This window comes from Sceloporus undulatus, chromosome 3 (assembly GCF_019175285.1).
Source record: "Sceloporus undulatus isolate JIND9_A2432 ecotype Alabama chromosome 3, SceUnd_v1.1, whole genome shotgun sequence".
NCBI classification, from domain to species: Eukaryota; Metazoa; Chordata; class Lepidosauria; order Squamata; family Phrynosomatidae; genus Sceloporus; species Sceloporus undulatus.
In genome coordinates this window covers 138,211,926-138,284,014 of record NC_056524.1, presented here as the reverse complement: position 1 = coordinate 138,284,014, position 72,089 = coordinate 138,211,926, and the positions used below count along the sequence as shown (strand labels likewise).

At 38.9% G+C, this 72,089-nt stretch overlaps 1 long non-coding RNA gene across 2 annotated transcripts; it reads left to right on the top strand.

The window, feature by feature from the left end:
- The first annotated feature begins 36,706 nt into the window (after nt 1–36,706).
- On the top strand, nt 36,707–49,746 carry LOC121926436. Of its 2 annotated transcripts, XR_006103015.1 has the most exons (4): nt 36,707–36,810; nt 43,253–43,390; nt 48,144–48,388; nt 49,465–49,746. It is a non-coding gene; the product is annotated as an uncharacterized LOC121926436 (long non-coding RNA). The 2 variants fall into 2 exon arrangements; XR_006103014.1 differs by lacking the exons at nt 36,707–36,810; nt 43,253–43,390 and adding an exon at nt 44,354–45,376.
- The last annotated feature ends 22,343 nt before the right edge of the window (nt 49,747–72,089 follow it).

The window sequence follows — 72,089 nt, the reverse complement described above, 5'->3', positions numbered from 1 at the left end:
GTCTCAAATTGAGTCTCATGTTTTTTCAAGTTCATTTCAAGTCAAATCTCAAGTTGAGTCTTAGATCTGGGAGCCAATTGTAATAGAAAAAATAAGGTGGTGTGTGCATAGTGGGGTGGCGTTTCAATAACTAGAAAATCAATAAGTCACGCATATCCGTTACTTGATGCATGTCATATGTTACTGAACCAGGTCTATCAAGTTGGTCACTAAAAATATACAAGATATGAGTCAAGTTGAATCAGCACATCATTAATTGTGGAATCGAGTCCAAGTCAAGTCACTGAAGTGACTTGAATCCAAGTCAATCAAGTCAATTCATTGTAGAATGGAACTGTCTCTAGACTCTCAAAGGTTATGCTAGAAGAGCTCAAGAATTTCTAGAACTACTATGCTACTGTAGTCAAGAATCTCTCTAGGGCAATTTGAGTTAGCTCAATTAATTATTGGGCTGGGCAAAATAGCCCACTGAGATCTTCCTCAAATTTATACAGAGGTTGCTAAGACAGAGTGATGCAAAGACAGAATTCATGAAGGCAGACTGAGTCAGAACCAGTTTGAAAAGATGTGGGGGTCCCCTGCACTCCATACTAGCTCCTTCCTTCTTCTTCTAACAAAGAAAATTTAGGATCTTTCATAAGCCAAAACCAGTCCTACATCAAAGGAAATCAAATCTACATTGTAAAGGATTGCTTCGTATGGCAATGTTTGGGGTGAAAATGGCATTGTAAATCAGTCTTATTGGGCTTGTCTGGCAGAACATCCTACTTGTAATCACCTATCCTCCTGACTCTGGAGGTATCAAGGTTTCTCATTTTCAACTCCCAAACTCTGCTGTTTGATGTGCTTATGGGGTGGTGTGAATGTGACCACTTGCCTCAGAGATAATGGATGCCAACACTACAGAATCCATTTGGGGTCATAGACAGAATGTACACACACCAAAATTCAGATTTTGGTTCTGGTAGCACTAGTAAGGCTTCAAATATAGATTTACACACTGATTCATTTTCGTTCATATTTTTTGAATGCCTCTGCTACAGATTTTCATTTGTACCATTTAAACTTATATTAAATCATTCTCATTTTTTCCAATGGAAACAGACATGGTTCCCCACCTCATCTTTAGACTGAGCGACGGAAGTCATTTGCCATTTGTTAGCTAGTCTGGATTCTGTGTTAAGTCTCATCATCACCATTAGCCACCTAGGTATCCAAATTGTGATGGTGGTGAAACCAGACTGGCATAATTAACATCAACACTCCACTTAAGCTTACTTAAGTATTGGAATCGCAAGATATTTGTATGAGAAAACGAGCAAGCACTTTGATAATCTTTTAGGCTATTTTTCATATACATATACATGTCCCTTAGGGACAACAACAGAAATATCTAGGCACTTTATTTTCATCATATTTCATTGTATTGCATGTAAGGCATCATATATTCATTTGTTGTTGTATGCCTTCAAGTTGTTTCTGCCATATGGACACCTTAAGGCAAATCTCTCATGGGGTTTCCATGCTAAGATTTGTTCAGAGGTTCATATATTCATTATATTAAAACATATGTAAAGGCAGATGTTATATATTGATAAGGACTGAATTTCACTGTAATAGGCTTTTATATAATGATCACATCTCTTTAGCAGGCTTTTATTTAATGTAAAATTTATATAATAAAATGTATTATTATTAGCATTTTATAATATTGTTGTTTAGTTTTAAAAGAGGGGATAAGGGGATTACATAATGATCACATAGAAGAACATTATCATCTGAAACAATCTTGCTCAGCCACTTATCTGTTAAGAATACTATATACTCTGGTGAAGATCTATACATCTCTAAACATGCATCTGTTAACACACAGGTACGGAAGGGTTAATCTCCTTGAGCATTGTTAACTCTAACAGCATTACAGCTCCATAAACATCTTAACTGGCATCCATTATAATTATAATGGGACATCTATTTTAGCACAACCTAGATAACACTAAAGATTTTCTCTCTCTTCCAGTAAATTATATTGTTGCCAGCATGTCTGGACAGTTTATCAATTTTCATGAACAGCAGAATTTGGAGGCTATATTGTAGCCCTCTCTTCATAGAACGGAGAATGGAATAGGAATCTGATTGCTATCTCCTTATTGCTTCTTTCATTCTTTCCCTAGACTTCACCCAGCTATCAGCCATCTTATCAAAACAAAGGTGTCAAAACATTAGCTTGTTTATCATACCAAATCAAAACAGAGATCTTAAATATGATGTAACACTGTGTCTTGTCGGAGACATATAAAAAAACTGTGTAGAGCTGGATCTTGGCTTTCGGCTTCCATTAGATTACATCAGGCATTTCACCTGCTCAGGGGATTATTAGTGGTCAGGTCTTCTTGTATTTTAGGAGAATATCACACACAGAAAAACCGACAGCAGAGACTTGGGATCTAAAAGATAAAAACAGGTCTTATATACCCATGCCCAGGCTATAGGCAGCCCATATCCACCCGGGGAGCCCATTTACAACCCAGACTCCCATTATAAATGGGCTTCCTGGATGGATATGGACCACCTACAGCTTGGGCACAGGTAAATGTGATAAGACCTGTTTTTGTCTTTTAGATCTCACGTCTCTCCCACTGTTTTTTTCTCTGTGTGATAAGCTCCATAGTGTTGATAGATATGCAGGTGTTCTCAGCTCTTCATTCACATTTGAGTAGATGTTCTGTCCAGCATTAGCCTGTGTCTTTTCCCCAAGTATTACACACATACCCTCATTCTAATACACATAGCTTTCTGCATTAGATCTTATACCCTTTATATTATATTTTATAGTTATAGTCTGCTCTCTATAGGAATATTCCCAGGCATAGATATTGGCAAGCAAAATAAGCCTGGTCTGCAACCACAACTACCCATAATGAATTTCTAGGAGCTGTTTTTACATCCTTTCATTAATGTGGTGCTTTTTCCTAGGGGGGAAATGCCTAAAATTAGTGTAGAGATATGAAATATTATGCTTCAATGTGGAATTAGAGAACCCCTAATTCCTGAACATATCGCACCTTCCTTGTGATGGAGAGAAATGTTTAAATGCAACAGAAATCAATTCATAGAAGCTGGGGTGGGAAACATTATTTGATGTGATACCAAGAAAACAAAGGAGGAGGAGGGCTTGCAGGGCATGGTGAACAGAAAATGGGGTCAAATGCTTTCATCATGATATTTACTTGTTGTTTAATTCTTCTCTACGTTTTGTAAAATAAGATTTTAATTTAATCATGATTTAAATTTTGGTGAGCCACCTTGGACCCCATCCCAGAAATGAGGCAAAATAATAATAATAATAATAATAATAATAATAATAATAGCATTAAATGTTTATTTTTACACTCATTTGTGACAGGGATATAATTCATGAAGCCAGTTTGCAACTGTCTCATAGCTATAATCAGAACCTTTTGCTTCCCGAGGAATAGTGATAAGATCTTGAACAGGCTAGGATAATTGGATTTAGGAGTTGTATTCCTATTGCAGAGAACATAGTTGAAACAGCCATATAGCAAAGTTCAATAACATCAAAAATCCATGAAACAGTGATACCTTTATTGGGACAAAAATGCACAATTATTTCAGTAGACTTGCTCCCATCAGTGAATTAATTACAATTGGAGTAATTAATGTCCTTTTCTTTGAAATAGAATTAATAGTATCATAATCAACCGCATTAAATATATCCTCACTTCTTGTGCACTTTGACAGAGGATGACAAAGGTTTTCTTCAATTTCATTGCCTTTCAGATACTTTGTAATAACAAGCAAAACGGTTAAATAAGCAACATCTGTGCCTTTGTCAACCTGAATATGAAAGAATTTACTAATTTAAATTTGACCTATTACTGTTGGTTCAACATTATCAGACATACCCTGAATTCTTCAAGATACTGTATTGTTTGAAAGAGAGAGAATGTTCATTTTTCTCACATGTTCTTATCCAAGCATACACAGAATAGCATCTTTTACATATGGAGAAATTAGGTTCTCAGGCATAGTATGATTTTAACCACATCTAGCAATATGAGAATTAATACAATAGGAAGCTTCAAGCAGATGTTTGTTATCTTTGTTAGCTAATGACAAGAACAATGTCATATTCTGGTGTTTTGCTAGGTAGTGAAAAATCCTGCATTCCTTGTTTATACAGCTGCCATATTTTGTTTCTAAATGACCAAAGAGAAAAGATATTTTCATGCTGCCATTGGATACTCCCCAATACTGGGGCTTAGGACAGTCTATATCTCCTATTTCCATATGTCAGGTATTCATCACAGTATTTTTTTTCCTTTTTATCTCTTTGAAGAACTGAAGACTGTGCCTTCTCAGTGTTTTGCACTACAGTGGACCCTTGTTATACGCTGGGGTTTGGTTCCAAGATCCCCCGTGGATAACAAAATCTGTGTATGCTGAAGTCCCATTAAATATGACATAGAAAAATGGTGTCCCTTATAAAAATGGAAAATTGAGGATTGATATTTGAAATGTATACTTTTTTTGAACATTTTCGAACTGTGGATGCTTGAATCCGTGTATAAAAAAATCAGTGTATAAGAAGGGCTGACTGTACAAAAGGATTAGATGTATTAGATTAGAAATTCTTGGTGATTGGTCAATATCCACATTATATTTCAACTTTTTTTTAACTGTGAATTTCAACCATTGATCCATATCTGATAATACATGAATTGAAAAATTAATTTAAAAATTTGAAACAATGACAAAAAGAAGAGACACAGAGAAGACCTGGAAGAACTCATTGAGAAGAGCCCACCACTTGTGTTTCCACAAGTGAGGAGGGATGAGGGTGAGGGAGAAGATCATCTACAGCTAAGTCTCAGTGGGTTTTACTCTCCAAGATGCTAAGCTTTTCTCCTCCATTAGAACTTGCCATGGGATTGAAGCTTCAGGTAAGGAGGAGCTAGGGTGGGATCCTCCAGAAAGCATGCACACATTCTTCCTGCTGGGAATGTACCATTTACCATTGGATTTTGTCTTACACTGTTGATGTATGTGCCATTTCATGCCATTATTACATTTCCCCCCATGTACCCATAAATATCTAGTTCATGTACTTTTAGATGTGCACATACACCAAGTTGGGAATTATTGCCAAAGCTAAATTCATGAAGGAGAAAATCATCAGTAGCATTGCCCCCAGTCTGATTACTATGTTCAGGGGTAACACACTTCAGTGATTAGATGCTAAAGACAAGATACAAAATGGCTACATCTGTCTTGTTAGAAGCATCTGTTTTTCTCAAGCTAAGATCCCATGGATGTTTGGACTGATCAAGCATCAAAATTCTCATCATTAGGGAGGTTCCATCTTCTAACTACAGTGATAAAAACAAGGGGGAAATGAGACTAGATCTCCCAGAATCCCTCCAGAATTCCAGGAGTTATAATTTTTTAAAGAGAAAAGGAATGGTGCCAAGCTCTAGGAAAATCAACAAGAGAATTACTCTTATAGAAGACAGTATTCCCACCCACCCTGTATGTCTTGTTATCTGAGTATCTCAGCCATGAATAGGAAGAAAATGAGTATCAGCAAACATTTTTTAAAATGCTTGTAAAACTCATTTGTATTATATTTGCATTGTTACTTCTCCAAATTTGCATGAATTTCTTGACATATGTAAACTTTGCTGGCTGTATCAAATTTATGCACCTCTCTGCATTATGCTTTGTATTTTGCAGCATTTAAATGAAGAATCAAATTGCTCTCTCAGTCCAGTGACTTAAAAAATGCATAATATTGCCTCAAATCCCTGCAAACATACAGCACATTTTTGACTATATTATCTGCTTCAGCAACTGTTGTCATTCCATTCAGTTTTTCACTCAGTCTTGTCAGTTGCTTGGGAAATGAGGATTAAGCTATCCAAACTACAAAGCTGAGAGGAAAAATAATTAAAAGAGCCCTATACTAAACTTACCATGTAGACTTTAATTTGTGTAATGTTGAATATTAGCCTTTGTCTTGATCTCTATCTTCTAACATTTCCCAGTGAGGATTCAAAAGGCTCATGGTCTTTGCAGCTGAGTGGAGGGTCAAACTAGATGTGACACTAAATGTGTTACTTGCTTTTGCACCTTTTTTTTAAAGTTAAGTATGGGGAGACCTTCTTTTTAGTGGTACCATTGTGAAGGAAAAGGTGGTAATATTCTCTCCACTCGCATCTGCTTTAAGAATTCAAAACAAATGACAGGACAGAATATACAGGCATTTGGCATGAAACCTAATTTGATCTTGATTTCTGATCTCAGCTTTGAAAACGGAGCATTCTCCAGCTATATTTCTTCCAAATAGAGGATGAGTGGAGAGTTAACCAGTCTGGGATGTCTTTAATTCATGGACGTCTTATTGACTATCCCAGATATTGGAACATTAACTGAAACCAGCTCAACATGTTCTGTTAATTGTTAGAGAACTGAAATATCTACTCTGTTTACACTAATGCCAGATGGAGAAATGTTTAAACATGTTGAGTTTCCCGTATATTAATTGATACTGTTGATATTAAAAATCACAAAACCAGCTGACAGTTGTCAGCATTGCCACAAATGGCCCCTTTTGTTAACTCGGTCCTTGAGTACAAACCCAACAACCTGATTGTTGTCGGGGGATGTTGAAATTTGTTACCCACTACATCTGGGAAGTGTTCACCATGTACAATCTATAGCTTCTTCTACACCCACCCATGCATTGTGTATGCTATTCACACATCCTTCAAACACATGAAATATTTTTAAAAGAATGGCACAAAGCTTGTTTATTATTTTGGTCAACACCAGGATCATATATATTCATTTCAATCAGGTTTCAGATCTGTCTGTTCGATAGAGATATATATATTCAATCTATACTAACTTCTTAACAGACCCTCTTTCATCCTCTCAAGGAAACTTCCTCCCTGTTGATTTGATCTTGTATTTGTTACACAAAGCAACTTTCTTTTCTTCCTAGACTTATTATTGTACACCCTGTTATTATATTTTCCTACTATCTTTTCCTTAACAGTACTTATAATCCAATTAACCCCACCCCAAATTAAATTTTTATAGTTACCCTCCATTATATATAAATTCTGTAACTTTATATCTCCACTCTGCATCAAACCTATGACTGCTTTTTCTCTCCATTCCTCTCTGAAAAATTCAATAACATCCCCCAATATTTATCAGATTTATCTAGTGTGTAGTCTCTCAAGTACTGGGTTAGTTTGTCTGCTTCCATCATGTTGTAACGCTTTATTATCAAATCCTCTTTTTGAGGTATATCTTTCTTCTTCCAGACTTGAGCAAAAGTGATCCTAGCCAATGTTATTAAATAAAATAATATTTTGCCAAATTTATTCTCTAATTCAATTTCCAGCATTCCTCAAAAGTAATATTCAGGTTTTAAATCCATTTTATACCTAATATTCCATTGATAATTTCATAAATCATTCTCCAATAGTTTCTAGCTAGTTTGCAGGTCCACCAGCAATTGTAGTAAGTAACCGGTGATTCCGTGCACTTCCAACATATGTTGTCTAGATTTTTGCATATTTTTGCTAATTATCAGGGGACAGGTGCCATCTATCGTATATTTAGTTGTCTTTGAGGTTTTGAGAACCTGTGTGTTTCATTACTTTATTCCATACTCTGCCCCACTGTGTCATTTGTATAGCATGTCATATATTAATTTCCCATTTAAACATGGTATCTTTAACTACTTCTTCTTCTCCCAAATTTCAATAAAGTTTTATATAGTAAGCTTATTGTTCATTTCTTATCCCCACACATAATCTCTTCTATCACTGTTGTTCTGTCTGATATTCTCTTTGTTTTAATATCCAACATTACCCTTTCATAAATTTGTCTATATTGGAACCAATTCATCTGGTATCCTTTTTCTTGTAAAGTTTCTAATTTTTTTTTATTCTTCCCTCTTATTTCTTCACTATGTTTTTATAGGTACACAATTTTTCCTCTTTATACATTTCTTTTCTATAAAATCTTTCATCTTTTGACAGAAATGGCTTTGATCACCTTGGGTAGATGACCTATGCTGGGAACTAAACAGAGGGAGTCTGTCCTTGTGAGTTCTGCTGGACCTCTTAGCAGCTTTCAATACTATAGACTATGGTGTCCTTCTAGGCTACCTAGTTTGGATGAGACATGGATACACTGTTTTACAGTAGCTTAGTTCTTTCCTGGAGGGGCAAGCACGGAGTACTGTTTTATGGCTTGGCCATTGGCTTATGATGTCCTTCAGATTTCAGTTCTGTCCCTCATCTATTAAACATATATATGAAATTTCTGGGGTAGATTTTCTAAAATTTTGGTGTTCAATGACATTAGTATGTGAATTACTCCATTACTCATTTCTACCACAATCCAAATAAGCTCTTTTGCTGCCTAAACTAATGCCTGTCATCAATAATGAACTGATTGAGGGCAAACAAATTGTGTCTTCATCCAGACAAGATGCACATTTGTGGTCAATCAAAAGGAATAGGGATTCAGCCTGTGCTGGATGGTGTTACACTCCACATGAAGATGCAGATACACATCCTGGGTATGTTCCTTGTTGTGGCACAAGAGCTCTTTGAATGAGAAGACTAAATTTCACACAAAACTACAATTCCCAGAATTCCATAGCATTTAGCCATGTCAGCTAAAGTGGTATCGAATCAGATTATTTCTACACTGTGGATGCAGCCCTGGCCCCAGTGGCATAGATAGGCAAACAGACTACAATTGTCCATCAGGAAACTTGCAGTTGTAAAACTGGTCCCTACCGTATATTACTCTAAATTTCTTTCAACACAGAATAGAAGAAGGACCATTTGTCTCTTTAAAGAAGAAAATAGGGGGATTTTAAATATGAATGACTTCAACAACAGTAAAAATTTCTGCCTTCATTTTTTTTCATCTATGGACATCTAAACAAAGAATGGCATAATGATATCACAGCTATTTCTCTGTATATCATGTACCATTTGGCTGCAATCTTATTTATTATAAGGATTAGCATTAAAGACATGTAATCAGCTTATCACCTCTCACTACCATGTTAATCATGTTAGTGTCTTATTTTCTATTAAAAAGAGATAAACAGTGTTTCTTAAGCTTTATTCCGCACATTTATTCCATTGGAGTGTTTACCTAAAAGGGTACATTTTCATTACTTTGTCAGTTTAGGAAACTAATCATCAAGCTTACACTGTAATCAAAACATTGCCTTAAACCTTGGTTGCTGCTCATTGAAGCTTTGCATACCTCAACATGGTTGCAGAGTTGCCAAATGGTGCTGAACATTTGGATAGCTTTACTGTGGCTCCATAAAAAGCAGAACCTTTGCCCTGGGATTCAGGAGATACTGAGAAAAACAAAAGTATGTACTTTAAATCACAGCTGGCCAGAGAGATCCTTCTAACTTTGCAGCCATATTTTCTGAGCTGTGAAAATGGAGGGGGTTTATTTTATTCACATTCTTGGGTGATCTGGGAAAAATCATTCATTGATTTATTTTCAGCAGGAAATAGTCTTGGGACTTCAGAATGGTATGTTACACACACACACTTCCAGTGTTTACAGTTGGCCCTCCGTACCCATGGATTCTTATCCATGGATTCAACCATCCACGGCTTGAAAATATTTTTTTAAATATATAAATTCCAAAAAGCAAAAGTTGATTTTGTGATTTTATATAAGGGACATCATTTTACTACACGATTGTATATAGGGGTGTTGAGAATCCACAGATTTTGGTATCAATGACAGGCTCCTGGAACCAAACCACAGAAGATACCAAGGGTCCATTATACTATCCCCTCTTTATCTTTATCCTTTTCACTGCTTCAGACTGCATGCTGTCTTCCTCTTTCTCTCAGTCTTTCTCTTAATCCCTCGCCCTCTGTCCCATCTCTCCCTCTGTTAGGCAGGATCCAATTAGTGGAATATTTAATTAGATCAAATTGCTGACAGGGAGGGTCCTAACAAAACCCTCACAAGACCGTGTCCCAGAGTGCATACCAAAGGGTGACCAAAGGATCCCTTGAGAGATGACGCAGGCTATTTCCAATTAAATGTCTAAAGTTTATTAAAGTAGAAACACATATACAGCAAAAGGGTCTCTCTCTCTCTCTCTCTCTCTCTCTCTCTCTCTCTCACACACACACACACACACACACACATTCAATGCTTGCGGAAAGCAAAGGAGTGAATTTAGGAGACAGGTTAAGAGAGGCACCACTAAGGGGAATACGTTACCTTAGAAGGCTAAGGTGTCCAATGCGGGTTTGGATGAAAGAAGAAGCATGGCTGCTGAAATGTGGGGGGAAAGACGGCTAAGGGAGCTAAAGTCAGAGTCGAGGCTGGTGTGGACCAGACTTCAATCTGGTAATAGCACACCTAGTGGTCAATTCTTAAGGTTTTTATAGGCTGAATTTAGCCTCTAGCGATGGGCTTAATGGCTTGGCTGAAGCCGAGACAAAGGATTTGTTTACCTGGGCTTTTGTTAAGCTGAGCAGAGGATGTGTTAGGACAATACAACTAGATCTGGACACAATCGGGTGGGCAAACAGATTGATGGGTGATCTGATTACCAGCTCATCAGGTGTGAGGCCAAAGTATTGTCTTCCTTTTGGAAGCAGTGGCTATTCTTGTCTAGCAACTCGCAAACTTCCTGTGGAGAATTTCCAAGTCTATTATTCCTAGGGCTCCTCCCTTCTCCTTGGCAAGCTGACTATGTGTCCTCCTTGCTTTGGGGGGAATGGTGGCTCCTCTAGGAGGTCAGTTTGTGGTCAGAGTGAAGTTTACTCATTCCAAAAAAATTTTAAAATCCATATACGATAACACCTCCCTCTAAGGAAAACCAAAACAGTAGTCTCTTTGAAAACTGGCAAGAGAAAAAAAGTTTTCCTTAGCATTAGCAAAATGCTCTCTCATTGCATTCTGCAAAATTTTGAGCCTCAGCTCCTGTTACAGTATAGCAGTTTCGTTTATTCCAAGCATTCTCGCAGGTAGAAAGTCTCCCACATCTGCATACTAGGATGTGACAAAATTTCTTTTTTTTTTTTAGAATAATCTTTATTAAAGTTTAAAATAATTACACCCACAGATTATTGCTTTTTCATAATCTTTCATATACATTCCTTTGAATCGCCCCCCTCCCCCCCGATCAGTTTCAGTAAATATCTTCTTAACGGCTAATCAAAATTATTTCTCTCTAAAAACATAATGTATCTGTAGGATGTGACAAAATTTCATTAATGTCTAATTTATGGTTCAGAGATGCTGCCATAAGGCAACACAGTGGGATAGTTTATGGAAGATTCTACACCTCCCACGAGACGGCCCAGCTTCACTGGGACAGCTGAACACTAAACACATTTTGTGTCTTGCACAATCTTCTTATGTGCCTCTTGTATCCTTTTTGTCTTGGAAACTAACCACACAGTTAATCAAGGCATGCTGATTACTCACAAAGATACAAATTACTCATCTAGTCTTTTTCCACTATGAATTTTAGAGTTTTAAAATTTTGTGTATTTTCAGAAAATTACCAAAAAAAAAAAAAAATCCATGTTTGAAAGGGGGGAAAATTAACAAAAATGTAACAGTTACAGGATTTCACAAATGTAAATACAATTTGACAGGGGCTTGGGAGCTCTACCTGTTGGTAGGTAATTCTGTCATAGAGCCCCTTTAAATCAGGCCATGGGAGGAGATGTATTAGTGAGAGTCAGAAGTATGACTTGAGGGGATTCCATGAATAGCTGGGTTGCACATTCTGTCACCTTTGTGCTTTTAATCTAAACCAACACAACTACTAATTCACAAATAACAAAATTACAGCCTGTTCAGGTCAATGGAATTGCTTTTAGAAATTAAGCAAGTACATTCTTGGGCAGCACAAGTGTAAAAAAACCAACACACATCAAACGTTTGATTCGTTAGATGGCATTGGTAGGTGTGAGATATCTACTGCCTCTACAAATGGAGAAGTTTCCATTTGAGTAACAAATGTGGAGGTATACATTGGCTTGCAATCTTAACTACCAGGGACAAAGGACAGTGCAAATGAGGGGATGCACAACACAAATGGGAAGAAGGGTACAAGAGCTTGCCTCAAAGCCAGATGCCAACTCTAACCACACATCTATTTGAGAAATGTCATCACAGGGTCTAATAACATAACCCATAATATGAAGTACTTTCACATGCTCATATTCTAATGTGAAATATGCCATTCTCTATAAATGATAACGTTCAGCACTCTACATTGGATAAACAGAACAGTCCATGTATCAGAGGATAAATGGGCATATATTAGGAATGGGAACACACAAAAGCCTGTTGCAGAACACTTCCATCTTCCTGGAAATTCCATTTCTGACCTCATGACAAAAAAGCTACAAAGGAAGATTGGAAAAAGAAACAGCTGAATTACAATCTTTTCATAATAATAATAATAATAATAATAATAATAATAATAATAATAATAGGATTGATTTATATACCACCCAATCACTGGGAATCGAGCGGTTTACAACAGAGGAGATAACAGATGGTTGCCTCAGATGTTGCTGTCAAATAACCACAGTACAACATGTTGGAAGTAAGGCCACAACTTTACTTGCAAACAATTGGCACAAAGCATAAGGTCAGGATCTGTGCAATCAAACCACCTGATGTAGTCTGATTATTCAAACTGGGCACCCACCTCGTGCTTGGGATGACCTAGGGGCTAAGGAACACAATGTGACCACAAACCTTGTCTTGCGTTCACCAATTCACAAAGCCCCTAGTCACCGGGAGGCGCTCCTGTGTTCTGGCCCCCGCAATGGCCAAACGCCTGCCCTATTCACCCCAGGTACCTATTGACTCCCAAACCAGAGCTCCATAACCCTGGTACCACAACGTGCAGATCCTGGCCTATGCTGCCACCAACTTGTGACTAAAAACCACCTAACAACAGCGGTGGGCGGGTGGGAGAAGCACCAAGACTTGCTCCCTTCCACAGCTTGAAGCTCGAAGCCAAGCAACCGACTGAGGGAAGGGGCCAGCAACATGGCCTTATATAGGCCTAGGCCCCTCCCTCCCTGCGTGTTGTGCGGGGCCCCGCCTCCAAGGCCCAGCCCACCAATGGGCAACCTTGGAGGATCGGAAGCCCCACACCAACGAGACCGGCTCCCAGAGAGTCGCAGAGCAGAAGGGCCACCCCTTCCCCCCCCCCCGCGCACCAATAGGGAGCCGGGCAAACCCCAGAGCACTCTGGGGCTTGTAGTCCAGCCGCGTCTAGCGGCAAAACGGTCTTCCCGGCGAGGCGGGCGACCGTTGCTTCCCTGCCCTCAGGCTTACAATCTAAAAGACATGACACAAAAGGAGAAGGGAATGGTGAGGGGGGGAGGGGATCAGGTCCAGCATTCTTCTCTCCCTCTGAAGCCTGGACCAAGGCAGATGGACTGGAGGGAGTGCTCTCCTTCTTCAGGCTGGCCCTGATGGAGCTGATCCAGCCTATTCCCTCCCTCACAGGCTGAAAGATGAGTTATGGAGGCAGGGCTCTCTATCTTCAGGCTGGCCCTAGTGGAGCTGAGCCAGCCTATTCTTTCCTTCATAGGCCGAAAGATGACAGTAAACTTCAATCCATCAACAGTGGGTTGAACAAAGACAATAGATTCCTGGCAAACTATATATATAATAACATTGGACACTGTTAGTCACTTTAACATATCTCCTCAGCCTGCCCACATCACATTCTAAAACTCACTCCCACCACTTCATATGGATATCCACAACCCTTGGTCTTAGGCAAAATCTTCTCTCCTGCCTTTGACTCTCAACTACTATCAAGCTGAACTTTTCGCCTCATCACCATACCCACATGTTTTGTTTTCCACAGGTATTCATACAATTTAATTGTAAAAGTCCTTCCTGAGCATCATTTGACACCATGCATCTGAGGAAGTAGACCAAGTCTATGAAAGTTTATGCAACAAATTCTACATAGTTAGTCTCAAAGGTGCTACAAGATTCCTTTGCAGAGTAAATGAAGTATTTCAAACATTAAAAAATCATTTCTCCCTTTCTGAACTTGGTAGCATACTTTAGGACACTCATAATCATCTGAATTTTTGGAGAACCTTTTTGAGGGAGTAGAACTTCTGTGAGTCACTGGGGAGGGGCTAGCAGTTTAGCCATTACAACTCCTGCCACAGGCTTGCAGGCTCATTCCTTGCCAGGAGAAGAGGGAGAGAGGTGTCTCAGCAGCCATTTTGACTGGGTGAGTTTTTCCTCCAAAACCTTTGTGAGTATGTTTTCCTGTGGGGGTGAACCTTCTGTGAGTCACTACGGATGAGTAGCATGAAATTTCACACTACAGGGAGGCTTAGAGCAGAGAGCAGAAGGTGCTTTATTTCAGGGCTTCTCCTTTACCTTTAACTGTTTTATTTCTTTAACCTGCTTGTGAAGGGGTTGTGCTCACAAGAAGTGAATCAGAGACTTGCCTCAGGAAGGAGCTAGCAGCCAGGACCTCGCTATATAGTGATACATCATGACCCTCTATATAGCAATACACCTTGACTGATCAGAGTTTGAGGAACAAGCCAGGCAAACAAGGGTCTTTTACCTGGGTATTTAATAGGCAGTTTTTGAGGGGGAAGCACACAGTCCTATTTCAGTGCCTCCTTAAGACAATGAGGGAGCTGCTGCAGTCACCTTCAGAATTTGTGGGATGTTTGTCTTCTTGACTACAGATGTGGGGAATGTCACCTGCACCAAGTGCAAGTTGGTAGCCCCACTGAAAGAGAAGGTGCAGTAGCTGGAGGCCCGAGTATCTACACTTCTGTATATTAGGGAGCAAGAAGATTTTCTGGACAGAACATAATGCACTGTCCTGGTTGGGGAGCAAATAGCGGACATTTATGGGGAGGAGGACAAGTCACATACACAGGAGCCAGACAGTTGGAGGAACTTCACACACAGAACTAGGGACACCAGGGATTGTTCTGGGAGTGTGCAACTACAGAACCAATTTGAAGCCCTCTCCCTTATTAGGGATGATGAAGGAGAGCAGCAAGGAGAGTCCTCAGCAAAAGTGCAGGAGATCCCTGTAGAATCAGCATAGAGAATGGTTGCTGCTAAGGAGGTGAGTAGTGGTAATGGGGACTCCTTGCTGAGGGGTACAGAATTAGTGATGTGTGGGCCTGACAAGATGTCTCGGGAGGCATGTTATCTCCCTGGGGGAAAGATCCGTGATATGACAGAGAGGCTGACAAGACTTGTCAAGCCTCCTGCATACAACAGCATGTAGGATACTCCCTTTACTAATGGAGAAATGCTTATTCATAAGTGTACTGTGAGAATTCAATTAATATCCCCACAATAAGCTGTCATTTACAAGTAGCAGAACACAACATAAACACAAATAAATAATGATGGCACTTCTATCGAGTGCAGAGGAATTAATTATCCTCTGTCCTTTTATGGCACATTTGATTAACATGGGTCCTTGTGCTTGCCTTTTATCTATGAAATTCTCATCTTTATTTTGCTTATAAAGTTATGCTTTTATTTTTCAGAGTTCACACCAACTGTTTTATAAATGTCTTTTTTTAAAAAAAATCATGTCTTGCAATGTTGGATAGCGATCAGTTGAGTGAAGTTGTTTTATTGCTCTGATGTGAGCTTTTGTCAAGAGATAATTAAGTAGATTGGAAATCCTCTTCAGTAATTCAGATCACAGCTTTCATCTCAACCATTATATAATTTACTTTTGTCAATTTCAATATGTTGCTATTACATCTGCACAACTCTGAACCACATGGGCTGCCATACTTTGAAAGTAACACATGGATAATCTTTTCATTAATCAAAACTTTGTGTACCCTTCTGTAAAAGTTGACTGAATGGGGTAAAATATTAATAAGGTTCAGTACACTGTGTTGTGTGCTGTTTCCATTGCAAAAGCTTCCTTCATTTTAAACAGATAAGGTACTTCAGTGAACAAGTTCCATATTTGAAGAAAGACACATCCTAGGGAAAAATTTCTTTGGTTTTGTTTCTAATACCAAATATATCGAGACAGAAACAGTAGTTTATTCAGGGATACAGTCAATGACTTTATCTCATAGCTGGCTTTTTTTTAATATTGTACAAAGATGAATCTTCATAATCTCCAAGATTTCATGGATGAACATAGGAACAACATTGTCATATTTTTAAGATCCCTTTTCTCTTACTAAGGATCACTGCTTAAACCTCCCTGACATATAGCCTAAGTCTCATTCTTGCTTCAGTGTACCATGACAGTGTACTATGAATTAATTTGCACTGCCATAGTTTGTGCTTCATGGATTTGAAAGGAAAAAACGACTTGGTGTTTTCTGGTTAAAGATATGCTAGGTGAAAGAGGAAAACACTGGTGTTTTAATATTGTCAAAAGTTCAAAATGTTTTTCAGCAACTATGAACAGTCAGACTGTGCTCAGCACAGGATCTTGACTGTGTACTTCCTACAGTATACTGAATATGTGGAAGCTAATGCAGTGCAAATCTTTCTCATAGTGATATGAGGATCTTGGGACTTTATCACCCAAGAATAGAAAAGTGGAATTTCAACAGGATAAAAGCTTATTTTTTCCATACTAATCACATGACATCACATTCATCTTGCTGTTGCCTTGCGTTCCATTCCTCACTGTAGTGCACCTTTTCATTGACAGGCAAAACCCTGAGGCAGGCACACAATCTCCTTGCTATTCCATTATAATTAGTAGAAATTTCAAACATTTGTACCTGTACCTCACACTGAAAAAGTAAACTGTTCTGTAGCTTCTACCAATTACGGTACGTTGAGGAAAGTAGGCGAGAACTGGAAAAATTAACAGTAAAAAGGGGAGCAGAGAGGACTGTAGGCAGCCAACCAGACCACTAACAGTATACAGTAATAAAGCAAACTAGCACACAGTTTTTTGTCTGTCTGTGTGTCTGTTGGTCAGTCTGCTTGTTTGTTTTGAAATCTGTCATGAGATTCCTCCACTTAGCCATAACAGCTGGAACAGCTCAAGATCTGGCCACCCTAACTTGCATGTGACCATAAAGACTGTCTTCTGATCATATGTTATAATAAAGCTTTAATAGGTGGAACATAATTCTTGCCTCACCTAATTCAGCAGGCTAATGTGTATTTATAGATGAGCTGAAATATCTTCCAGAATGGAGGAGGAGGAGGAGTAGAGAAGAAAAAGTGGCAACACAGCGACAGCCACCCTGTCTCAGCCTCAGAGAATGGCCATGGCAAACCCAGCTGAAGAAATTTGCTAAGAAAAGCAGGAAAAGGAAGAAGAGGAAGGAGGAAAGAGGAGGAGGAGGAGGAGGAGAAGGGAGGAAGGAGTGGCAGCACAGTAGCAGTGATGATGGGATGAGGAGGGAGAAGGACACAATGGTGCAGATCCAGATTGGTAGTTCCCACAGCCTGGATCCTTGCGGCACAGCAAAAAAGACTTGCTAGATGACTGGTACCAAATGCACTGGGTCAAGTGGGTTTTTTGGTGACCCCCCCCCCAACTGCACTGAGTACAGTTAGTGGGGGGGGGGGAATATGAACACCTATGAAATAGCCTAGGTTCCACACTGGGTTATTTCATAGTGTGAATGGGGCCATAGAATCTTAGAGTTGGAAGGGTCTACACTGATAAGTTAGGGAAAGCCACACAGCAGAAATCCTACAGGTTATATTCTGTACAGGTTATATTCAGAACTTCTAAAGTACCTCTGGCAACAGATTAAGAAACTTGGAATTTTATCACACAGGCCCTGGAATGGGCCTGTCACCTTCTAAAAGAGGATGTGATGAGAACGGGAGGTGGCACAGAACGCTGTTTACCACACAAGAAGAACGCTGCCACTGCCGTCGGACGTTCCCATCACATTCCGGAGGTGTTCCCCAGGAGGAGATTTTCAGGAACGCTTCTCAAGTGTTCCTGAAAATCGCCCCCTCTGGGACTCATCCAGAATGTGATGGGAATGACCGGCGGTGGCGCAGTTCTCCCTGTGCTGTAAACAGCGTTCTATGCCGCCTAGTATTCTCATTCCGCCCCCTTTTAGAACGCAACAGGCCCGTTCCAGGGCCTGTGCGATAAATGTCTTGGCAAGGAAGGCGGATGAGAGGAGGGGGCAGATGAATCATCTACCGATTTACAACAGTCACTGCAAAGCAACCTAGAAGAACTGGGATCATCAGATCAGGCCAGACCTCTCACCCTGGGGAGGACTGAATTCTGCAACAAATCTGGTAGAGCTAGAAAATGAGCATGGAAATGTACCTACCTTTATTAATGCCCATGGATCCTATGACACTGAGTGACTTGGCCCATTGGGAACTACCCCATGAGGGTGATGCAATGCAGTGTGCATGGAAATTTATCTTTCACTCCCACCTAATGTGAGATTTCTGACATACAGTACATGGCCTTTTCCTTGACTCCCTATTGCACAAATACAATGAGGGTCATCTTTCTAGTTCCAAACAGTCCTAGCTAACCCTGTACAAATGTAAGATAGCAATTTATCTAATATTGCACAAAATGTTTCATGCTGATCTGTAACAAAAAAAAAAAAAGGATTGTCTTATGTGAGAAATCTACCTCTGTGGATATCATTCAGATTGCCATATGTAAGCATTATTCCACTTGATAGTTAACCTGGGTAGGCAGAGGGAATGTGATTTACCAAAGGTCATTCAATAACCTGAGCAAGACTTGGAAGCTGTGTATATCTCTGATCCAAATTTAATGTAGCATCCACTACACTGTATTGGTTCTTACTTTAGTGAGAAAGTATATACTAAGTGATGTGACATGGGACAAACCAATAGAAACCAGTAGTTAGCAAGAAATAAATCAGTCAAAGCTTGCAGATCACCATATCACACACTATGCCTATCTTTTTTTTAAAGTCCTAAGTAAGCGGCAGTCAGTTTAATGCTAGAAATAGCTTATGATAAGAGCAAGCATGGAGAGGGTCACTTTATTTTTCCTCACTCTATGCTTTCTCTCCAGTTATCTCTGCCTCGCTGCGGCTGCCTTTCATTAGTATTCACAGCAACTTCTGTTGTGAATGGAGATAATAAAACAATACATCTGTGGTCTTCCTCACAGCAGAGACAAGTGAGTGATCCCACAGTGTGCCTGGTTCAGTGGCACAAAGTCACTTACTCGTCATTGTTCATTTTATCCTGTCCCTTGGGGTAACTGCACTAAACAAAAAGATGCTTTTGGAGGATGCAATAACAGCTATAGACATGTCAATAACAAACATGCCTGATGATTCTAGAAGTCCTGCTTCCAATTAATAGTAAAAATACTTTGGAGCCCATCTGTTTGTTTTATATGTATCAGAATAATTGCTTTTCAGATTCCACAATTTCATAATAACTATCCTATTCCATGCTTTTTATCTTGTACGTTTCTTCCACAAATAAAAGCACTGGACAAAGGAAACAGAAATTCATTGTCCCACTTTAAAATATTAAAGATGTAGTCCACAAATTCAAATGAAACAGTTAAGCTTTTATTACTGTCATCTGTCCAGTGGTTTGTTTATATATTAAAGAAATCAAAATGCCTGGATATTTATATCAGCTAAAGTCCAGCCTATAGTGACCCACCTCTCCACAAAAAACTGGGTACATCTCTGGTCTCAACAACCCCATCCCAGACTATAGCTAGTTATATCAAGTATAGGAAATCTCATGTGAGAAATATCATGGGCTGAACTTGGTTGCATTGCAGTCCGAGGCCCACTATGTCACTAACAGTGGCCTCAGAATATACATAGCAGGCATGGTTCAAGAGATTCCTAGAATCCTGCAGAAAGATATCTGCCTTCTGTATCCTGAAATCAAAGCTTGAAATTAACATGTTGATTAACTTCTTCAGTTATTCATTCACCTGATTTTTCCAGTGAATTTGTGATGCCATGGACTTGTATTGGGAAATGTTTAATTTATTGGCAGTATAATAGAGTAGAAGGTAAAGAGCTGCTGGGAGGGAAGAGAGAGTGGAATGCTGGAGCGAATGCTGATTGTTGTAATGTTTTAGGATATTTGCACAAAGCTGGTGAATGACCGCTGGCAAAAGTGTGTTAGACAGTTGGTATTTGTATTGGGTAGACAGTTGGTATAGGAAGGATTTAGTAAGATTGTTCTCAGTAAAAGGATGAAGATTTTAGTTATGAGTCAGTCAGGTTTAGGAATAAATGAGTTTTTAATGGTCTGATAGTGTGTGGTATTTTAAATGTATTTATTTTAAATAATTCAGTTCGACACCACTTTAACTGCCATGACCTAATGCTATGGAATTCTGGGAATTGTAGTTTTGTGAGACATTAAGCCTTCTCTGTCAAAGAGCTCTGGTGCCACAACAAACTACAATACCAGGATTCTGTAGTACTGATCCATTACAGTTAAAGTGGCATCAAATTGGGTTATTTCTGCTTTGTGGATGCAGCCGTAATAAGCAATTTTTCTGATTTATGTTTAACTTCTGTAAATAAATGTTTTAGTTCTTATATACTTTTTATCTCCAGGCTATTTTGGCTAACTAACTGATAGTTTGGATACAGGCAAGGGATTTGTACCGGCAGCATTGGATATAGAAGTATGGTACCACTGGGGGTAGAAATTCCATATATCATCATAGGACACTTAGACAGTCCCCACAGTTGGTTCCATGCAAGAGGAATCAGAGGAAGTCCATATGCTGGTTGCAAAGGTATCCTGTTGTTTGCAGCCAGCACTGTGGAAGTCTTCACATTTGGTGGGATAAGGGTTGGAAGACTCCACAGTATTCACCTAATTATTTAGATTCTCCAATTGACACTCAAGTTAAAAATAGTAGTTAGTGAATTAGGTCATGAGAATTTATCAGAATTCATTAGGTTGTAGGGCCTCTTCTGTCAGATTCAGGAAAACTGGAAGGTCTGCTGCTTCAGGGGAAGAAATATTAGAAATGGAGGAAATGCATCACTTGGCTGTGGTATTAAGCAAATCTTTGAGCTTTCCTTGGGAAGACAGCAGGGACTGGAAAAGGAAAAAAATAAAAATTTCTGGAGAAGAAGAGTTGGAGCCAAGGCACCTTTAGATTTGAAAGGAAGGTGGCTTCCACCCAAACCATGAACCTATGTAGGAAGAAGGGATGTACTATGACTCTTGCCAATAACTTTCCCTCCTCTTTTAATTATATTTGAGCAATTTTTTTTCTCAGGCTGTTCATCCATTTCCTTTTCTGTTCATTTTCTCTCCGGAGATTATTACACTGAGGATAAGGATGGGAACAAAGTGGATTTCTCCCATCCTTATCCTGTCCTATTTGCATGATCCCACCAAAGATTGCCACACACGGCATGCTTATCCTGACCTTCTTTCATCAATGAAGTGCAATGTCCTGTCATTTGGCATTAATGGAATGCCCCCCAAAACCTATTTGTAGATTTTCACAGGGGTGTCACTAAGTAGGTGAAGGGGATTCAGATCACACCAGGTGATTCCCTAATGTGGCCTGACACCACTGCTCCCCAAATATCTGCCTTTTGGCAGAAATCAGCTGTGGTGTTTGCCTGTGTCCCTTTAAAATGTGAGTGATGTGAGGCTCAATGGGAGAAGTAAGTGACCCCCCCTTTAAATAAATTTCATTTTTTAAAAAAAATTAAAATGGTAAGAAATATTCTTTTAAATTTTCTTTAAAATATCCCATCTTAATAAATATCCTCTTTATCCATATGAAACAATGTACATGTAAATACACTTAGGCTGTGCGTTGTACTTAAAGGCATAATTTTAATTTTGATAATTGTTTATGTCACAACTATTGACATTACATTCAGTGATATATGGTAATTATGATTTATGAGTAACATTAGTACAATAAAGTTACTAAGAATTTTGTACAGTGTTGTATGGGAGGAGGTCATGGGGGGATGACACCATGAGTTACTGCACTGGGTGACACTAACCTTAGTGGCAACAGTGGGCATCCACTCATTGCTGCATCTTTTGTGTATCAGTGCCATCTAACCAAAATAAATCATTTTTTATTAACCTTTAACAAACAAAGGATTTGAAAAGTGAATGAAATGTCCAAGCTAATGCTGGAGGAAAGAAAAGAAAAGTTCAAATAAGTGACAAACTTAGTTGAAAAGTTTGTAAGATGATATCCCATGCTCTGGAATAGCCATTCCCAACAGTTCTTAGAAGTGTTGGATTTAAAATATTCACAGGCAAATCATATTATAGGCTTTATTGTCCGTGTGGGGAAAACTGTAGGTGAGAGGCAGGTCACATTCAAAGGACAATAACAAAATGTGCTCAACTATATTCAACAGTGAGAAACTCCATACCATTCTCTTCAAATCCCATGATCTGGGCTGCACACTAACTGCTTGAGCAATGGAGTTAATTATCAATAACCAATCACATCAAACAATTTCGAGTGTTAGTACTTATGATGGTAAATTAACTTTGCAATTTCTAATATTTATACATTATTGTATTAATTTTCAAACTTAACATTTCAAGCTGAGACTGAGATTGGAGACTATTGAAAGTTACACCATCTCCAACCAGCAAAGTGAACTCCACTTTGATCAGAGGGAAGACCAATTTGCTGGTCCAGTTGTACTTGAAGCTGTATTGAATTTGGGCCACTTTCTTCAAGCACACACATTTTAGTCCAATGTCTACTTTGAATATTTCCTTCATTGCTAATCCATTCTCCTCAAAGATACACATCTCAGTGGACTGAAGAGCTGGTTTCTTATCTACAATTTCATCAGGTTCCTTTTATGGGGGGGGAGTGATTAACAATGCTCCATTTATGGTGCTTTATATATGAACATCTTCCATTACTATTTTATTTTCATTCAATATTTTAAAGATTAATTTCTCACTTATCTCTCCAAAAAAAATGTTTGTCAAATAAATGTCCTCTTATTTCTCTAATTATTAACTGCTTGCTTATCTGCTTTCACTTCCCATTAGGTGTCCAGGATTCTGTGCTTCTTGTCTAAGGACTGAATAATATCTATCTTATCAGTGCCATATTAAGAATACATAATACTTATCACTTAATTAATTATCCACATCTATCATACGGTTCAAATATGTCTCCAGAACCCTTCCCGTATTCAGGAATAGTTCACTATTAATGCAAATAAATATTAATTCTATCTACAATTAATCATTGACCAACTGTCTCTTCATCTGTCTAATGAACTACATATCACCCACTCGTTCCTTTACAATAATTTCCTTTAAAGCATTCTGTCATACATATCACTTATTAGTTGTCCATTCATTTCTCTAGCAAAGTGTATTGGTTCTATTTGTTTTCTGGGAATTGCCTACTTACTGCTTAAGAAAAAGAACATGTGATGTCACAGCACTTGGAATAAAACAAAAAGTGCCAAACAAAATTCTCTTCATTTATGTTTTGTCTATTGGATTAAAATATAAACAATAAAATAATTTTCATCTTTTGTTGTATTAAAAAAAGATTGCAACAACATTGTTACTGGACTTTTTTATCCGGGTATCCCCAAGGACCACTAAATAAAATAGATTAAATAGAATAAAACCAGCAAAGAGTCTTGTGACATAGCTATCCCTCTGAAGATTAGTTCACTGTGTAATCATCATTACACTGACATTAAAATGTTCCTAAAACTCAAAAATAAACTGGTACAATTGCTAAAGAGCAAAAAGTATTTGGATTCTGAAGTATTTGTGTGTATATGCATTTGAGGAGAGGAAGAAGAAAGTAGATCTAACTAGGGTACCATTTCTAAGATCCAAATATATAACCACCCAATATTCTAAGATTCTGTTGAAGTAACTTGGCCACAAGAAGAAATATAATCACATACTCTGAGACAAGATCAGTTAATTTTTCAGAGCGATACATACAAGAACTGAGCAAGAAATGACAGAGACAGATCTAGAACAGATAGGTCTAGGTTCAGCCTTACCTGCTGTGACAAGCCTGATCCCATGGACTGTTCCACACATCTCTAAATGGGAGATGGATTCCTGCTCTTATCTCCAAGCACTAGACTGGCATTGACTGGTTAGATATTTTAAAGAATCTATACATTGCTGTCTGTCTCAATCCAACTTGTAATGCCTTTCCTCACACATCCAAATTGGGAAGGCAAACAGTAAACAAAGAGACTTAGACAAAGCTTGGAGGACCCTGTCATTCAACTGGAGCACAATGTATTTGTGCTCTCTTGCCCTCCTAGTCAAGTTGGGGAGCTTGAATATTTTTCTCCCAGCTCAGAGATATAAAACTTTGCAAGAAGCTGAAATATGTGTTGGAGAGGAAAAGAGCTTTGAAGTGTGTGTGTGTGTGTGTGTGTGTGTGTGTGTGTGTGTGTGTGGAGGTGGGTGTGCACATGCACATGTGTGAGCACTCTCTGGAGTCCTGTACTTCTACCATCATTTCTACTGGAATCAATACTAAGACCTAAAAGCTTTCCCTAGTTATTTTATAACAGTCCGCAACCCCCTAAAGGATAGATTGCAAACCATTTAACTGCTCAGGAAAATGACCCACCAGAAGCATCTCCAATGTTGTTTGGACTGAATTTCAGTTTATTGGTACTCATCAAGTCCACTACCACGTGGAGGCATTGTTTCAGAGAATTTATTTTCTCACATTGATTAGACTGAGAAGAGGGCACCCAGTGTAATAAAAACTTTGCAGAAATAAAAAATTATAAAAGGGGTCATCCATTCCCAAAACAACTGTCAAATGAAAACTGAGCATGTTCAGTGAGTGACAGGTTTCATTTGATACCTATAGTGGGGAGGAGAGAAGAGTGGATTGGACTATTTGGATTTCTTGTAAGTCACAATAGACTAAGAAGGATTGGAACTTCTTTGCTGGAACCATTTTGAACATGAGAAGTAGCACCTTATAAAGATATTGTTAACTGACTGTTGTTTCTTAAAATCTCCTGGAACAGAGAGAAAGATCTGACTCTAAGAAACCCAAAACTTCACTGACTATATCCTAGACACCCTGGATTACGAAAGGCGTTACTATACTGTTGTTAATGCAGTTTTGATTTTAAAGTTGCCCATGTGTCACAGTTGCCCATGTGTCAAAGAGAGGTGTGGCTTTGGTTTGCATTAAGATCCATCCAACCAACTGTCTACAGCAGAGACAACAATGCAAAATGTAGGCCTGTGACTCAAATACCACCACCCTTTTTTCCTCCTGTGTGATTTTTTAAAAAGATCTTTGGATTAATGAAGAAACCAGTGGAGTTTCAAAAACTTGGATTATATGTTTTGTGCATTTTGGCTAGCCAATAAATGTATCTCTCCTTTGTGGATTTTGGATTTTGTTTCATTTTGCTGTATGAGTTACCCATGAATATGTATCCTAGATTGAGGATTATTTTGCTGTCTGGTGAGAGGATGCAGGCCCCAACAGCTCATCCTTTCTTCTGCCCATATTTGAAAATATTCTTTTCAAAACTGACTACTAGCAGGGGCTGCTCATACTGGGGTCTTCTGGGATTATCTTTTCAAAAAATAGTACACAACAACATGATCAGTACTACACCTTGTAAGCAGTAAGAATTCACTGAGATATTTTTTATTCAGCTTTCATTTCTGTAATTTCTACAAGTTAATATGATTTGTTTCTACTTTGCTGCATTCCTTATTTAATAAACTACTGCAACCAAATCAAGTAGACAGTTTACATCAGAAACTGTGACAATGGGGAAAATAGCTGGGGGAGGGAATTGGTGGGAAAAAAGAAGTGTAACAATGGAGATGAGCTAATGTAGTCAGGCAAATCTAAGGGGCAGTACAGACTGCTGCGAAACGGCAGTCTGCATTCATCCATTTTAACTCCAGAGGGATGGTGGAGCCCCCAAACCATGTGCCGTACCTCCGGAGTAAAAAGAACCCAGTGTTCTTTTTGTGATGCCGAAGTGATGGCGCGAGTACACCAGTGGCACTAGTGATGTAAGTGACATGCAGCGACATGCAGATGCTGCATATCACTTACATCAAAATGGTGGTGTCCATATGGACGGGATGCCGCCATTACTCTGCCGCTGCACCATGCTAGGGTTAGGAACCATGCGGTTGGTGCACAGTCCCTAACCCTAGTATTGGCACCAGCACGGAGCATTCGTCCCATCTGTTCCGTGCCATAGTTTCAGTTTACTTGGGAAAGTAGAGTTTGGCCCAAACTGATCATGTTGGCTGGGGGATTTTGGAAGTTAAGTAACTTTTCTAACCTCTTATATTAGTAGAATACATAACCTCTGCTCGAGACCTGCAAACCAGTATGTACTGTGTACATTTCTTTATTTTTTCTTCAATAAGGTGAGGATCAAAAGTTATAAATACATAAATATGTATGCATTTCCTTCCTTTTTTTGGGGGGGATTATTTAATCTGTATATTGATGTGAAATTACATGTCCTATGCAGAGGAAAGTTAATATTTTAACTTGCTGGTATGGAATACTGTAACACAGGTTTCAAGACTGGAATCATGCAGTGCTGAATAATCTGCTGTGAGACCATCCTTAAAAAGCAACAAGTACCTTCACCCTTGGGGCAGATGGAAGATTGGGAGGAAAAGAGTGTTAGGAATCAAAAGATAACGCCAAAGCTTCATGCTTGGTCAAAAGTTGTTGATGATGGCAATACATACAGAGAAGAGAATCTATTATAGTGTCTTCTGATTTGCCTTACTGGAGATAAGTATGCCGGTAACCTGGCATGAGAATCTGAAAAGATCAAAGATAGTAAAGCTTTTGAATCTGGGTTTGAAAGTGAGAATGATAACCAAATGGGGAATAAATATATATCATATAAACTCACTATAAAGTTCCACTTGGAAAAAATAAAATAAAAACCCAATGTCAAGTCCACAATAGCACTTCATATTTCTTTTCACTTCCCCTTAAATAACTGCAGTTACCTATCTCTGAATTACTCTGAATGGAACAGGTCATTCCCCATATTAGCAGGAGGATGTCAGGTGCATGACAGTGGAATAATGAAAAATGCAGAAATAGCACATTGCTCATGAATCTTACGCTGAAAATAAAAGGGGAAAATACAGCACTGGGAAAAGCTGTAGTAGCTGCCAGATAACAAGATACAATCTCTGAAATAATTTGTTGTATAGATATTGCCGGAACACTGTTGAAACTTTCTGCATTCCCTTATTTATAAATAAAGTGTGTGTTTTTCCCCAATGCCCAATCCTACTAGGTTAGGCTTCTCTAATAGTACAGTGAATAGGGCAAATATATGACTAAACTACATGTGACATTAAACTTCATCCATGCAGAGGAGTCATTTTGGTTCCTGAGTCACATGTGTCTGTGGAATACTAGCTAACTAGATCTACAAAACAGGCATTTAATTGCACTATACTGAAGAGTTGTAACAGTGTCTCTTAATTTCGGCCACCTGCCATGTACAGGGGTTTTTTATTTATAGGAATAATATATTTATGCACCCATAAACATGTACATAGATAGGTTTTGTGTTTTATACATTGGAATTCTCATTGGGTTCATTTAATATACATGTTTGTTGTTCAATTTAACTTGTTTCTTTCAGGAAAAAAAATGCAACAGTTTACATAGATGATGGTTAGGTATATGCCATTGCATTTATCATTGTTAAAGTATACCTTAATTAAAAGTGGAGCAAAGCATACAATGTGGGGGCACACACTTTCTTCCTATAGCATTGTCCCCACAAGAATGCACTTCTTCAAAGCTGCTGTTTGGTCCAGAATACAAGTTCCATTTGGCCAACACTTTCATTAATGGGTTTTTCTTCATCTGGCAGCACAGTATACATGCATTATGGATGTGGGGGAAAAGTGCTGCTTTTAAGATTTTACATGAATTGTCTGAATATGACACAATTCTACTGCAAGCATTCAGCAGCCCAGAAGCATAAGAAAACTCATACTGGTGTGAGACCTAAATTCACTCTTTCCCATTTGCAGTCTGGTAAAAGCAGGCTTTATTTCTAAAAACTGTTAGACACAAAGGCGGGTTACAGGACCGCCTCTTTGAGGCGGGCTGTACCCGCACTTTCCCGCCAGTGGGTGCCTACTGGCCAGAACGGCAAGCCGCTGAGGCCCCGATCCGTCCGCTTTTCAGCTGCGGGGAAGCGCAAAAGCCGCTTCCCCGCAGCCTGAAAAGGGTGTCCTTGGGGCTCAAGCCCCAAGGGACACCCTGCGGCGGCGGGGAGGGGGAGAAAGGGCCGTTGGCCCCTTCTCCCTTGCTTCGCTGGGCGCAGCCGTTTGAGGCTGCCGCCCACAAAGCAAAGCGGCGCCGCGGACCAGGAAGGAGCTCCGAAAAGGAGCTCCTTCCTGGTGCCGCAGAAAGGGCGCCCTAGGCGCCCTGCCCGGATTGAGGACGTCACGTCCACCCGCCCCGTCTAGAGGTGGCACGGCCGTGACGTCCTCATGGGGGGCCGTATGGACGGGCCGCCGCCGTTGTAGTGCATGACGAGCTGCACTAGGGTTAGGGCAGGTGCGAAGCAAACCGCCCTTTTGTAACCCTAGTGCGTGCTCGTCACGCACTAAAGTGCCGGTGTGTAACCGGCCACAGTGTCAACTAAGTGATTAGTGGGTGAGAAGTGCTAGAGAATGCCTCTTGGTATTTTTGGTCTATATACTCAAAATACATTGAGATCATCTCTTCCTTCTTCAAGATTATAGCAGCATCTTCATTTATTTTGTCTGGAAAGGAGGCATCCATGGGACTCCAACCTCAATACTGGCTACTAGTTCACCCCCACACATTAGAGCCAGCTTTTAGGGGTTCTTGTATTCAATATACATTAACCACTTAGGTCTACCTCCTTTCCTGTTCCAAGATGGAATTCATGTGATAGCAAATGTAACCACCCTCTCTAATTTTATTCCTGTCCCTACCACAAGCTCATATTAAGCTGGTCCTGATGCTCTCTGCTTAATATATAGACACCATATAAAATGCCTGCTTCTGCCTCCACTGTTACATTCATAGCAAATAGAGCAGGGCAAGCTGATCCAAATTCAAGAATAAAACCAAACCTACATTCAGTGCTACTACTTTAACTGGCCATACAAGAAAGCTGCATTTGTCACGTATGGGACACTGAAAATGCCTAAGCCTACATGTTGATATGTATAATTCTCTGAGGCCAAAAGCAACAAAAGTGTTCTGTCTTTTAGTGGCTTGTGGAAAGGAGAATTTTTAAATGTTTTCCCATGTACCACTTAAAAACAAATCAAGTCAGGATTTATGTCCCTAACTTCTGTTCTCGCAAAAAAGAAACACAGTTTATCTGGAATATAACCTTGTTTTTCATCCTCAGATTCTGGTTAGAATATTAGAATTCACAATGAACAGCAGTTCTAATATGCAAAATTATCTGAGGCTTTTGCTTTATTTCCGTGACAGCATGTTTTGTAAGTCATAATATATGTTTATAGAACCCTGATATATTATTCTTTATAGAATGGCAAAATCTAACAGTAGAACTTGTTGTAAACCAGTTGACTTTCAGATTTTCAAGGAATAGTGTTATTTTTAAAAAACCCAAACACAGTGCATTAATACAGAATCTGTGGTCCTCACCAAGTATTTTTAGGTAGTAAGCTTCAGTTATTTAAATATATTTACATATGATTAAATATGATTTAGGCTATGATGCTTAGAATCTCATCTAGTTTCCACAATCTACTTTTAGAAGCAAAATTAGAGCATTCCATTTTTCTGCTCCAAGGTATATGTTTTCAGAGTAGCTCTCATTTAGTTCTCTTTCCTCTACTGATACATTACAGATGACCAGAAATGTTCAACATAGAGGGTGGACAGAGCAGAAAGAGAAGTGTGAAATCTTTTTCTGAATCCTACCAGCATTTTGTGCCATCTTTGGTTCTTAGCAAGTTGTTACCTGTTTTGTACCTATTCTTCGTGTATGCATTTTTTCCATTGATAAAAGTATATTCATGTGCAATTTTTCACTGCATACATTTTTCTTTTTATAAAACAAAACAAAACTGCAACATGGTTTGCTGAGATGATTCCATCATCTGAAGGGAACATTTTCTCCTCTGACTTTCTTTTAAAACATAAATCTTAGAGTTCTAGTGCTATAGTGTAAGACTGCCATTTCTCTGATGACTAGAGCACTATAACTCTATATTTTAAAAAAGGAGAAGGAGAAGACTTTTTTTCCCCTTATATATCTCAGAGACCCAGAACAGACAGGCAGGAAAAAGTGACTGGATCCTGCTTTTTCCCAAAGCAGGTCAAAATCCTGCTTCCTGCATGGCCTGATCCCATGGCAGACAGAATACACTCAATCCAACCATATGGAATGACATCAAGCAGCATTGCTGGGTAATTTTATTTTTACTGCCCACCATACATATGCATCATGCCACAAACATAACACATGTGAACTCCGAGTACCTCCCACATCTGCCCAGATGCCTTCCCTTTGCATGGCCACCCCTTTGATCAGCCACATGTCCCATGTGCAATGTTCCGCCCCTACAGGGCATCTATGCATTGGTGTGTGAGTGATACATTGGCAAAGCGCAATCATGGAGCCCTCCCCCCACATTCCCCCTTCACCCCTTTTGCCTTATGCACCCCTGTTGGACTCTGATTTGTGTATATGGTAATTACATCCATTGGAGTTGTCACACTTTCATTTCTTTAGTTTGCCACAGTCCTGCACCCACGTCAGGGCATTATTTACAGGCATAAAGATGCACATTTTCCGCCTCCCCCCTTAATTTGACTGATACACTGAAACATAGGAAGAGGAAGATCCTAGTAGCAAATTGTATAGAGCAAAGTACTTTTAGCATAACTGTGATCTGAAGAGCAATGAGCTATTAATATATATATTTTTATTCTTCTAATCATCATCTTGCAAAATGGCACAGTCCTCACACACATAAGTAAAGGAGTCAGATAACTCTCTAGTGTGTCATCTTTGTGAAAAGACCAATTATTCCATGGCTTAATTAGGCAAAAGGGAAAAAGCAACTAGTGAATATTGTGTTCTAATATTCAAATAAGTCACAGCTTAATTTAAAAGAACTGGTTGTGAATGAAACCCATAAGAACATACTATAAAGTCAATGATAGTTGTTACTTAAAAAAAAGTTGCAAGGGTGGGGAGGGGTGGAGAGAGACATTAGCTCGGTAGTGTTGATTGCTTACTGATTACACTTCTGAGATTACTCTGGGAAATATTGTTATGGTTCTCTGCAGCAGACAATGTTCATTAGCAAAAATATAAATACAATTACAAATAGAAGACTGGTGAAGATATGCAAGGAGGGACCATTTTGAATTTAATTTTAACATATATGTTTTAAATGACTTTCCTTGAATTCCAAGGAGATCAGGCCAATGTGCTTGAGCTTCCAGTGCCGTGCTTTGCCTTTTTTTTCTTAAAAAAAAAGTTAGCAGCTGCAATTAAATAATTCAGAAATAATTAATTCAGAAGATAACCCGTTAAATTATAACCCTTCCCACTGGTTAACCATGTGCCAAAATGTATTGTTTAATTTATCATTCCTAGTATTTTTAGAAGGCCTCAAGGCAGGGAATGGAGCAATAATAAATAGGGAATCGTGGATAATTAGAGAAGGAAATGTGGAACAAAATTACTAAGGGCTTTAGGTGAAGTTCATTATTACTATTTAATAGTGCCCAGGAGCATCTGATCAAATTATGGATCATGTTGGGAAGTAGGTTGGGAGTAATCCCTTATGGAGGGCAAGTTTCTCTCACTACTAGCATGACTCTAAAACTTGCAGAGAGATTTATAGAATTTTAACAAGAAGGAACTATCTATCTGTCTGTACATACACATATACTGATCAAACATCTTGTTTTACACACACAATCCCAAATCCTTCTGTTAATCTGTCAGTCTGGGTAGACCCATTGAACTAATGGGATATACATAAATGTGGGGTTACCATCCAAAAATTGATTTAATAAAACTGTTTTAGTTGGGGATAAAAGATAGAATCCAAACCATAGTGTCAATATAGACTGGAGGAGAATGGGGCGAAACAGACTGGGCCATAGTCCTTTGAGTGATGGATTGGGGTAATGGCAACTGCATGCCATGGATATCTGATCCAGCATTTTTCAGAGCCAAAAAAGCACTCTACATGTGACATGGCTCCCACATATCACCTGATAATATTGTGTGTGTGTGTGTGTGTGTGTGTGTGTGTACATTTTCTTAGGTGCCATGAGTCCCAATACAAGGAGAAAGTCAAGGAATGAATGAATGAATGAATGAATGAATGAATACTATAGCAATCTAAATTCTTGTACTAGAATTTTGTCTTTTCTCTGACAATTTTCTATTAGAGACAATTTTGTTATAGTTCTGTCTGGAAGTGCATCAGATCATGTGAAAGCAAACTTAGGCCAAAAATAGACAGCTCTAAAAGGGTGGTGTCACGCTACCCCTTTGTACGCCTGATTGGGGCCACGGCAACCATACACCATGGTCCCGATCTTGCATTTTCTTGGTGCAAAAAAGAGCAACGAAAAGCCACTCCTTTTTGTGCCAAGGAAGGGGCACCCGTTTTGCCTCCTCACCAGCTCTTCTTTGCTCCTGAGGCATATGATGACTGGTTGCTGCACTGCAGGAGCATTTCCATGCTGCCTGCCATCTGGTCTGGAGGACGGTGTGAGGCTGGATTGGGGGCAGAGTCAGGGCATGCAGTGTGTGGTTGCCATGCCCCCACACTACCCCCAAGCTGGCTCTTATTGTGAGTCTGTTTTCCCCATAATTGATATACCCAGACAGAGGTGTAGAGACATAAGAGAATGTACAGAGATATAAATGATATAAAGCAATAAAACCTGTCTGCAGCTACCTTTGACAAATGGGTTGTTTAGAGCATTGTTCAGATTTCTTCCAGTTTTTTGCTTTTGTTAATATCCACTTAAGCTCAAATATGTTAGCAATACACACTTACAAATATAAAGATAGTTTTTGTTGTTTCTTAGCATTGCAACACCTTCTGAAGGTTTTTGAAAGCTGTTGCGTATCCTGGGCTCTGTGCCTGCCAGACATGTTTCATCTGTCTTTATTGTTATGTGGGGCTGAGAAAGTGCTACCAAGGGCCATTTTGGGAATTCCTTCAGAGTGGGGGAGGAATTCATTTGCCTCATGTTTTATTTCAGGGTGGCCTAATTGGCACTTCATGGAGGGGTACATGAAGTAAAATGCAGATAAATGCTGATTTTTTGCACTTGTCTAAATTTCATAATACATCTCTCTGATTAAAAACCAATTTATACAGGAATGCAGACATTAGGAGAAGTAAGACATGAAAAGGCATATTTTAAATGTGTAGTTCAGGTGCGTTCTTAGATAAAGCTTACCCTAAATACTTGTGCATACAAAATGTCAGAACAACCTTGGTACAAACGTGTACTTGAAAAAAAAGTAAAGGTTTAGGAAGAAAATTATGGCTTTGTCAATCACCAGATATTATATGGAGCAGGTATCATCAGTTTATTGCACAGTGTTTTGCTATTTGCAAATGAAACAGAAAAGACCAGAAAAAAAAAGTTACTGATTTTCACTGATGGTTGGAATAAAGAATACAAATAGATTTGGAGCACTGCTACCAGACTTTGCTGCGTTTGCATTTGGCCTGGGTTTTGTTCTGCTCTTTTAATGCAATGATGTGGTTTCAAGCTAATGAATAGGTGGGCAAAAAGCCCTAGAAGACTCTCATGATCCTCAAATCCAGTCAAACAGGGAAAAACAGATTCTTAAGAGTTAGAACAGTAAAGGAAAGGTCCAATCTAACTCAAGAAGTTGCATGCCTTTTCTGCGAGGGCAACATGTAAGGTCTAATCCAGAAAGTTTTGTCCAGTTATGGAAAGTATAGATTATCTTCATGGAAGAGTAGGAAAACAGAACTTCATTTACTGTCACGGTAACCTAATTGTGTAATAAGTCTGGCATATTTCTATTTAACACTTATGGGGACTGAATTGGTAATGTAAAAATGGCCTAAGGCCACCTTGCCAATGACCTAATAGAGGAGCAGAAATCGCTTGGTTCTCCAGATGTTTTTGGAGTACCAGTCTTCATGTTTCATGTGGCAAAGTTTGTATAATTGAAACACAACTCTCACTTCAAAGTACAATTTAGTCAATATGTCTATCAGAGCTTTTACTGGGACTCTCTTCACCTACCTCTTACACAGTGTGAATGCATCCTCTTACCCTGTTCTTGTTCCTCCTTCAAACTGTAAATGCTTCCTGCTACTGGTTTTACTTCTAAGGCCTATACATATGTTCACATCTTTCTTTTCAGTGGGTTTTGAAAGCATGCTTATTTGATGGTTGGGGCTAGAGGTTACTAACGCATCACCCAGTGTTGTGATCTCAATTTTACTGCTAGTCTGTTAATTGATATCCATAAAAATATGAGTTCATAGCCACAGTGTAATTAAGCCAATGTCCACACAGGAGAAAGGAGAATTTGTAATTTTATTTGCTGCAGCAAATAAGTGTCAATGGTCTCATTACCCAAAAGCTGACACAAAGAAAAGAAACATACATTCATGCATGTATACTTTTAAATATGATGATCAAACACACTCCTATCTTTGTGTAGGGTATAGTGTCACTAATTAGCAGGTCACATTTTTAGCATATCCATACTAAGCAGGTCAATTACTACTACCCCAGAATGATGCTGCATTGCCTAGCAACTAAAAAATTGAGGCAGAAATGTGTGTTTTAGGACTTGTGACATCAATAAGGCAGCCAGAGTTCAGGAACTCTGTATGAACTTGGGAATCCACCAAGCTGTGCCAGGTACAAGCCATAGCTAAGCATAGCTATGTGCCACTTTATCAGCTACATTTGCATTAGGCCTCACAGTTTTGTCTGTTGCTGCATTTCATTCTCTGCTTTTCTGTCAAGTTGACATTTCCAGGGTTGTTTGCTATATCTTGATGAACTATAGCACAGGGCAAGCAGAGACAGCCATACATATTCTATTCTATTCTATTCTATTCTATTCTCATGATATTTCCATACTGGTTCCTCTTACTAATTTCTCATACTGGTTTACCATTTTCTCCCAGTATGCCTTATCAATCTTTTAGGGCTCATAAGAGTTTGGGTATGCCGGAAATATAACTAGTCTTCCAGTTTTGTTGATCTCAGTTTGGTGGTTTCTTCTATACTATTAACATCATTATTCTGTGCACTTGACTCTGTTCTGTCTCTCTTCCCACTGTAGGATCCCTGGCACTTTCTTCCCCATGTGCGACTGACTGGCAACTAACCAGTTCTTAAAATGTCTTGGTCCTTGTCCTGAATTTGTCTCCTACTGCATTTTGAAATGAAAGGAACTGTCTCCTAGTACATTCTGAAGCCCTTTGGCCTTCTTTTAGATGTGGACTTACTGGTTGTATCTAGACCTTAACTCCTCTATAGAGTGGCCTCAGGTCTCTGGCTTCTTTGTCATGTTGTGTGACTTGTTTCAAATATTGGCATTTAAAATGTTTCCAGCATTGTCACTTCATTCCTTTGTTAGATTGTAAAAATGTCTCTCAGACATAGCATTGTCCTAGTTCTGCATACCATTAATCTTTGCACTGGGCTGCTGTTTATTCCTTGTGATGGTGCACTGTGATGATCCAGTGGGGCCAGCTATGCATCACTATCAGTTTTAGTTGAATTCAACAATTTTTTTCCATCCTCACTGCCAACTCAGTTTTTCTGTTGTTGTGTGCATACCCAGTCTTGTGCTGAAATTCTCACATCATACAGAATCGTAGCATGAACACAGAGTACATACATATAATTTTGAGCACATTTGGTAAATAATATTTATTTTAGAAGAATGTATTATATAATAGGATCATATTGTGTGTATATACACACACACATAATATTCAACTTATTGATTTTTTAAAAAATAAAATCAATAAGTAAAATACTGTGTGTGTGTGTGTGTGTGTGTGTGTGTACACACAATATGATCCTATTATATAATACATTCTTCTAAAATAAATATTATTTACCAAATGTGCTCAAAATTATATGTATGAACTCTGTGTTCATGCTCAACTCTTCTTCCCAGTGCACATTATAGATTAGTTCCCTCATGTGGACACCTGAGCCAACTGGCATACATTAGATTTATTAACAGATGAATAAATCATGCAAAGAAATCTTAAGAGACAAGCTGGAATCAGCTTGAAAGCACAAACAACAACACCAGTAGCAAAAACATACATAGTTCACCTCTCTGTTAGTAATGTGGGGCAACATCTGGTAATGCTTGTGCCTTATGTAGTAGCCTGTCCTCTAAGAGAATTTGCTTTAATTGGTTGTATTTTGTATTGCTTGAAGATTGCTTTTGAAGATGGGGAGCAGGCAGCCCTGTATCTTAGCAATAGAGGAACGTCTCTTGATAGTACTACATTTTTGCATCATAGGCCTGTATTCTCAGCAGCACATCTTGCAATCCCTTAGAATTCAGCAACATCTTTAATGGATTATGAACTGATTGTACACCTTCTCTTTGTCTATAAAGGAACTGATGGAATAGTCCTAGCCTAAAGACTTCTGCTAGCATCTCTTTTTGTACATGTGCATACCTCCTTTCCTCATTGTGAAATACCACACTACAGTGTCAGGTGAGCTGGGCTCAATCATTATGTGTGGCTGGGAGGTGGTCACTCTGATGTCTGCTCTCTGCCTTTGTTTTAAACTACAAACTTAATATTACAATTATGGAATTTCTACTCTGAACCTAACCCCGAATGTTATGGATTCTACTATGGAATTGTAAGTGATGAGACTCCAAATGTTTTTAAGTAGATTGGAAAGACTTGCAGGAAGGCTTTAAAGCTTTGCAGACCCCAGACAAGATTAAGGGACTAAAAATTCTAGCTGGTGTTCCAGGTGGTAATTCAAATGTAAAGAGAAACCTAAGTAGAAATAAAGTTATGGTTATGACTCAGAGCAACTATAAACTCTTTGGACTTACCCCATTAGCAATGAATCTTTCATCAAGGAAATCAAGGGCACAAACAAAAATTATACAGTTTTACATTAAAAAGGAATGAGAGGAGGTAGTTGTAAACCAGAAGCTAATGCTGATCTTAAAGGGACCCTCCCTGACCACAGTGACTACACTGAAGTTATCAATGCAGATATCAATAAAGATAGTATAGCTCCTAAACTATCTTCCACACAAAGTTTAAGAAGATGTGGGCAGGCTTACTACCATGAGCTGAAATTGTGGGTTGAGAAACCACCCATCCATCATCACCAAGTTGCTGTGGAAATAAACCCTCTTTGCAGAACTATGAAAAAACAGGTGCATTTGAAGAACCTGCAACCATGGGTAAGGATACTACATCTGCATGGCTCACAATGAGCTTGGAGAATGGGAATTAGCGTCTCCACACAAACCACCCTTTACTCCCTCCAATACCATATCATACAGAATTGTTGTTAATGATTTTTGTACTGATATTACTCATAAATTGCAATTTCCATATGTCGTGGAATACAATGGTAATAGCTGTGACATAAACATCTAGCAAAATTAAAATTATACCTTTAAATTACAACATTATACACACATCCTGAATGTATTCACATGTACATAGTTTCATATGGTTAAAGTAAAAATTTGGTAACATGTGATGTGTTTTTAAATAAAATTAAAAAGAATACATTTTAATTTTAAAAAATTATTTTAAAAAAACTTTGGGGCTTCTCCTTTCACTTCCCACTGAACCTCACCACACTCACACTATGGCCTGTTACAGCCAGCCAAAATAAAGCTGCTTCAAGTCACAGTGGAGGTATGGTGTTTCAATGATGCATGCATCCTAAGTTGCACCAAAGCCACACTCCAGCCCTAAGGACTGGAACGTGGCTTTGGTGTGGCTACTGGACTCTTAGGACAAATGCATCATTGAAACACCATACCTCCACTGTGACTCGAAGCAGCTTTATTTTGGCTGGCTGTAACAGGCCTCAGTCTTCAGCATTTTAAAGGGACTTGGGTGAATGCTAAATTTGGGGTCGTAAAGTAGTTGGATGGCTTGTACAGCATCACATGTGACAAATCAAGAATTTCCACCTCATTTTTTAAACAAAATCTTATTTTTCCATGCATTCATAGGCAAACCATTCTCTCTTAGCCTTTGTCCCAATATGCATCATGCATTACAGGAACTGAGGATTACAATAAGATAATAAAGGAGAAGAACTCTAAGCTCTCAAAAGTAAGGAATGTGATTATACTGTGATATTGCTGTGATTTTTACCATTTATTTGGTAAACGTGATTGCTCTGTTTTCAATGTTTTCAGAAGCAAAACAATATTATTATCTTCTCCTGGTATTTTGAAGAAAATGTAGTGATTTGCTTCTATCACAGCCTTCTATCTGTTCCACATAATCTCATGGGAGGTTCCCTGTGTAGCACTGTGTTCTTGAGTAGAGCTGGTTGGTTGCAGTCTGTAATAATAATAATAATAATAATAATAATAATAATAATAATAATAATATCTGGATTAGAAAGCTTTTTCATAAAATTTAGGAGGAAAGCTGTATCTTGCTTTAAAGGAGCTAACAACTCATTTTTGTGAAACCACATAATGTAATTTGTACAATGCTTTTCAGCCTTTCAGAAGCAGCCTCTGAAAGAAAGAAAAAATAACCTGAATTCCTCAAACCCAGGGGCTTTGAGTGACCTCACACCACCCTTCTCTTTTCTTTTGTAACACTTCCACGTGATATATTTTGAGGGTTCTTTGAATCTGAAACACAATTGGGTAGCATTTCTCTTAGGGGAGTCTTTTTCTATAGTCAGTTTAATTTTCTGCTCACACAAAGGCCAGTCTCTGTGCAATGCCCAAATGAAATAGTCTTGGGAATCAACCTTCATGCATGCAAAGGGAAGGTGAATGTTATTGCAAGGATGCATATATTTTCCAGTACAGATTGCTTGTGATCTGGCTAATATTGTACAGCAGGTTGCTCCTGACCTGCAGAGAAGTGGGGTAAATTGTCAGTATACTGTATCATAATGAGGTGTGCACAGTGCCCATTATTGAGTTCTTAATTTCCCTTGAACAGAACAGAAAATGGATCCCAAAGCAGGGATTTGGGAAATTAGCATATGATAATGTTCATTATCTATTTTGTTTCTGGTTTTTTTTAATACTTTAAGCAGAGCATTTATTTTGAACACATGATTAATACATTAAATTACTAAAGCAACCCACAGGGTCTAAACTCCCCATGAAATGCAAACAATAATATATTTGCTGAACATTTCCAGAAGGCTCATTCTGGTCATTCTCAACAAGAGGATCACATGTAAGAAGTGCCTTTAATTTTATTTTTGCTTAAAGTAAAATCCATTGTAAATTTTAATTTGAGGAATGCCAATGGGACGTTAGGAGAAGTATAAGAGGAGAAATAACTTGATCAGCATTAAGAAAGCCAAAGTCATTTTACTTTGACTAGGAATTGCTAGAAAAAACTAATTACTGGGAAATGGGTAAAACTGAATTGAAATTAAGTTTTATCACTGTGTAAAATTTCCAAAGAATTTCATGTAAAGCTAAAAAAATTTCAGTGACTGTCCAAATGGAGAAAGTTTGTTTTCTGCTGCTCCAGAACACGGAACAATGGATGCAAGCTCCAGGAACAGAGATTCCACCTCAATGTTAGGAGGAACCTCCTGACAATATGAGCTGTTTGACAGTGAAACACACTCCCTGGGAGTGTGGTGGGGTCTCCTTTCTTGGAAGTCTTTAAGCAGAGCCTGATGGTCATCTTTTGGGGATGCTTTGACTGTGATTTCCTGCATGCCAGAGGGTTAGATTGGATGGCCCTTGTCTCTTCGAAGTCAATGACTCTATGATTCTATGAAATCTCCCAGAAAGGTTTTCTACTTTCACACTAAATATACAGAATGGAGTAATATATTACATGATCTTCAGAGTGGTTAACCCCAAATCCCATCAACTCAGTCTGGGCCTGGCAATGTACAGTTTTACGGGTTTCACAATGTATAGTTTTTCTGTGATTTTCATCAGCAAAAGTCTCCAAAACATGACATGAAAAGCACAGAAATGTCACTGAAAATGTAGCTGTGAAAGACTATTTAACAGTATCTGCTAGAGTCCAATAACTTTACCATAACTAATTATAAATAACAATATAATTAAGTGTGTGTGTGTGTATCTTCTTTCTGTACGTAACAGAATGTTACCACTGTACTTATTAGGGCAGGTGTTCGGCTTACTTTAATACAAAGCAGCTGAGTGGGTGTTATGGGGGGATCACTCTATCTTATTTGAAATAAGGATCCCGCACAGCTCACAGCAGTGCAAGACCTTGTCTCCATTTGCAAGGCTTTAAAAATAACTTCTTCCATTTAATAGTTCCTTCCTTCCTGGCAGATCACTTGAGAAGTGACTCAAGATGGTACTGCAGGAGGAGAAACCCCTATTGCAGGACTGTTTAAAATAACTTCCTTCTTTCCTCTATATAATCCTTTCCTTCTCAGCAGAGCACTACAGAGTGAAAGCAGCACACAGGTAGCTGAACACTTTCTCCTTTTGCTGGAGCAACCTCTCCTATTGGCTCTCTAGTGCCTTGCTGAGAAGGAAGAGATTAGGAAAGGAATTTATCTTTTGAAAAAATAAGTTCTGAAGCAAAAGAAAGGCCCCCAAGCTATTGTGAGCATCAAGAAATACTTGTTTTAAGAGCAACCACTCTCTGCATTCTGAGTTAAGTGGCCACAAACTCTCAGCCACACCATGCAGGAAAAAATAATTACTATATAATAATTATTTCAATGGCCGATGAGCCACTGCTCCCGAGAAGTAATATGTCAGCAATGATAATGTAGCAGGGTACTCCACTCTTCAAAGAATAATATAACAAATTGCTTTTTAAAATGTTTAAACATTTTTAAATAAATAATATTCATACATATGTAGTAATATGTAACATATTTATTGTTTTTACACATCAACACTAATGGACCTCTGTAAAGATCTGAAAGACCTGTATCATTGTGCAGAGACCACAGCCAGATTAAAAATTTGGCAATAGCCGATGGGAGCTAAACCAGGAAAAGATGGGGGCTGTTCCCAGGAGTGAATATCATTAAGGGACAGAGCAATGTTGGGAGTTAGGGACTCGATCGGCACCAAAGAGGTGGCCAGCAGCCACCCCTTCCACACCAGATCAGGGCTGCTGCAACTGTGCACCATGGTCCCAATCCAGCCTTTCCAGGGCATGAAAAGGAGCTGCAAAAAGGGTGCCATAGCCATGGTGGCACAGCTATACAGCACTCCTTCGGTACTGCATTGTATGGATGCAGCGGTGGAAGAATGGACGCAGTGGCGGAAGTTGGAAGGAGTTTTAGATACCTAAGACAGGGACAAGGAAAGTTCTTAAATTGTTGTTGGAATATCCTGCAGGAGATATAGTGCTTGGTGACTAATGACTTCACAGATAACCAGAAGGGTTAAAAGATACAGAAAACAGGTAAAGGTTCTGTAAGAACTTAAACTGTAAAGAAGCAATTACAATGATAATCAAAAGAAACTGTTAAACCATGTAACCACTAAAGTATTTATATTCTGTATCCATCTTGAATGCCATCCACTAAGAAAGATACTGTATTCAATCTGATTTGTAACTAAAGTGTTTTTGTTTCTTCAACCCCCAAGAAAACATGTCTGCAACATGAGAACTAATGGCAAGTTACACACATAGTAGTAGTAGTAGTAGGAGGAGGAGGAGGAGGAGGAGGTTGTGGCAGTGGCAGCAACAGACACAACAAAAAAGAATTATCAGTAGAGGACATTGTGACCGGCAGTCCCCAGAAAATTCAATGAATTGATATTATAATAAAATAAGGGTGGTTCCCAACATGATTTTTGTATGCTGAAATAAGACTTGATTTTGATTCACAACTAAAGGACTGCAACAGAAAAATGAATGGGAATAATTAAATTATTATTAATTAATCAGTTAATATCAGTCCTATAGACAAGATCTATATCACTAAACAAGAGCTCAAGGATATGCGTAGTCATAGCAGTCTGATGTCACTTTATCTGGTATGTCTTTGTCTTATGAAATCCTGAGATGTGTACTTTGGTGTGGACCTTAAAATTATCTACTGCAGTGGTTCTCAAATATTGCTTCTTCAAGTATTTTGGACCAGTTCCCAGAAATTCTAAACAGCATGCCCAGTGATTAGTTATGGCTGATATGCCAACTGCGCCCTTTCCTGGAAGTCAGGGATCTTGAAACCATAGTACACACACTGGTAACCTCACATCTGGATTTCTGTACTGCACTCTACATGGGGCTACCCTTATGCTTGGTCCAGAAACTTCAACTAGTACAGAAGATAGCAGCCACACTGGTCTCGGGTACATCTAGAAGAAACCATATTACACCAGTTTTAAGATCTCTTCACTGACTGCCCATCAGTTTCTGATCCCAGTACAAGGTGTTGGTAATTACCTTTAAAGCCCTAAATGGCTTAGGTCCAAAATATATCTGGGACCGCTTCCTTCCATATAATCCACCCCACACATTTAGGTCCTCTGGGAGAAATCTACTACAACCAATAAAAACCAGATTATCAACAACTGCCCAGAGGACATTTTCAGCTTTCTCTCCTAGACTCTGGAATGGCCTGCCGGATGAGTTCCATCATATAACCTCCTTAAAGAACTTTTAAAAAGTTCTTAAGATGGATCTCTTCTGGCAGGCCTTTCCTGAATAGACACCCAGCCACCAAATAGAGAAAGTAATGGACCGATCCCGTTGCTGTTTACCTGTGCATTGTTGTTTGTTTTATTTATAGTTTTAACTGTTATTGATCTTTTTAAACATGTTTTAATTGTAAAGTGTTTAATTCTGTTTTAAGGGAGGGAGGGTTGGGGGATATGATTTGTATAATTTTTAATGTTGTAAGCGTCCCCGATTGCCTGAGTGTAGATGGGGTGGGATATAAATAAATATTATTATTATTATTGTTATCATTATTACCATCATCATCATGGATCATTTCCATTCATAGGAAATTGCTGCTCCACAAACAATTGAAGGACCGTAGAGGCTAGGGGATGATTCCCTGATGTTTCAGAAGTGTGTCAGGCTTTCACACACACGTGCTTCCCTGATGTTTTAACAGTGTTTTACCAGTGCTTACTCAACGGTAAGTACTGGTGTGAAAATCTTTGGAGATGGAACCTAAAATGCATTGAGGACTAATGCTTGAGAACTACTTCCCTGTTGTATTCCCAAAATTACAGTCTGAGAGCTCTATGGCAGCAAATTCTATGAACCTCACAAAACTACAGATCTCAAGATTCCATAGAATGGAGCAATGGCAAAGTAGTGTCTGACTGGTTTAACTGCGCAGTCTGGATATACCTATGAATGTCAAGCCATGCTGACTGGGAGAAAAGTTCTTGCATTCAAGTTAAGTTATTTTGTAAATGAAATCCTATACCATTCCATTGGTACAGAAACAAATGGAAATGTGAATATTGGGGTGGGGGGGGGGATTACTTCGGGTTCCTGATTTTTACAGTGCACTCTTCCTGAGCTGAAGAGCATTCACAAGCTTGAAGTGTAAAATGAGGTTCCTAACTTTGCACAGGACTGGGGTCATATAGCTCCCATTTTGAAAGAACTACACTGATTGCAATACTTGATTCAAGGTGTTACTTTTGAACTTTTAAGACACTTGATCCAAGGAGCTGCTTTTGAAGTTTTGAACTTTGAAGGGCCAAAAAAACTAAGGTATAGATTTCTTAGGGGTCATATGACATGGTATTAATCTACATGTTTATTAAGATCAGCAGAAAAGGTACTCTTAGAGGCATTTCCACTTACAGATTCCAGGGGCCCTTTCACTGTACAGTGGTGCCTCGGGTTACGAAATTAATTCGTTCCGCCGCCGCTTTCGTAACCCGAAAAGCATTCACAAGCCGAAATGCCATAGGCGCTAATGGGGAAAAGCCGCGATTTCGTGCGAAAAAGCGCCGAAAAGCACCAAAAATTTTTTCGTAACCCGAAATAACCTTCGTAACCCGGAACAGTTTTTTTTAATGGATTTTTTTCGTAACCCGGAAATTTCGTAAGGCGGCGCATTCGTATCCCGGGGTACCACTGTACACAATAATTCTACTTAGACTATGGAATCTTAGGAGTTGCAGTTTAGAGAGGAGGATCTAGAATTCTAGGCCAAAGTGCTCTAGCTTTTACAGTGGCTAATATTTTTTGTTTGTTTTACTTTTTTAATGAGTCTTGTTTATTTTTTATTTTTTAGTTTATGGAAGACTTTGGTGGTTTTCCAAATGTAGCAAAGAAATGCTTTAAGTAAATAAAAATTAGACAATAAATGGTAAGTACGTCACAGTATTAAAATGTAGATCTAAGGCAAAATACAGATGGGCACTTTGTAGCATGGCGGTTCTAGGGTTAGGGACCACACACCAACTGCACGTTCCCTAACCCTAGTATGTCACGGTAACAGCTTCATTGCGGCAGTCCTTCCACCCAGTCACCACCATGATGATGTCGCAGCTGCATCGCTTACATCATAAGTGATCCAATGGCACACTTGTGACGTAAGCCAGGCACCGCAAAAAGAACTGGGTTCTTTTTACTGCACAGGGACGCTGCACGGTTTGGCGGCTTCCACAGGTAAAATGGGTGAGTCCAGCCCAGCCTTTCAGGGAGGTTTGTACTGCCCCTAAGTTAGGACTCAAGCTAACACACGCTTGGTGTCAGGAAAGACTTGGTGACAGGGACTGGGAAGAAGTAGTGTGGAAATTCATATCTCTGACAGAGGAGTCAGAAAGCAACAGTTATTTTCAGGATGAATTAATTATCTTCCCTCTGGCCAAATTGCTGTCATCATCATCCAAAAATGGCAAATGGTGCCCCCATGAACATTTGGAGTGTGCAGTTTTTCCTCTAAATGTAATTCACCTGGACATCTCTCCATACTCATTTTGTTCTTTTTCTCAGGAAAAAGCCCTATCTGTCTGTCTGTCTGTCTGCCTGTCTGTCCATCCATCTATCCATCTGGAACTGCCTTGGTAGATGTAAAAATGAGAGATCATTCAGTGCTGCATGCCTGCCCAAATGGCCAGTGTACCTTATGCTCACTGATGAAGAATCCAGCCAAATGGTACTTCTTTGTGACTATATTCCAGCTAATAGTTCTTTTCTCTCTCTCACAGGGCCCAATGGGAACCATTGAATAACAAGCCAGATGTTGGGCTAAAGCCAATTATTTTAGTTCCAACAAGAGTAAGGTCATTGAAATGAATGGGACTACTCATCAGTATCCCCCCCCCCCCCCCCGAATTTACTCTATTTGGGATGAAAAATAGATTTCATCTCCATCTGCCAAGCTCCACTTCTTCTTCTCATTTTTTCTTGATTGAAGTCCAGAGTAGGAACTGGTCCCTCCCCATTTGCATACTCACACACATATACAGATGAGACTTTTACTATATTGCACAACAAATAGTTCTTTTCACAGTGAAGAAATGTTTTGTTTCATTTGCTTTTTAAGTGATTCAATTAATTAGCACCTGGATGCTCTGACAATATAGATGAGTCCTCATGCTTAATAATGTCAGCAGCCCAATTAGTTTTGTGAGGCCATGGCCGAAGTGATAATGAGGAATTAATCTCACGTAATATATAAATCATAGTATGATGTCTAGTTATTAGTTGCTATAAATGATTTTACCAGAAGAGGTAGCTGGCATTGAAATCAAAGCACCAAAGAGCCATTTCAGTATAGCTTCATTATAGCTAAACTTTACAGCAAAATAACATTACAGTGAAGCATGTTGCATTGCCAGGAAATGAGAGAGAGAGAGAGGATAATTTTTCTCACATATTTATTTTAGGGAAAATAATAGAAAGTAAGCATGAATTTATATTAAAAAAGTAAATTTTATAATAGTTTGTAAAACACATTTGGTTAAGAGATAAAATAAGCAAATAAATGACACTACAGAGACTGTTATTTGCAAAATAAATAAATAAATAAATATATAAATGTCATTTTCATTTTATAAAAATGATGGTAATATGTAACAGAGAAAGCCGACAGCTAACTGCTAGCAAATACAGAGTAGTAAATTTCTCTTCAACTTTCCTTTCTCAAAAAGGAAAGATGGCAAGTCAATATGTGCTTTAGCTATTAACATTTGGGGGGGGGGGGAGGCGGGGAATTAAATCCATAATCTGAACTGAGATTTTCCAAACTGGATTTCTAGTTGTGTATCTTGAAATGATCACTTATATTTCTTGTTATAAGAAAAAAGTCAATAAAATCTTTTTCATGTCTTAAAAAAAAAAGTTAGGGAGGGAACCTTCACCAGGAGCATGCTAGTGAAACTCAGATCCAGAAATAGCTCTGGAAACAAAGCCAAACATGCCACACAAAGTAGATTATCCAGCAGTAAATGCAGCAATCATTGTGAAATGATGGGCCAGAAAATGCTGGTAAGGAAGTGATTGAAGAGTGGAACTTCTTTCCCAAGAGATTTGCACGATCCTAACATTGGCAAAATAGCCACCAGTGTAAAAGAGGTTGATATTGGCAGTAAGTGAATGTAGCAGGCCTTTCCTAGCAAAGAAAACTGCCATGTCTTTCCAAGAGGGATCTGAAATCCTCTCACAGCTACTCATGTTCTTGGGTTCCCATAGTACATATGATACACTTCACAAGCTTCTCTAAGTTTGTGCATGCATTCCCCTACAGTAGGAACAAGGTACACACACACATACACATTTTAAAAAAAGAATGCTTACACATTTTTGAAGTTCTTTTGAAATGTCATTACCTGATTGGAGATATTCAGGAAGTGTGAAAGTAAGTGTCAGTTCCAATCCACATGTTAGGCCAGGGTGAGATCCATTGGTAAAGGTAAAGGTTACTCCTTTGACAAGGTTGTCAAGTCATGTCTGTCTGTAAGGGCAGTGCACATCTCTGTTACTAAGCCGAAAAGCCAGCATTGGCAAAGATAACTCCGTGATCATGTGGCCGGCATGACTGCACAGACCGCTGTGACCTTCCCCCCAAATTGGTACTTATTTATCTACTTGTAGTTTACATACTTTTGAACTACTAGGGTGGCAGAAGCTGGGACTAGCTCACTCTGTCACATGGCATTTGGGCCCCGAACTGCTAACCTGATGATCTTACAATCATCAGAGTAAGGTGTAAATCCAACAATAATCAGAATCAGCATCTTAACTGCTTAGTCTCTGTGTCCCATGATCCACTGGCAGCACAATTTAATTCTGCCCAGAAAAGTGCATAAATAGTTCTGATGCAGTAGCAAATTAGCCCCCTAATTCTCCCGCTGTTTCATCATGTGTCATCTTCATTCTTAAAAACAACTTTCCAAGCTCTGTGATAACTGTATTTGTCTTGAATTTGTTTAACCCCCTTTTAAAGTTTCCCAAATTCTTACACTATAGTAGTAAATTCTACAACTTGACCCAATATCTTGTGGCAGTGAGTTCCCCAGTTTAACTATATACTATGTGAAAAAGTATGTATTCTTTTCCCTCAAAGTAAACACAAGCACCTGACCCAGAGATAGAACCCTGATCCAGACTGTGACTACTATGTATGAAGAATGAAACGCCCCCTATATATATATGTTTGTTGATTAAATAAAATATGTCTGCTGTTAGTACTACTGTCTCTCAGCATAACCTCCAACATGAAGAATGGCAAGCCAAAGTGTCAAATTTAATGAATACCATGAGTAAATTTAAATCGTGTATGATAACACTTCAGATTACTGCATAATATAATAAAAATGGCAATCCTTTCTATCAAAACAAACCTATTTTGAAACAAAGTGAGATCGCATAAGATGAAAGAGTATATTGTACGTTAATTGTTAACATTCCTTTTTCACCAGGGAGAAATATCAAATGAATTTTCAGACATGATATTGAACAACTTGGAAAATAAGCCTTGTGAAAGAAAAAATAATTTACTGACATCTGATAACTGCAATGTGTAATGAGCCTCATTTCTAAAAGCCAAAAAACAATAAGGGATCGAAGCACATGGGAGAGAAAACCCTATGCTACTGTGAAACTGTTTGAATTGTTTATGTTTCGGAAGAAGAGAAGCTGGCAAAAATGGCTACCACACTGAAAGGTGCTTGTCATATTTCACTTCCCATTCTGGCTTAATAAAGGTGCCTGCAGACGTTATGTGTTAATGAGCTCCCTTAAGTTGCTATAAATATATAAATCAAAGAACTTCCATACAGCTGTTGTTCTTGCTTTATGAAGAAATATTTTCAAGCTAAGGCCAATTATATTTGCAGTGGCTTATCACAGCAATTATATGAAGCAGCAGGCCAGTCAGTAATGACTTTTTAAGCTAGGGGAGTGCTAAGAACACTTCCAACTGAGCTCCATTACCTGGATTATAACCATAGTTTTAAATTAGGTACCAATGCATGCAATTTATTTTTGTTTTTGTACTTAATTGGCCATTAACTTTTTCATGCCAATAATTTCATTTCTTTCTGTGCCACTCACTCAGTAAAGAGTTCCTGAAATGCACATTCCAGAAAAGGTCTCCTCTACAGGATAAATATTTAAAGCGAATACAGTCCATGTTTGGCCTGCTTGATTTCCCCATGCACAATTCATATGTGCTAACTTACCTTCTCAGAAGCCGCCAGAGCTGATCAAATGGGCTGCCTCTTTCATCTCCGACACTGGTCAGACTTCAGCATTTTAGAGGAAAACTCTACTATGAAATAATATTCACACAAGGCAAATATTTACCTAACCCTCCTAGTCCCAGTTAACAGATTATTCATGCCTATAAACCTTAGGGCTTCTAGAATTACATTATATCATTTTCAGCTATAAACTGGGGTATCTATTCAAATATTTAACCTTTTAAATTATTCTGACCTGTCCTTATGACCTCCATGATCTGAGTTTGATGGACTAATCCTACGCTTACAAAAAAGCATTCATTTCCAATGAAAAGCAGGCAATTTCCCTCTTCATTGCCTAATTCTATGCATCTATTACAAGTAATGCTCCCCTCCTCACTTGATGTGCTCCTCAAACGTGGCTGCGTAAATTGAGGCTGATGATTACCCATGACTTTCAGCTTCTTTAAGTCTTGATAGTCACTCACTTACAGTATCTTTTAAGCAAATCTGGTGGTGGATTGTTTTACAAGTGAACGATGTTTAAATCTCTCCCCAGGACCTCTCCTTTGAAATATCCTGTGAATAAGATAATCATGGTGAAAATCCACTTTCTGAGCATGACTAGAGCAGACCTATTGATGTTAAACAGTGATGTAACATTCAGCTTTGATCCCAGCTTCATCAGCTAGTGAATCCGGGTAATGTCTGTTGTTATCTGTTGTTTTTAATTTGTTGCCTGCTTTATTTTACTGAATTCTATCATAGAATCATAGAATTGTAGAGTTGGAAGAGACCACAAGGGCCATCCAGTCCATCGCCCTGCCATGCAAGAAATCACAATCAAAGCATCATGTAATATTATGTATTATTTTGTATGTATTATTCCGTAGAATGTACACCATAGGCATGTTTATTTTTTAGCTATTTTACTGATTGTATGTACAGCACTGTGCAAATCTACAGCACTATTTAAATAAAGCATAATAAATAATAATAATATCTTTAGGACTTTGTTACTGCTATTACCCCACAAAAATTAGCTATTATGCAAGTTTAGATACAGTCCTCGAAGGCTATTTGTTATTTACATATTAATTGTTTTTTTCTATTGTTGTTATAAAACAAATAAAACACTTAATTATAAAAAAATTAGCCGTTCATTCAATTGGTCAGTGCTAGTTGGGATTAGCAGTTGGATTTATCTTTCTTTGTGAAAATACACAACATTGTGAAAATCAGCAGGTCTCAGCATGGCTTGCAGTGCCAATCTTGCCCTGCTGGCTATCCTTATGCTGAATCTAACCAGTTCAGTGCTTGCTATCCTGAGTGTCAATCTCTGCAAGGTTGGAACCAGGGTTTTACAATATTTCTGAAAGATCTGAAACAGGGGGTCTTTCCCAGCCCACCTACCTTAGGAGAAAATTAGAAACTAGATCAGTTTTATTTTATTTTATTCTTCTAAAAAAACTGCAGTTTTGAACACAGGGAGCATTCTCTCTCTCTCTCTCTCTCTCTCTCTGTTTACTTTCGCTACTGACTGTATTCCTTTCAGAACTGGCCTCCAATATTTTATCCAGCTGCAAATTGTATATTCACATCTGGAATCTCAAGGATGGAAAAACAACTTTGGTACAATACTAAGCAGGTAAAAAGTAGAAGCAGGTTAAATATTGTACCCCTCTGTTTTCTTAAAACTTAGCTGGCAACTATACTTTGAGAATAAGCTATCCTGATAAACAACAGAACTTTGGTGAAATGGCCAGTATGCACAACGGAGATAAGTAAAAAATGAAGATTTCCTATATGGATTCATTTTTGAGTTGTCTAATGAGAAGATTTGAGGTGCAATAACAAACTATTAAGAAAGTCTTGTGACAGACTCCAGATAGCTTCTTCCTTGCAGTGGGGCAGTTGCCCCACCTCAAGTCTTTTCCCAAAACTTTGAGAGTGTTGTATAAAGTTTGATAATATCATCTCAGAAATATATATGTTAAGGGCATGTGTGTCCTCACTCCGTGTGTGTACAGCCAGAACTTAAGTTTCTTTAACAGAAGAATTACAGACAGCAGGTTAAACAAAAAGCGAAACAAAAGTTTTACTCCAAGGCGTCTTCTAAACACTTTGGTCAGTTCTTTCAAAAACATTTGTATTGCAAATTTCCTTGAGCTCTGTCTTCTTACTCAGTTGAGTGTGCTGCTTGAAAAGGAATTTATTGTCTTTATTTTTTTTAACTTCCAAATTCTACTTTTGAATAAACATGCTTTTGAGTAAACATGAATTCCCATCATCCTTTACCACTTGCTATAATGGGTAGAACTGATGGGAATTTGAATCCTGCTGACCTAGGGGAAGGGTCTGTTCCATAAATGGCACTATGGAATAGGATACCATGGCATAGATAGCCATGTATGGAAAGCTACATTCCCCATACCCCCAGAAACTGTATAGTGCAGCAAAGCCCACTGACTCAGGGAAGCTACTGTCTCCAGTTGACCTCCAGATTCACTTTGACTTCTGGCATCCTGACCTACAGGCTGGGCCTCCATTTCCCAGAGCCAGATGGAAACTCCCACAAAGCTGCCAGTTGTAAGTGAAACCTCAACTGCTCCTAGACTTCCTGATGCATCCTCCTCATGTGTAGCAGCTTCAGCCCTAGGATAGATACATGCCTGAAGGTACTTCCAAAGGAGGCAGATCTGGTTGTCCTTTTTGCTACAGAACTGTCAAGTGAGCAAGAATCTCATTAGCTACTGGCTTCTTCTGTGTCTTTAAGATCATATGCTTTACACTGGACACATGTGTATATATGTCCTGGGCCTGATCCAGTGCATCAAGCCTGTTCTAAAGACAATGAAATAACCATAGGTGTGCATTTTGCAGTCTTTAAAAAACAAAGAAACAAAGTTTCTAGTCCCCATAATAACTGTGTTGCTTATGTTTCATTTACCTCAGCTGACACTTTTGAACTGGCTGGTAAAAATGCACCCCAACAGAAAACTACAATTTTATTGCATCAGACAGAACAAAAAAGAGCTGAACAATTTTGTTCCTTCACAGACCCTAAACCCCATACACTTTTGCTAATTAAATAATGCAGTTCATTTTGCACATTAAACAATTAAACAAGGTACTTTGATTCCTTTTCTAAAAGTTTTTCTGCTGATTTTCATAATGATTTTTGCATGTTAAAATTAGCACTGCATAGCCTTCATGTGTATTTATTATTTTAATAAGCTCTTGTCACAACAGCCAATTAACACTTGGGAACACACTTCACATTAACGGTATTTATAGTCATGTGCAGTAATTATATCAAAGAGGAGTTCTCTGTGTTCACTCATTCCATTGATGGTCTGAAATTAATAAAATCATAAGTCAGCTAATTCTCATGAATAAATTATGCTGCAGGATTGGATTTTCTTTTGAAAATATTTACTTAGAGATCCTTGATGTGTTGAAGATCTCTCATTATGTCTTCCCACCCTCGAAATGAGTGGTAATTGGCAGCTATATTTTTAAAAGAAAGAGTGTTGTCCTATAAGGACATAGAATAAGCCCTTTTAATGTTTGGATGTTTAAATTGAGGTTAAAGTGAATCTTTCCAATTTATTTCTCAACATTAGTTGGTTGTTGCTCTGTTGATCCTGAAAACTGTACAGAAAGAGGAATTCAGAGTTAAATTCCATTCCATTAAATTCCATTCAAAGTGTCAAGATGGAGGAGCACACACGCACATAACAAACATATTTCTAGGGATCTTCTCCCCAGGCACCACATTTTCTGTTATAGTCTCCATTTTGTGTACTTTATTTATTTCCTGCTTTGTTTCTTGTACTCATGTTGTTACAGTCATCAAGTGAAAAGATGACCTTTTATTCTTTTTCTAAAAAATTGTCATCATACTGATACATACGTCAATGGGGCAGAGCTTCCCTATTTATATTGACTTTTGCCTTGCACTTATATGGCCATTTCTCCTCCCACTCTCCAAACTGTATGTCAAAGCCTGAAGCCTGTTTGGTTTTCACAATGAGAATCACTAAGAAATAAAGCAGTCATTGTTTCTATAGCTCTGCATCTCATTTCTAAGGCTGCACTGAAGAAATAATGTGGTCTGACACCCCTTTAACCCCATTGCTCAGTGCTATGGAATCCTGGGATTTGTAGTTTATCATAGAACCACAGCTGACAGAGAAAGCTAAGGCGGTATTTAGACTGGCGCTTTGCGCCAGCCTTGATACATGCTAGGGTTGCCTCAGGGCATCCTTTACAGACATCCCTCCACCCTAGCACGTAACCACGGCTTTGTAATGGTGGTGCCCTCTCTACATGGGTGCCGCCATTACGATGTCACGGCCACACCGCCTCCAAACAAAATGGCGCAGACGTGACACATGCACACCGCTGCAAGACACTTGTGTCGCCCTTTCAGCAGCACCAGAAGGAGCTCCGAAATGGAGCTCTTTCCATTGCTTGTATAGCTGGCACAGCCTTTACACGGCTGCGCCAGTGATACAAGAGAATAAGGGCCGAGTGGCCCCTTTCTCTCTTTCCCCACCGCTGTTGGGATGTCTTTGGGGCATGAAGCCCCAAGGACACCCCTTTCCAGGCCATGGGGAAGCAGCTTTTTGCCGCTTCCACGAGGCCTGGAAAAGCGGTGGAACCAGGGTTGCTGTTGTGGCCGCTGTGGCCGCTAAGGCCCCGATCCATCGAGGAAAGGGGCAGTCTGTATCCCACTTGATCGTGTTACAAAACAACAAATCCCAGAATTCCAAAGCTTTGAGCCATGGCAATTAAACTCCATTATTTCTGCAGTGCAGATGCAACTTAATTTAAGCTGAGGTATGGTCAGATATTGGGCATTGTATTGTTAGTGTGTAGTGTGTAGTGTTGTAAAAAAGCAGATGAAGAGAATTTGAAATTATAAGTATTTGGAATGATAAATAAGAGAGAGAGAGAGAGAGAGAGAGAAGCATATGTTAGGGTTATGTTTATGTGTAAGTATATATTGCATTGGAATTATAAGTTATAAAAGAATTGCAAAAAGAAAAAAAATAGAAGCAACTTTTTAAGGGTGCCTTTATGTACAGAATGCTTTATAATTGTTTTCCTGTTCATCCTACTAACATTCCTGTGATTGTAGTGACCAGTCATGAAAAAAAAAGAAGGGTGGTAGACAGTTAAAGTGGTTGTGAGGTTAGCAAAGGGAAAAGAAGGCTCCATATTCAAAGACCATCATCAGGGAATGATGAGGGCATACAGCTTCTCAATGTCCAGAGTCCAATGTTCCTGGACACTATTAATATTAAGGAAAAAAATATTAAAAATATTTAAGCAGTAGTTGCAAAATTGATGTCCTGAGTGTTGGAAAACTCTGTTAAGGAGAATCCTGCATGAGAATCTTTTCAATTGCAACTTCTGCATGAAATGCTCATGTAGTTGTTTTTTTTTAATAATAATAATTAGAAAGTGGCATTTTCTGTGCAGGAAACAATATTTCTGCTCAGAAAATAATATCCTCTGCACAGAAGATGCCATTTTATGTGCAAAAAAAAAATCTCACTTTATTTTTTGTAAGATGTCCATAAAACCATGCTGTTTTCAAAGACTTGAGGGAGAAAATGGTAAAATTATTTTTTCTGGCATAAAAGCAGCTGTTTACTGCCTCCCAGCACCAGGCCTTACTGACCACTACTGACGTGTGCTTACTATTGTAACTGAATTACATAGTTATAGAGGTTTCCTCGCATTGCAGCTGTCAGGCTTCTGTTCTATGAAATCCTGTGACTGATAGTTTGGCTATGTACTTAGAATTCATAGCACTTTAGTTTAGATGAGTGACTAGATCTTTCCAGCAGAGAATTCTAATTGACTCCTTCAGACTACGTATTCCTTGATTCTAAAGGTTGAAGCCATGATATTTAAGTGCTGTTGAATTGTTAAACCTGTACAGTGCAAATACGTTCCCAGTGAAGATTAATAATTTACATAATTCTGCCTGGCACTGAGGTGAGGGGACAAGCAAAACATAAACCTGGCCTATGCCTTTTTTTCACTCTGATCATGATAACCTTATTCATTGCTTGTGATTTTTTATTATCAACAATGTGCTTTAAAAGCCCAGATTCATGGGGAGTGAGGGGGGGGGGGGCTCTAATCAGCTCTGATATATTAAAATAAAAATATGTCACATTTTAATGGCCGTGGAGTTATGAATATGTTGATATCTTTTTCTCATTCTCTGCTGACATTTTCTTTTATATTTAGAAACTATTCTTATTTCACAGCACATATTATATATATATATATATATATATGGAAATGGTTTAATCAGAAATTGTTACATATTTCATAGCATCATGAAATCAATATCGGGGAAAACCTCCATGATTACAAGATGTCTTTTCATGCTGTTCTGAATCATCATTCAACAATGTTTTCTGGGGAGGAGAGGGCACCGTTCTCTTCACCCTGTAAAAAGAAAGCCTTTCCACTTTTTCAGGGTGCTTGGGAGACTCTGAGCTTTACGTGAAATCATTGTTTTACGAGAAAACTGTGTGTAATTCAGTTCAGAAATGTAAGATATAGAGCAGCCTTTTGAAACATGACTGCCTTAATTTGTGGTGTTTGTGTGTGCATGTACTCACCAATTTTGGTCTCTGTTCAAAAACAGAAATACAGCTCGTTTTTAGATATACATATATAGAGGATAGTTATGCCATAATTTTTTTGTGCAGTTTCCTTTGAAAGTGTACTGTTTTATTGCAACCTCATTTTCTTCATTTTTGTTTGTTTCTTCTCAAGTATTTTGTAGCTGTTTTGCATGCATTGAATCTTATGGTCTTTTATAAACTATCTAACCTATATATCAGGAATTTCCAACCTTCCATCCTTCAACTGTTTGGCACGTCATCTTCCAAAAGCCTTTACCAATATAGCCATTGGTGATGATTGCTAATAGGAAAGTCTGATCATTCTGAGGCCAGTCTCCAAAGTCTAGGTCAATATAACAACTATAGTTCAGTGAAGGGGTACTTCTATTAGGCAAGATTGCACTTTAGACATTGGATTTCACACAGACAGACAGATCTGATTGGCATAATCAACTGGCATGTTGTCATGTGACCATCATTGAAAGGTGTTGGACCAATGTGACAGTTCAGCTTACATTCTTTTTTCTTCATTGTGTAAAATTGTGATGCAGAGCTTCATACATTAACCACCCATGTGGAAAAGAAGTAATCATCTGAATGTGCCATCTACATAGCAAAGACATACTTTCAAGGAGACCTGATTCTGAAGCAAATGTTGTACTGATCAATATTCACCTTAGAATCTAAACAAATTAAATTTCCAAAGCTGTACCTTTCCATATTTATCAGGGTGCTTCTGCTGTCAAAGGTTCAAGACTGATCTCCTTGTCCTTAAACATGAGGTTGTCAAGTGAAGAATGATGCTCAGAGAAAAATCAAACAGCTTCCATATTCTGGCAATGGTTACAGAAGCCATAAATTAAACTTTCTCTTCACAAACTATGATCAATGAGTTTTGCATAATTGCATTTCAGTGATTTGATCAAATCACAGATGATCATACAGTGCAGGCAATAAACCTTGGAAAACTAAACATGTCTTCTGGAACCTTTGTGGCTGATTCCAGAATTTAACTATTCCAGCATTTTATTTTTGTGTTTTCAGTTATTTCTGAATCAACTTTCAGCCCAAATAGAGCTGTATGTATACATCTTTCAATCTTAGTAATAGTGTACCTTAGACAACCTAGATTCAGTAAAATGCATTCAAACAGTAAAAAAAAAAAATGTTTTTTCCAACATTTGTTGTTGTTGTTAACTGCCCTCAAGCCGAACTCAACCCATGGTGACCATGGATGAGACATCTCCAAGATTCCCTGTCCTCCACTGCTCTGCTTAGTTCCTGTAACTTCATACCCTGACCTCCATAATAGAATCCATCCATCTAATATACAGCCTTCCCCTCTTTCTAATTCCCTCCACCTTTCCTAGCATAATTGTTTTTTTTCCAATAGGTTGTGCCGTCTCATGATGTGACCAAAGTATAACACACTCAGTTTAGTAATCTTTGCTTCCAGGGAGATTTCCCACTTGATCTATTCTTGATCCATCTTTTTGGCTTTTCATGGAAACCTTAGTATTCTTCCCCAGCTCCACATCTCAAATGATTTTATTTTCTTTCAGTCTGCTTTAACTGTCCAGATCTCACATTCATACATGGCAATGGGGAATACAATGGCTTATATGAATCTAACTTTGGTGCTCAGTTGTATATTTTTACTATTTTAGGATCTTTCCTAGTTCTAGAATGTCCTCCCCATTCTTAGTCTTCTGGTTTCTTGGCTGCAGTCACATGAACCCAGCTTGGACCTCTGGCATTTATTTCTTACTGTATAGTTAGAGTCTATGGTGGGGTGTATATGGATTGCTTCCATTCTGTTGGCCATTCCACCCACTACCACCAACAACAACCTATCTGTCGACATACACTTGTTAGCACTAAAGTTGACCGAAACAGCTCGACTGGAAAATCATCTGTTCCTGGTGGTTTATTTTTCTTCTTTTCCATTATTGTAGCTTCCATCTCACTTTAAATTTGGGGTTGATCTTCATATGGCTCTTCATTGCATGTGCCCTTCATTTTGTCATTCTTTTATATAGCTCTCCTCTGCATTGCATCCACTGTCTTTTTATTCCTTCCAGGTGTAATGTTATTTTTATAGACCATCCCAGTCCTTGGTTTGAATTTCCCTTTAATTTCCCAGGTCTTGTGGAATAGGTCCTCCCCATTCTTAGTCTTCTGGTTTCTTGGCTGCAGTCACATGAACCCAGCTTGGACCTCTGGCATTTCCCCTTATTTATTTTATTTTATTTTATTTACTGTATTTATATCCCACTCTTCAGCCAGAAAGGCTGAAGAGCGGCTTACAGATAGTTAATTTGATATATTCTGTTGTTGCCTTCTATTTCTCTGTATTGTTTATACTAGTATTTGTCTTTATCTTTTCCCAATAGTAGTTATACTGTTGCATTCATGCTTCTGAGTTAGTTCCTGCCTGCCTTTTGTTTTGATTATCTTCTTTCCTTTACTGTTTGTAGCATTTTATCTGTCATCCATAGTTTCTTCTCTTTCTTTTTGACTGCTGAAACTGTCTGTCTGCATTATTCTTTTATTGTGTCCCTGGCTTCTGACCACAGTTCTTCTGGTTCACAGTCGATTTGCTTAGTATTGTAAATTTGATATTTATATTGTCAGTAAATTCTGTTGAGATATTGTTCAGATCATATTTTGGTGTGATGAATTTTTGTTTTATTCTTAAACTTCAATCTTTTTTATTACATCTTTTTGTTTCCATTTATATTTACAAAAAACAAACACAGAAACAAACAAACAAAACAACTATCCAAATAATACATTTGCATACATCAGTAACATAATAATAAACTTGCATACATCACAAATAATGTCTACCAAACATAAATCATCCATTCCTTCCTTAGGCAATTCCATATTCGAGTTTTTCTTTTCCAAATATTCAGTTAATTTTGTATATCTTGTTACTTTCTTTTTGTGGTATCTCTATTTCTCATCATTATTATATAAATCAGTTTAATAAGCTTAGTCTCTAACTTCCTTATATTTTTTGGAAAATTATAACATGTATTAAACATACAATATCCAAAATTTTGTCTATCTATAACTATATGTTGCTTAATTTGCCACATATATGATATATATCATATGTTATCATCCAATTTATAATGTCCAATCTACTTATATAACCACCTATATATTCATTTTAAATGAATTACCCTCCCAACATATCCTTTATTGTCATTATCTTCCCCGATAGTTTTTGGCCAGGTAATCTAGAACTCTTTTCCAATCTTTTGCAAAATCCAAATTTCAAGCATAACATAATTTTTTAGATAGTAAATCCATTTCCGTCATATCAAATAATTTAATGAACAATTCTTCCATTTGTGGAGTCTTTTCTAATTTCCAATATTGAGCAAATAATAATCTTGCTACCGTAAGCATATAAACTATTATTTTGCTTTCCCTTTTTTCAATTTTGTTTTCTAAATGATTTAATAGGAAAAAATCTGGTTTGAACTCTAATCTGATATCTAAGATTTATTTAGTTTACCAATCTCTCTCTATATATATATATGTGTGTGAGTGTGTGTGTGTGTGTGTGTGTGTGTGTATATATATATATATACTGCTTTATGGCAAGTCTACCACATATTGAAGAATGACCCAACTTCCTTTTGACATTTCCAGCACCCACTGTTATCTGTCTTGTACATTTTACATAACCTTTCTGCTGTGAAATACCATCTATAAATTGTTTTATAAAAATTCTCTCTTACATCTTGGTTTAAAATAAATTTCATTCTTTCATTCCATAATTGTTCCCATTGTTGAAGTTCTATAGCTCTTCCACAATTTTGAGCCCATTTGATCATGTTTCTTTAATTAGGTGTTTGCAATTAATAGGTATCACAAAAATCTATCAGATGCTCACCTGATTAATTTCTTTTGCCTAATCCAACTCTGCCTGCTGTTTTTTATTGTTCTTTTCAAACATGCAATAAATTAAATAAAGCACAATAATTGCATGGGCAATAGAAAATGTTATGTAAAATTTCATAAAACACAAACAATAAATGAATTAACGTAAACCAACAACCAATCAATCATTCCATTTCTAGTCTGTCTTTCCCCCAAAGACAGCGCTTCTTCCCGCTTGGGGCGTGCGGGGGGCGTGTTCATGGCGGCATTCAGGTAAACCCCATCTGAAGGCTCTACCTTCATGACGTCATGTGTTCCCTCCCAGCCCTATCTACTCTATTCTACCCTTCCTGTTCTCTCCTCCCACCATGCTTGGCTCACTGGTCCCCAAACCAGCAATGTCCAAACTCTGTCCTTCCAGGCGTTTGGACTTCATCTCCCAGAATCCCCAGCCACCTTGCCCTGTGGTCTAGGATTCTGGGAGATGAAGTCCAAACACCTGGAAGGACAGAGTTTGGACATTGCTACCTCACACCACTCCTGCCTAGCTTTAAAGTCACAGGGAAAAAGTTTAAAGGGGCTTGGGTGCTTTAAATGCGCAGACAAGCTTTCTGCCGCCGCTGCTTAGCGCTGCAGCTGTGAAGCTGCGCACTTCTCATGCGGCAAAAGGAAAAAAAGCCGCGGTTTGGGCCGCCCGTGCGGAAGCTGCCTCTCTTTTTGCAGCGTCCTCCGAGGCGGCGGTTTGGAAACTCCGGGTCCGAAACGGACCCAGGTGAGGCGTCTTCACTGCCCCCCGTGTGGAAGCTCCAACACCTGAAGCACACCCCCGGGGCGGGCCGTCTGGAGGCTCCGCATTCAGCTAAATACACCTCCAAGACGTCCTCCCCTGCCCGTCTGTAACCCGCCAATGTTCCTTCAGATAGTCCAGACCTGAGGTATAAAGAGTTTTATAGGTTATAACCTGGAACTAGATGAACAGCCAGTGGAGATGCTGTAACAAAAGAGTCATATGTTCACTGCACCCTGCCCCTATTAACAATGTTACTGAAGCTCTTTGCAAAAGCTGAAGTTTCTGAGTACTTTTCAAAGTCATCCTCACACAAAGCACATTACAGAAATCTAAACAGGAGGTTACAAGGCATGTGTCTTCATGGCCAAACCAGTTGCAAGGAATAAGGGAAGTTGGCAGATTGGGCAAATGCACTCCTAGCCAATGCTGAAAGCTGAGCACCCATATTTAACGCTGAGTGCAGGAGTACACCCAAACTGTGAAGCAGGGCTTTCAGGGGGAGTTACCCCATCCAGCATAGAACCAATCCCTATTTTCTCATCTATCTTGAGAGTAACCAGGAACACCCCTGCCTGAATTAAAATAATGGGGTTGTCTTGTACAAGCGAAATGGTCCAGTTTCCCACAATCTCACATAGTCAAGTTTAGAGGATGCAGGCCAAAACACTCATGGCATAATCAGGCAAGATCTTGTCTGTTTAGATGAATCTGAAGAAGAATGTACTCCTCAGTAAAAAAAAAAAGTCCTGATTTTGTGCTGAGTTTCCCACCAATGATTCTTACCTTAATTTCTGGTGATTCGTGTGAGAAGCCATCACTGATTCATCTGAGAATTCCAGTAGTGCTGTGCAAATCCTTTGAGAAGCCCCCCTCCCATCACCCTGTCTGATGCAGGGTAAATGAATGGGGTGTCTGCAGTGACACCCTCATTAAGTTCATTGTTGTTAGAATAATAGAATCATAGACTTGGAAGAGACCATAAGAGCCATCCAGTCCAACCCCCACCATGTAGGTACACAGAATCAATGTACTCCTGACAGATGGCCAAAGAAGGAAAAACTTCCAAAGAAGGAGATTCCACCACACTCTGATGGAGTGTGTTCGACTGTTGAACATCTCTTACTGTCAGGAAGTTCTTTCTATTATTGAGTTGGAATCTGTTGACAGGTACCTGTTCAGAAGAGAAAGAGTTTCCTTGGGCTGACTTATTTGCAATTAACATATTGTTGGCATATTTCATGTAGATGTTGATAAAACAAATACCTGCCTTCCCCCCTCCCTCACTAATGGCTACAAGGTCAAACAAGGATCCACCAGGACCACCTTCTGAATTTGCATCTCCAAGAAGGAATGGGGCCACTCATATTTTCATCTCAGCAAAGTAACGCACATTGATATCATGGTCAAAGATATCAAAAGCTGATAAGAGATTGAGTAGAACCAATAGGGACACACTCTTCCTGTCTAGGTGCTGGGGAAGTTCATCCACCAAGGCAACCAAAGCCATTTCTATTCCATACCTGGGTGTGAAACTAAACTAAAATGGATTTAGATAATCTCTCATCCAAAAGTCCCTCTATCTAATAAGCCACCACATTACACAAAAATAGAATATTAGGATTTGGCTGAGCAATAGGAAATCTAATGATGTACTAATTTGTGGTTATGGTTATAGGTAATTCTAGTAGGAATATTTAGCCTTAGCCCTCCACATTTGCAGTTTTGACTGTTGTGGACTTGATTATTTGTGGTTTTGATTAATATGTTCTGTCTAGGAATCTTTAGGTCCTTCAATGCAACTTTGCCAAAAGGCTGACAATAGAGTTGTGTTGGAGAACTTAGGAGTTCCTAGAGAAAACACTTCTTTAGGCATTTGTAGGTCTTTCAGCATAATTCTGTGATCACCTTCTGGCAGATGCTATTACAGAGTTGCACTGGAGGACCTGGAGATGCCTAGAGAGCTGTTCTCTTTGGTAAAAGGAATAGTTTTTTTCTTCCCATTTGTGATTTTTCCACACTCACAGGGGTCCTTCAGCCCTAACCCCAACAAATGTGGAGGGACCATTGATCCATAATGGTAAAATAATATATTTCATGTTTTATTTATCTTTTCATTACAGTTAGGATTGAGAAGGCAGAGCCGTATTGCTATTCTTTTATTTTGTTCTATTATTTATTACTTTTTCTTTCCTTCCTTCTTTCTTTAGGTGGGTCCACACTAGCCAAATAATTCAGCTCCATCCTTCCATGGTTTGATTCCCTTTAGTATCACATTTATCCATTATAATCCATATAGAGAGCCACACCAATTCCCCCCTCCCAGAACTCATTTCAGGACAAAAGGAAGTGTTCTACCTTTTCCACATGATCACTGAATCAGATTATGTTTGGTCACACTAATGTGGTGCCTTCATATCTCCACTCACACCATGCTTGCAGATGTTCGTATTTTCATCTCAGCTCAAATAATCCAATACTCTATCTTGAACCACCCACTAGCACTCCCATTGGCTGCCATGTATCCCATGAAAGGTGACACTTATAAGATCCCATTAACCCCCTTCCCACCATGTGAATGAATGAGTCCGTGAGGGAGGGAACTTTAAACTTGAAATCTTGTGACCTAAACTAGGAGGCATTCAATTCTCTTGACAGAACACACACACACAGGTGGGTGGTATGAGAGTATTGAGGAGGATGGAGGGACCAGGATGGGTGGAGGGAAGAGGAGTAAGTATTGCGCCACTGTATGAGCTTCAATGGAAGCAAGAAGAATCTACAGCAATGGCTCTCTTTCCTCCTCTCTCCTGCTTCAACTGTCAGCCCTGGGGATGTCCTATCCCTATAAAAAATTATTTAAATGTAACACACACACACCAGCATACACATCCTCTGCAATGACATATTAGGTTAACTGAAGGCTTGTAGGGCTTCTGAAATGGGGGAATCCCTTTGAATGTTGTAACCTGCTTTGATCTCTGGAAAAGCAGGCTAGAAATAAACAGTATTATTATTATTATTATTATTATTATTATCATCATCATCATCATCATCATCATCATCATCATCATCATCTTAGATCAGCATACATACATTCACTGAACTTTAAAAGAAAATGGTGACACCACACTTTCTGGACCTAGGTACTCACCCAACACTCTCTCCTGCCTTTCACCCCACCTCCAATCTCAACCAGTTTTGATTTTGAAAGGACACAGGTTTTAAAATGCCACATCCCCCTAAAACAGCAAAGTGCATAGAGGATTATTTTAAATCACATTAAAAACTAAAAGAATCATTTTCACCATGAAAACAGCATGTATCCCAACAACACCAGGAACAAGGTGAGGAGAAATTATTTTGCTAGAGTAGCTCTGACCATTCTCTTTGTCTCTTTATTTATTTGTATCTTTTTGTCTTTATTTTTTAATATACAGGTTGACTCTCCATTATCCAAAATGCTTGGGACCAGAAATACTCTGAATTTTGTTTTTTAAAAATAAAATTGGAATATTTGCATATATCTTTGAGATGGGACTCTAGTCTAAACATGAAATTCATTTATATGCATCTTATATACACAGCATGAAGGTAATTTTATACATAAGGACAAAGTTTGTGTACCCTGAACCATCAGAAAATAATGGTTCACTATGTCAACCACCTCTAAAAATAGTTTTGGATTTTGTAGTATTTTGAATTTCAGAATTCTGGATAAGGGAGACTCGACTGTAAATTAGACTGTTAATGTTAATGTTAAAGTAAATAAATAAATGAATTGCAAAAAAATAGAAGAAGAATAAAGAGAGAAAGAGAGAGAAAAAGAAACTGATAAAATTTCCCAACAGTGTCGGATTCATTATTTTCCCCCAAAACTACCTCTTTTAAATAGATCAGGGCCTGCCTTGCCAGTAAGGCATTAATCATTCCCATTAACCACTCAGGTGGTCACTTCTCTGGAAATTTTAATAAGCCAGAAAGGGCAAGGATCCAACATACATTGTTGAATTTCACCTCTCCAAGTATCCTGACCACATCATTGGACAGTACAAATTGAAAAGTATCCATTAATGTTGGAAAAGCAAGAGCCAAGGTCATATCCACTGGGCCTGTAATATCTATAGCATCCAAATCAGAGTAAGTCTGAGTGATTTCATCTGCAAAGATGAAACTACCACTATCAAGGAAAAAATGCTGCCTATCATTTATACCCTGATAATCAGATATTTGAAACACTTGGTTATTCATATGAAGATTTCTACTATTCTTTTTGCTTATGGTTATTATTTACTCTTTCATCAATTGGTCTATGCCTATTGAAGCGTTTATCTCCACAAAAAGGTAATTTTCTTGTAGACATGTTAGTTTCTCTGGGCCTTTGATTTTCTTCACTTTTAAATCTACAATGGTTAGCAATATGCCCAACCCTTGGGCATACATAGAATCTCCTTTCTTTATGGTCAGGTATTGTTCTTAATACTGACATTTTTTTCCAGCTGTATTCTCTGTTCTTGTAAGTCCAGAGTCTCTGAAATAAGTAGTTGTATAATCTATATCCACTTCTCCAATACACTCAAGCATAGCTTTTTGGTTTTCAAAAGAAGGTGACAAACTAAGCAAAATACAAGTATGAAATTCAGTGTCAGATATTTCTCCTCCTCCAGATTGAAGCTCTGAAACAATTTTAAGCATTTCATCTAAATGCATATCTATGCTAGTTTCTTCTTTCATCCTCATGCTCTATAGTTTCTCTTTCAAAAATGCTACATTTTTGTTTGATCTATTAAAGTATTTTTCCTTAAGTGCATTATATAATTCTTTAGCTGTTTTATACTTAATAACCAATGGACTTTCATGATCTTCTATCCAGGAATATAGTATCATGAAAGCTTGGGCTTCTTTCATTTTAAATGCATGGTGTTGTAACAGATCTTGAGGCATATCTTCATCTATAACATTTAAGCACTCTTGTACTTGTAGGGAAGCTTTTAACCTTACATCCTACATCTGAAAATTATCCCTATTTAACTTTGGGATTGCAAATAAACCATTGCTGCTACTTACACTCTGTTGAACTTTCAAAGTAGACATACTAGCTTCAGGTGAGTTAGTTGAGGTTACATTTTAAAATAACTTTATATGTGTGAACTCTCTTACCAATATAAGCTTTAATTTTAAAACTTCACCAGATAAAAATTCTCCCACTATTTAAAATTGTCTTAATCAGCTAAAACTTCCTTAGCATCAAAAATCAACTACTCTATTCAGTAGCCATAACCAAATAAATATAACACACTTCTCAGAATGTTTGCCAAAAGAAAAACCTCTGCTTCAATGAAGATATTTCCAAATACAAAATCACTTTTCAAACCATTGTCTCAAAAACCATTGCTTTAAGCAACCATCCTTTTAACCAACCATCCTCTGCTATCAAAGTTGTTGAAACAATGGATTTGAAAACACCAAAAACAAAGGGTACTATAAATAAGCTTTATCTATATTTGGCGCATTACAGACCGCCCTCAAGCGGCCGTTCTCCCGCCGCCACCATTAGGTGCGGCGGGAAGCCCCAGTGGCCAGACCGCGAGGCTTCCAGCCGCAGCAAAAAAGGAGCGCTGAAATGGTGATCCTTTTTGGCCCCTGGAAGTGGCGCCACAAGGCACGAGGTGTGCACTTGCAGCGTCACTTCTGCTGCACCACGTCTGGACGCATAGTGTCCATGACATAAAAATGGCAGTGCCCATGTGGATGGGTGCTGCCATTTAGGACGCGCTCCGCGCGTGTTGGGAACAGGGCCGATTAGGAAGGGGCAACCTTTCCTAACTCCAGCATGCTCCTTCCTAACCCTAGAATGCGCGGAGCGCGCCCTAAATGGCAGTCTGTAACCCGCCTATATTTGTTTAAAAGGGTAACAAACAATGTATATAACAAAAATATACAAAACCAATATATACAAAAGATACAAAATAAACCACATCACAATAATAATGGCAAACAATAATAAATAGCAAATGATACAAACAATTGCATTTGAGTCTGAGATTGCTTTAACTGCCCTGGCTCAGAGCTAGGGAATTCTGGGAACTGCAGTTTTGAGAGACATTTAGTTTTCTGTCAGAGAGCTTTATTGCCCTAATAAAGCACAATTCCCAGAATTCCCTGGCACTGTGCCAGGACAGTTAAAGCAATTTCAAACTGGATTGTTTCTGCAGTGTGTTTTGGACCATAGTCTCTATGTACAATATATTTTATATCTGGGGAAGGATAAAAAAAATAAAATGCTTCCTAGGTAAATGTGGGCAAGGATAAAGCAATGCAATTTTCAGTAACTCTGTTCCCAATTTGAACCTGCAGTTCTAAGCACATGCACATGAAAATATACTCCATTAAACATAGAGGAGCTTTGTGAAGTCAAAGGTTTTCACGGCCAGCGTCCATAGTTTTCAGTGGGTTTTTCAGGCTATGTGGCTGCATTCTGGAAGAATTGATTCCTGGTGTTTCACCTGCATCTGTGGCTGGCATCTTCAGAGTCTAGTGGCATGGAAATATGTGGAGTATATATATACGTGAGACAATGATTGGAGTACACTGAATACAGAAAACTTACACACATAGACAGATACTTACATCAAAATTCTAACGATCAGGCAGGACAAAAAAGAGCATTAAAAAAAACACTGGTAGAGCGCATGAAAAAGATCTGTGAACCTCACTTCCTGGAAGATGAATTGAAGCACCCAAACAGGGCTCTACAAGCCAATGATTATGCTAGCTCAGACATCAAAAGAACCGACAAACTCAGAAAAAACCATGGGAGTGAGGACAAACAACCCCCCAAAGGGAAGGTATTTTTACCATACATTAAAGGAGTCATGGATAGGATAGGGAAATGAATGAAAAAACACAACTTCTAAATAATCTACAGACCAACCAGGAAAATCCAGCAAATGCTGTGCTCAGCAAAGGACAGGAGAGACCCTCATATGGCCGCAGGGGTTTACCACATGCCCTGGAGCTGTGGACAAGTCTATATATGGACCATGAAATGTAGTGTTCAAACATGAATCAAAGAACATGGGAAACACTGCAGACTGGGCCAGCCAGAAAAATCTGACCATGCCACCAACTACCATGTCAGAATGCACAGGGAGACCATTGAAATCCACAAACAACTGGATAACTTCAACAGGAAAGAAGAAACATTGAAAGTAAACAAGAGCCCAAAACAGATGGGCTGAAAAAACTGCAATGGGGCTGCACCAGTGCCATTTGACCCAGGGCAATGGTGACTGCATGTGCCCAGCTCTGATCTGAGCCACTGCTGTGGTCCTGAACTGGGGTACTGAAAAGGAGTGGATTTTTCAGCTCCTTTTTGGCCCAGTTCTTTTGTGAAGACGTGCACTCAGCATGGTTTCCCACTGCATTTGGGTCATATGTCATCTAAATGCTACACCCTGAATATGGAGGGAAACAATGTCATTTGGCCCATCTGTTTCAGGCCAAAGTTTGGCAACCAGTCCTGAAAGACACCAAAATCAAGGCCCAACACAAGCAAATGAACAACCAGGTTCAAGCAGTTTCCCCACAGACAATGAATTACCAATTAAATAGACGGAAATTCCCCTTGCATATTCCACCTCCCCCACAACACACTTCCAGGCTGTGTCATTCAACGCCGTATAACACCAAAACTAAGTCCACTATTGACATGGAAACAACTTCCTCCCAAACAAGTATATATACTCCACATACTCCCATGCCACTAACCTCTGAAGATGCCAGCCACTGATGCAGCAATACATCAGGAGTAAATTTTTCAAGAACATAGCCACATAGCCTGAAAAACCCACAGATAACTACAGAGGGACTTATTTTTAACTAGGCATGGCCTGAGACAGATGGGTTGAAAGGGGCCTGGCGGTGGTGATACTAAGGTTCCAGACTGCACAGCAACTGTACAATCTGGAACCCTAGTATGTAATGATGGTGGCCTAATGGCAGCGTCCCGTCCACACAGGCGCCACCATCTTGACACAAGGAACATGCAGCATCTGCATGTTGCTGTGCATCCGTTACATCACCAATGGCGCACTCATGATGTAACTCAGGCATCACTATAAGAACCCAGAAGAACCATGTTCTTTTTACTCTGGAGGGACGTCGCATGGTCTGGTGGCGTTAAAACAGGTGCCTGCAGACCATAATTTTTGGGTGGTCTGTACTGCGCCTGAGACTCTGCTTCTTTTGAAAATGCATGGGTTCTGTTAGGGCCCCCTAACTTCCAGTTCAGTTGCAATCCTCTTTGATTTATATTCATGCATTATAAAGATAAGATGTGTGACTAAGCATAAAAATGAGGGTGAGTAAGAGAGAGTTGTAGGGGAATATTTTAAAGACAATTGAGTACAGGAAAAATCTGCTACATGATTCTTTTACAGAATTTGGCAGTCAAGGAATTTCTAATTGTATCAGCAGAGCAGTATCTAAGAAAACTGAATCAATGATAAAAGTTTGTTTAATCTGTAGTCCAATTAAGGTGACACTGGCAATTTATCAGCAGGAATGTGCAAAAAGATGTTTTTTCTCTCCCTGGCACATGTCAGCACATAGACAAGGAGGGAACAATAAAACAGAAAATGATAGTGATAGCATCATGGTAAGAGAATGTGCCAAGGTTGCTGTCCTGAGCAGACACTGAGTACTGACATCTGGGGGATAAGGTGTGTTGCCCTGACAACGAACAGCTAGGCAGTCGAAGGCTAATTGCTGAATTAAATCCAAGAGGCCAGATGAGACCTTCCATGAGCAGAAACGAGCTGATACAGAAATGTGAAGTCCCATTAAAAACAGCCCTAAACTTCCTTTCTCCCCAAAATATAGCAGAAGAAAAAAAAAAGAGTGTGATGGAGAAGTCAAACCTGGGAATGAATAAGGTTTAAAAACTTGCTGTCTGAGGGATATAAATGCTGTGTAATAAAATAAAATAAAATGTAGCCTTGAGGGTCATTTAGGAAATTTCTACTAGGTACTGAATCATGTCAGTATCTAGTTAGTAGACATTAACATTGGTATGACTGAAGGCAGAAGACACTGTTTTTCACACACTCCAGTTAAAATCCACATTGTTCATTCCTCACAAAGGATCTTTCACTTTATATTTTCTAAGTCTCTCTTCTTTCTTAATTACAATAAGCAAACAGTCCCTCTGCAGCCCCCCCTAATGCGCGGATCTGAGATCCACACCCTTGAATATATGCAGAGGGGTGAACTCTGCTATTTGCAATGGTGTGCGTGCTCAGCACACACATCCTTGCCGCATGCACGGGGGTCTGCTCCATTCAAGCCTATGGACTTGAATAAACACGAGCCTCCATTTTCACAGGGGGCCCAGAACAGATCCCCTGTAGAAACAGAGGGCCAACTGGATATAAATTTCTGAACCTACCATCAATGGAGCAGCAATAAACATAAGGGAGTAAAACAGACAACCCACTATGGCTGGCTAGTAATAAGGCCATAACTTTATTATTTACAGTTGCATAGGATGGATCCAGGTTGGGATGTAGATCCAGGCAATGAATAATTCACACACTAGCCACCAGATTCCAGAACATCTGCTGAGAGGCAATCATGGAATAGTAACCATGGAATACAAATGAAACAGGCCACCGTGTGCTTCCTTTCCATTTGGAAATGAGACATGCCATCAACTCCCAAACTAGGCCTGACCTTGTTCACCTTCCTTCCAATGTGTGATTTTCCAACTATTTTCATTGTATATACAGACTGAATCAATTGCCTAAAGAAGATGTAAAAGATCTGTACTCTTGTGTTGTGTCCAGAATAATTACTGTCGTGGAAAGTTAGTGCTATGACAGACTGTGCTAATGAATCATCTTTCACCCAAACCTCTCCAGAACCACCTAGTGACCCCACTCCTTAAGGCTTGATTGGGTAGGCCAAAGACATACTGCCATGTTCCCTTTTGAGAGTTTTGAAGATGTAGCCGATTTATCACAGCTGTGCACTCTTTGAGCTCAGTCTGACAGCCACATGAGTGCTCCACAGAAGGAGGGAGTAGTTGGCTCCAGCAAGGGAAGAAACAAGGAGCCCTGGTGACACAGTGGATAAATGCTAGTGCCGCAGTCACTCACAGCCACGAGGTTGTGAGCAGGGCTCCAAGGTTCACTCAGCCTTCCATCTTTCCATAGGTCACTAAAATGATTACCCAGCTTGTTGTGTGCAGTTAGCTTACACATTATAGACTGCTTAGGGGTTGTTAGTTCACTGGTAAGCGGTATAGACATGTACTTGCTATTGCTATAGGGCACCTACAACAATGAAATCACCCAAGACATCAGCATAATCCCTTTGATCTATGGAGGGTGATGATGGGATCCCAGTCACAGGTGATGGTGGTGATTCACAGACAGGGCAGGAGTTTATCTTTACACAGACAGGTCAAGGGCAGGAGTTTATCTCTTTCACAGACAGGGCAAGGGCAAGAGTTTATCTTTTGTCTAAGGAAGTATCACCAGTCTCCTAATGTTTGCTTCAGCTCTCAACATTTTATCTAAGATATGCAAAACAGTCATCAATACATTTCAACCCAGTGCCAGCCCTTAGAAGAACCAATTCAGTCCTATCCCCTTGTAACAGTTATTATGATTCTGCCTGCTGTAGCTCTTAAAGTAATTGATGCCCAAGTTCTAGGACATTATGCTTTTGGGCATTGCCATTTAGCCTTTAAAAGCTATTGTACTCCATTCATATTCTTTATTAGGGCTATTATGCTGCTTCTAGCCTTTATAAAGGCTTTTCCTTTCTAAACAAACTAGACAGTGGGAGTTCAACCCTGTTGGAGGTTTTTTTTAACCTCTTGGTGGTGTTGGATACCTTTGATCATTCTATCCTTTTGTGTCAAACAGCAGGTCTGGTATTAGAAGTCTGATATGACAGTGCTTTCAGTTAAAGATGAGTGATAATTGAATTTAATTTTATTTTCAAAATTTCATAATTTTTTTATACGGGGTGGGGGGTGGGGGGAAATGTAGGGAAAAGCAAACCCAACAGATGCATTTGTACTAGTTACATTACTTTGTTGATAGTCAGTACAATTGCTTTTCCTTCCTGACTTCTGTAAATGTTGTATTTTATCATCCATTCTCTTTAGTATCTATGGGATGAAACAGACCACCCAAAAAGGGCAGATCGAGGCTGTGCCAGAGCCGCTTACCCTGGAGCAATGGCAATTGCACATGCACAGCCCCAGTCTATCCTGCCACGGTGGTTCCAAATGGCTCTATGAAAAGGAGTGGTTTTTTTACCACTCCTTTTCAGGCAGCTTGCTTCCAAGTGGCTTGGGGGGGCGGGCATGTGTCATGTAACCACTATGCCCTCAAGCCACCCGGAAGTGAGCTTTTTTCACCCGTCTGTTTTGGGCCTATATGAAGCTGATGGGAAATGTCACTCAGATATTTTGGTTTTCCATTGTAGCTATACGTAGGCATTGTCGGAAGCTGATGGGGAGTGTCTTCCACAGGTTTTGGCTTTGCATGATATCAATATGCAGACATCATGGAGCTCTATCTCTATTTCCTATTAAAGAATCCAAGGGAGACAGTGGATTTCTAGAACAAGGTGTAGTCATGGAATGAATGAGTGATAACAAGCTCAAGTTTAACCAGTAAAGTTGGACATTCTGTGTGTTGGAAAGTCAGCAACTCTGAATAGTGAGGAAAAAAAGCCCAGAGTGTTGTTGTTTTTTACAAGTCCATGCTTGTACATCAGCTGCAACCTTGTGTGAAAAAGTAATATTTGGCCTTAGTTATTCACATACTG